Source organism: Pleurodeles waltl, chromosome 6, assembly GCF_031143425.1.
Source record: "Pleurodeles waltl isolate 20211129_DDA chromosome 6, aPleWal1.hap1.20221129, whole genome shotgun sequence".
NCBI classification, from domain to species: domain Eukaryota; kingdom Metazoa; phylum Chordata; class Amphibia; order Caudata; family Salamandridae; genus Pleurodeles; species Pleurodeles waltl.
In genome coordinates, this window is record NC_090445.1 from 1,065,060,499 (window position 1) to 1,065,132,587 (window position 72,089).

The following is a 72,089-nucleotide window of genomic DNA, read 5'->3' on the forward strand; positions in this document are numbered from 1 at the left end:
ACTGGGCTGGCCCCCAATGGCCCATCCCAAGATAAGGTATGCATTATCAATGTGCTAGTGGTCACAGTGCCACCCGTTGTTCTGTCAGTTCCTGTCTCTGTGCCATGCCAGCCTCTGGTGCTAGCTCAGGTGTGCAAAATAATTAAATGGCACCAGTATGCTAGAGCTGCTTGGTACTGCAGCATCCTCCCCAGCCTGGGTACCTGCTAATTAACACGCCACACATGGAGCTGTAAATCAACGTCTTTATTCTTCTGCTTGTAACCCAACATTCTAAACCAAGCTTTCATTACATTCTATTCTAGCGATTATGTCACCCTGCTATGGAGTCCGTTTGGAGCCAAAAAGGTTCTGTCATAAAACTTGCAAGACACTACATCTCACCCCTGTTAAATGAAAAATGGCAATTCTTTTAAATCAGTAGACATACTTTTTCATAGAAACATGTGCAACTATGTTTCTTCAATCAATCCTTTTGTCCCTTTGATCATACAACCCAATCTTGTGGCTAGAAGCTGTCATCTTCAGTGTCACAGATTGCCAAGGATGGTAAAGAGGTATCAGTAGTCACTGAGTGTTTATGGTCAGTCTTTCTTTCACAGTTTTGAGATGAAGACCACTGAATCACAGGCCTAAAGTGAGAAGAGCCTCTGGTAACAGACTTCCCAGGGCGCTGGGCGGTCACCATTTGTCCTCTAGTAGACAGCACTTGAAAGGGTTCAGCATCATATGGAGCATAAGACTTTCTTCTGCGCATCTGTCGGGCGATCACCAAATTAAATCTTTTAAACATGATGTCCTTTGCATGTCGCTCCTTGTCTGAGTAAGCTTTCATCTTCTACTTGTTAACCAAGTCCCTTGATGAATCATGTTCTCACTCTTGTCTCTCTTGGTGGTCCATTGAGGTAACTTGGCTATCATTGCTCTCCCGAACATCAGAGTCGCAGGACTTTCACCTGAGGTCAAGTGGAGAGTTGAATAATAAGCTTGTAGAGAAGAATTTAGTACTGTTTTCAAACTAAACTTCTCAAGAGTTGCAGGCTGTACTGCTTTCTTTAAAGTACTCATAAAACGCTCAACAAGCCCATTTGCCTGTGGCCACAAAGGAGTCCTCTTTTGATGCTCTATGTTCGGATGCTTCAGGAATTCTTTGAACTTCCTACTGTTAAATGGTGGGCCATTATCAGACTTCATAGTGGCTGGAATGTCACAGGCCGCAAAGTTGCCATCAAGTTTTTCAATGAAACTTCGTGACTTGTAGATGAGAGATCTTCAAACTAAAGGGAAATGTGAGTATTCAACCACAATCACCATCAAGTGATGTCCATTATCGAGTGAACCGAATAAGTCAGTGGGTGTTCTCCCCCATGCATGCCTAGTGAGTTCTGACATGTTCAGAGTATGTTGAGTAACACTGGCAGAATGGCGATTGCATACACGACAAGCCTCTGTTTCAGAGAGTTCTTTTTGTGGCAGCAATACAATGATGTCCTTCGTGAGCCACTTCAATTACTTTCTGTCGCAGACTCTCCGAAATCAGGATTCTTGACCCTCACAGTATAGCTCCATCCTGAGTTATGGACAATTCATCCTTGACATTTTTGTAGTTTTGGTATTCTCCATCATTGGTGAGAGGTTGAGTGTGGTGGTTACACGACTGATGTGTAAATATGTCTTTTACCTTCAGCAGGTCACTATCATGGCTCGTGATAGTGATAATCTGGGCTAATTAGATAGCAGCTAGTGTATTTGACTTGATGATGAAATTAACATAGGCTTCAGCTGCCATTTATGGAGGACCGTGACCTTGTATAGGCACTCTCGAAAAGTAGTCAGGAGGATTCTGATCCTTCCTGGATGATGTACAATTGTATAAATGTATTCTTGCAATCGGAGTCCCTATCGTTCAGCGCGATCTTGGCTTTTGGATTGCCAAAGATGGTCAGTAAAGCTTGACAATCAGTTTCCAGCATAAAATGCTTTCTGTACAGGAATACATGGAAATGTTCACAAGCCCATACCACAGCTAAACTTTCTTTCTCAGATGGTGAGTAAGCACGATCTTTTTGAGACAAACGTCTATTAGCATAGGCCACAATACACTGTCAAGCATTTGGATGTCCACTGTGCTGTGCAAGGCTAGCGTCAACAAAATCCTCTGTATGAAGCTTTGGACTGAAATATGCCATATCAGTAGCATTTTCAATGGTGTGTTTAATTCTCTTGAAATTTCTCTCACATTCTTGTGACCATTGAAAGGAAACATTTTTCTCAGTCAACTCTCGTAATGGAGCACTAACAGTGGCAAAGTCTTGTATGTACCTTGAACAGTAGCTAGCATGCCAAGAAAGTAATGTACCATTGAAACATCTTGTGGGGGATCAGCTTTTGACCGAGCTTGTACTTTTGCAGGATCAGGTGTCACACCCCTATCAGAAAAGAGATGGTTAAAGAATTTTAGTTTTGTCTTGTTGAACTCACACTTGTCTGCATTCAAGGTCAATCCTGCAGCACTAAGTAAACAACATACTTGTGTGAGAGTTCTACTGTGCTCTTTCTGTGTAGCTCAGAAAACTAATGTCATTGCTTTAATTGAATGCATTCACAACAGGCTGAATAATAAGTCAGATGACGTCTTGGAAAAGTTCCTCAGCCTATGACACACCAAAACTAAGGGCCTGATTTGGAGTTTGGGAGATGGGGTTACTCTGCTACAAATCTGATGGATATCCTGACTGCCTTATTATGATTCCATTACATGCTATGGAAATTGCAATACAGCAGATGGGATATTAATCACATTTGTGATGGTCTTGATGTCTTCTAAGTGCATAATGAGTGAATAGATTGTGCCAGACATTGGTAGTAATCATTTACACCTAATGAGATACATTGATTGATGATTCACTGGGCACTGTTGACCTTAATGGATGCTGTTGATTGCATGAGATACCCGGGGCACCAATAGTGTGGTAGTGAAATTGCATCTGTATTTATTTTACTGCTATGTTCTTCATTAGGTTGGGTTTGCTTCATGAATACACTCTGCACAAGGCCAAGGCAGATTATGCAAGGTAAGACTTTCACCAGATACATTTTTGGTCCAGGCAAAAATACATTGTTTGTTTTAGGGTTCTTCTGTTTATTTGGTATGAGAAACAGGTATTGAGAAGTGTCATTAATGTAGTTCACTCAACTAAATGTTTGCTTCCTTCAGTCCATGGATGCAGCATGTACCAATGATTGGGCCATCTTTTAATCTAAGTGACTGCATGGACATACTTCTGATCAACACATGCTTCTGCTGAAATAAATAAATACGTGGTTCTAGATGTGTTGTGCACTTCATCAAAGGGAGTGTAGCTTTTGCATTACATTCTGTGTGCATAGGAAATGGTCTGTTCTGCTCTAACAAGGGACATGCTAATCCATAGCAGCCTAAATGAGTATGTGGAAGCAGCAGAGGTATGTTGTGTTTAATTTTTTGTACGCCACCTTACGCCATGCTAATGGCAACTCCAAGCACAGATGGCAAAGAGGTGAGAAAGTAAAGGGCAGCAAAAGAGTAGAACAGAAGAGGCACTAGAGGCACAGATTGAGAAGATATTGGTTGAGGGAGCGGTATTCATCGAATTCTGATGTCTCATCAGACACAGTGATGGTACATTGTTGGAGCTGGACATACGCCTCTTGCAAACATGTAAGGAGAGGGCAGGAGAGGTTGGAACAGTATTTAAAGAGGGAACATGCGTTTGCATGGAGTGGCGGCCTGGGATTAGGGTAAAAAGTATGGGTGACTAAAAGAGGAATCTGTGACCGACAAGGAATTTGAAATCATTTTTTTTTAAATAGTTTTTATTGGCGTGCATGTGCATATCACTCATGCAAATGTACGACATAATAGATAACAACTTATTTTACACATACAGAATCATCTCCCAAAGCAATGTCCAGAAAGGTTATATAATTGGAACATGTCTTTTTAATATTTCAAACAAGAAATCACAGGCAAGAAACATCCAGCCCTCCACACCCCTGGTACTTGAGTCAACCGAGCTAAGCAAAATTCCCAACCAACAAGCATTTGCAAGGGTTTATTACAACCTCCAAAGCCTTGAGAATTGTCAACTAGAGGAGACTTTACCATTTGCCTATCTCGACCCAGTGAGGAACAGTGATCACAAACGATCATATAATAGAGAGTGATATAGATACGCGTGTACTCGAGGAGCATGTCATGGCGAATGAATGTTGGCTTTGGTAATGCCTTTACTGCTCGAGGAGCATGTCCCATGCTGTGACACGAAATACTTTCTTAAGCCTGCTCGTTCTTTCCTGTGTAGAAATGTGTTCTCAGCCTTGCCCCATGTAACCATCGAGCGGGCCTAGGTGGCTGTCAAAGGGGCGCACTATTATGTTTCCATGGTATCGTGATGGAGGCTTGATCAATTCCAGTGCTAGGTCTAACATCTTAACCGCGGGTCTCTCCAGGGCAGGGTGAGGAAAAAGGCCTAGGAGCACTCCTGCCGGTGTGTGGGGACAGGCCAGTGGAGTTAGTTAGAATTTAAAAATATCTTGATACAATAATTTTGTAACAAGGGACAGACCCATAGCATTTGCATGAGGTCTGCCTCGGCAAGGGAATAGGAGGGACAGCCGCGGGTGCACCAGGAAAGGGCTTAGTGATTCTGGCTGGCGTGAAATAGGCCCTGTTGAGGATATTAAATTGTATATATGTGAAAAGGGCCCCTTGAGATAATCTAAGGGGTATTCTAATACCTTCTGCAGGCCCGAGTCATGTATGACTTGGGCTAAGGCTGTCTCCCAGGCTATTCATAAGGATGTGCGGGATGTATCCATCTGCTGCAACAAACCCCTACAGAACCACCAGAGGAGCATCCTGGTATGTGATGGGTTTGGTGCACTTCATGCGTTGGCGGTAATTTGCAACTTATGCTGAAATTCTTATAAAGAGATTGTATGAGGGGTACACTGGTAAGAAATTGCTAGGGGGAGAGATCCTGTTCAGCCATCATTAAGGGGAAGTCTATCAACCACCCATCAAGGAATAAATCGCCTAGCGTGGAGAGTCCCACTGCATGTCAGGACCGTAAATGTCCCAATCTCAAATGGCTTATTGAGGCCTGTAGGCCTACAAGTGGGATGGCAAGGGCAAACAGACTCTGCTTTGCAGTAACCCAGTTCGTTCTAGAGAAACAAGACATAGCAAGGCAGAGCAAAACCGTGGGTGGAGGGTTGGAGCGTGCAGAGGGAAACCGAAAGTAACATTGTAGTCGATCCTTAAAGTCATTCATCGACAGCCCAGTTTTATAGAGAGAGCAACCAGAGATCCAGCGAGCTACCTACTGCAACTGAGCTGCTAAGTGGCAGCTTTCGAAATCCAGGAGGGCCGGTCCTCTCACCTCCACCAGCAGCTTCAGTGTGGCTAGGGTCAGTGGATGACACCCACTTTGTCAGAGAAAGGTCGTCAGAGAGGAATCGAGTTGTCTAAAAAAGGAATGAGGGATAAAGAAGGGGAAGGTCGGTGAAAGAATAAAGGTGGCAAGGAAGGACCACCATTTTTGCTAGGGCCACCCTCCCAGTCATGAAAATGGGTAAAGAAACCCAGAAAGTTACCTGTGAGCGTAGAGCTCTAAACGCCTTGCCCAGGATACCATCACAGAGATCTGCTGGGAAAATGATATATGTTCATCCCACGATACCTGAATGTATTCATTTCCATCATGCCGCACCTGAAGAGGAAATCTGCAAGTTTGCTGCAGAGAAAAGATGCAAGATTTAGCCCTGTTAACTTTGAGACCTGAAATACTTGCAAAATCTGAGAAGATCCAACCTACGGAAGATAGGTCCATATTTGCATCTCAGACATAAAGCAGAATATCATCCTCGTACAGTGAAATTATATTAATTTGTGTTTTTATTCTGACCCATGTAAGCGCATGCCTGCAGGCAAGGGTTCCATTGTGATAGCGAACAACAGCGATGCCCACTGGTCGTGAAGCAGAGATGCACCTGCCAGTTTTTACTCAGGCTGTAGGGGCAGAGTACAATATTTGAATCCATTTTGAATAGTGGGGACCTACTCCAAACAGTTGTAACACTCCTTGCATGTAATACCAATGTAGGGAGTCAAATGCTTTCTCCAAGCCAAGAGCAATACACACCGCACAGGAGTACAAAGAAGTACATTCGTCTTTAACATGCCAAAGGTGGTGGAGATTAAGAGATGTGTTGTGGCCAAGAACGAAACCTGTCTGATCGTCGTGAATTCTGTATGGCAATATTGGGAGTAGTCGAGTAGCCAGGATCTTAGTGAGAATTTCATAATCAGTGTTTCAGATAGAGAGAGTGCAATTCAAACCTAAATCTTTTGGGTCCTTATGGAGTTTCAGAAGAGTGGCAATAATTGCAGTATTTAAAGGTGGATGAAAAGAACTAGATTTGTAAATAGCTTAATAGAGTGACTGTTATTTGGGTGCCAGAGTTTGAGCGAACTGGGAGTAGAACTCGTCCCTGAAGCCATCGGTTCCCAGGACTTTCCGGCGGGGTACTACTTTCTAAAGACAGCAAATATTCTGGATTGTAATTCATTTTTGCCATTCGAGCGTCTTGAGAGACGCTAAAGAGAGAGGCGTCCTTTACAAAGAGTATAAACTCAGTTCAGTAGGAGAAAGCAGTGGTGGGGTGCATAAAGTGTTCTATAATAGTCATAGAAAGTGGGTGGAGTTGATCGATTGTTGATAATGGATGATATCCCCAGAAGGGAGGGTAAGGATTAGCAGGGTGGAGCCGTTGTAGTGTGGTGAGACCAGCCGCATAAGCAGGTGGGTAGATCTGTCGCCCTCTTTATGGGTTCTAGCAGAATATGCAGCGTGATCTGGCAGCAAAGTAGCTTGTTTTTGTAAAAAAGATTAGTACACGCTACACAGATATAGTCCAATTCCTCTGGGAAAATAGCCAGAGCCTGTTCCTACCAATAGAAGGGAGGTTTCCACCACCAGAATGTCTCTAGCCAGAACCTTGTGAACTCCTGCAGTTTCTTAAATACAAAGCTGACACAAACCCCTGGCCCAGCCCGATGGGCCATGGGGGAACAAAGAAACGCAGCCGTGATCCCTTGCTGCCCACCACTCTACCACCTCGGTGATGGCCGCGACCAGAGGCTCGGGCAGGGCACAGCGTAATTTGGGTATCGAACCTGGTGAGGAGCACCCCAGGTGTAGACTGCGTGGCCTAGTGTCCAGCTCCGCCCCAGGGCAAACGTGCGCCTAAGCCCTTGGTTTGTAACAGACATCACCCCAGAGCTGTCCCTGGGTGTAGCGCTGCAGGGGCTTCACTGTTTGGGGCCCTCCACGCCACCCAGGTGGTGCAGGATATCTACAGTATGGGGCATGGAGAGCTCCTCGCTCATGCATCCACCCTGTCTAGGGCCAGGCCACACCCTGGATTGGAAATCATCATACACTGCCTTCGATGAAGCATCTTAGTAATCAGTCCTTGAGTTCAGGACAGATGCCTTGCAAATGGAAGAAGGCCATAGTTACAGCCTGTTTTTAAAAAACCCTCAGCTGATCCAGCAGTATTAAGCAATTACAGGCCTATATCCCTTCTTCTGTTTCCTGTGAATATAAAATACTGGATTTGTCAGCAGCTTTTGACACGGTTAACCACAACACCCTACTTGCCAGATTAGGGTTCTTCGGTGTTGGAGGTACCATGTTGAAATGGATAGAATATTACCTGGGGAATTGCTGCCAGGTGTTGGCTTTTCCCCCCTTTCGCTCAGAATTTATCCAACAGGGAGTACCTCAAGGATCTGGGCTCAGTCCGATTTTATTTAATATCTATATGCAGCCACTGATCTCTACGATCAAAGCATATAACTTGTCGGTGATCAACTATGCGGATGGTATGCAGTTGATCCTATATTTCAGTAGGAATCAGCAGGATATGGTATTTTAATTCAGGGATACATGATTGATATTGTGAAATGGATAAATCTAAATTATCTTAAATTGAATGGGGATAAAACAGAGGTTATTTATTGCTCAGCTAATAATATTCAGCTGCTGCTACCCTAACATCTTTGGCCTCTCCCAACTGAAGTGGAAATGCACCCTTTGGAAGCTGTGTGCACCCTGAGGGTTGTTTCTGATGCTCAGCTCTCACTGGAAACACATGTGAACAATGTGGCTGGTGAATGTTTTGTGTTACTTTGCGGCCTCTGGAAACTATTTTCAGTGGTACTGCCTCACGTCAAATCTTTAATTGCACGCAGCATCATACTTAGTCGACTTGATTACTGCAATGCCATCCTCCTTAGAGTTCCTGATTTTTTATGAAGAGACTTCAAAGAGTGCAGACAGCCGCTGCAAAACTAACGCTGAATTTACACAGAAGAGCCTCTGCCTCCTATGCTCTGAGGAAACTCCACTGGCTTCCGGTGGAACAGATGATTCCTTTTAAGTCTCTGTGCATTGTGTTTCAAGCTTTGCAGGGGGTCAGGACCGGTACTATGGCAGACTAGGTTGTTTCATTATGTTCCCATGAGGCAGCTCCGATCTGCCTCTGCCAACCTTGCGCAGGTACCAAGGTTCTGTAAAACTAGACAAGGAGGCCGAGCCTTTTCCGTTGCCGCTGCCTAACTATGGAATAAGCTCCCTGCCCTGCCACCTTGAAAACACAGATTTGCTGCTTAAATTTAGGAAAGCCCTGAAAACTTGGCTTTCCCAAAATATTGACTTTAAGGGATTTTACTCTGTTTCTCCCTGTATCAAGATGGCTTGTGTTAGCATCAGGATACCAGTTTTTCGGTCACAGTGCACTCTATAAGTGCAATTTAATGATGATAATAATAATAATAATAATAATAGCACTATTTGACAGAATCCAGGTCAGACAAGAGAATGCCTGGTAGGCAGAAGACTTCCTTATCCCTTTCTCCATAATAATAATGGTACAGCCTCACATGCAGCCTTTACCTAATAAACCCCTTACTTGTGAGGCTTAAGGCGGAGGAAGTGGAATATTGTACAATATGTTTACGGAAAGTAAGACACCTTTGAGCGTGTCTAATAAGGGGAAAGTCTGATTCAGATTTGCTTCTTTATTGAATGTAGGCTTGTGTGATTATCTTTGATGAACAAAACTAATCTGGGAAAACTTAACGAAAACACCCTATCCAAGCTATTTCTGCAGTAGAAGGAAAGCAAACTATGATGGCTCCTGCTAAATGCGTAGAGGCAAAAATAGTGTTGACTGAAATATACTCCTGACTGGCCTTATTGCTCACCTCTGATTTGGCAAAACATTGAGAGATAGGCATAGAGGCTCCTAGTTTCTGCTTCTAATCATGTGTTAGTTTGCAGTCCATGTGACCCTGGCCTTGTTCCTTTCTCCCACTGACCCTCAGGTCTCAAAGTCCAGCAGCCCCATGTTTGGCAAAGGGCCCTTTGCCTACCTACATCTACCCTACTTAATCTCCCCTCCTCTGGTGCCCACCAAGGCGTTCAGGTGCAGTGCCAAAAGTGTAAATGTAACTCCATGTAACTACTTCTATGTTCGGGCTTTTTGTGCCTGGTATGGACTATGGTCTGAAAACCTACCCTTCAACCCATGTCACTGTGCTCTTTTGTTATGCCTCCTCCCTTTCTGTGGTTCCTACTGATCGCTCCCAGTTTCCTCTTGCGGTTCAGGCTTCTGTTTTTCCAGGGTGGGCTCAATATGGTGGTTTGCTCTGGCTAAACTTTACATCCAGGGTTTGGGCGTCAATCGTGCCTGGGTAGACTAACAACAATTTTATGTCAAGACCAGAGGCTCCTATTATGCATTCTAATCTTGCTTTAATAAATAGCAGCATTCAAGAACTACACATCCCAAAAGGCCTAGCAATAAGCTAGCCAGTGGGAACAAAAAATGTAAGAATAACAAGCACCAATGGGGTAACACCTCAACCATAGAGTACACACTTGATTGCAAGCAGCCCTCTTTTCTTGCTGCTCGCAGTCAAGATAAGTACTTTATGTTGTCTCTACAACATTAACTATTATACTGTTTGTATGTGGTATTTCTCTTAATTCGTCATTGATTTCAGAACGTTTTCATCTTGTCTTTTCAGGTCGTGCTGCGCAGCTTATTTTATCCCGTTTCTGACCCCCCGCCTTCTTCCCTTCAGCCTCTTTCACTAAAGCTCGCGCATTCTATAATGGTCTCAACCGTTGCCCAAGCCTCACCGCAGTGCTTCGGTCATCGTACTCACTTCTGCCATTCGACTCATTGTGCTCTGGGGTAGCGGTCTAATTTCTACCTTAATTTTGCTTCCCTCATGGGACCCAGCACCTTCAGCGGCTTCACACGGACTCTCGCTTCTCCTTTGCCTCGCCCTTCTCTCTTCAGGGGGCTCGGCCTCAGTCTCCGCCTTCCGCTTCAGTTGGACACTTTTCACAATTAATTCACGCCTCAGTGGAGTGCCTCATTTGTTTTTTCCACCCCCTCTCCATTTTTCCGAATTAACCATTTAACTGCTGTTTTTTATTCACACAGCTATTTATAATATGGAGTCAGGCAGTTTCCCTTTGGTGCCTGATATGAATGATAATGGGGAAACATTTAAACAAGAACTAAATGTTTTTATTCAATCTACTGTTCAACAAGCCCTTCTGGCTTCCATGGATAAAATGTCAAAAAATATTGAGAACTCTGACAGGAGTATGATGTCCAATACAAAACTGGCCCATTCTGTGGGGGAAACCAGAAAACGCATACTAACTCCTCTAATTAAAAATAAAATGTCTTCTAATGGCGCACAGTTGATTAGTGAGACTTCTTCAGACCAGACTGAGGATTTACTTCCTCCCAGGCCTCCGTGTAAGGAGGGGAATACCTCTAAGAATGCTAATAGCTCCGCTATCTTGCATTCTAAATGCAAACTGAAATCAAAACATATTGATGAAATGCCAAAAAAGATTATCATTACAAAGATATTGGACACTGATGACGATGATATGGATGATTTAAATCAATCCGATATGGCTGGTGACGACGTTTCCACCTCTTCCCTTCCTCCTGCTAAGAAATGCAAAGTATCCATTTCTGATCCTACCTACTCCATTGTGGATACTGAAGGAGTTCCTGTGTTCGATCCTACACTTATCCATCATCCCAAATTCCACTGAATGGTTACCTTCCTCCCATGTTGGAGATTATATTTCTTCTCACCTTCGTCTTCCCCAAGACAAACAAACACATGCAAAATTTAAATCTGAGTGCCGTAGACCTTCTTTACCGTCCACCATCACTATCACTCCCTCTATTTACCAATCCTTAAAAACCTTTTTTACTAAATTCGGAAAGGACCCTTGTAAAGGGGTTGATAAAGCCTGGGCAACCTACCAGGACAAATTACTTAATGTGATCAGCCCACTAGCTGCATTTGTGACCTGGCCGAATCGGCAAGACTGGATAATACAGTCATAAATCCTACAGATCTATCTCTTTGGATCCAAAGAGCCTTTTGCCTCTCCGGAAGCGCCAATTTGGCTATTATAAACGAAAGAAGAAAACGTTTACTTTTAAAACTGGACCCAAAACTCGCAAATCTGCCTACTCTTGATCCTGGAACACAAGCGGATGGCCAACTCTTTGGTGATTCTTTCATCAAGGACCTTAGTCGATATGTTACAACTTTTTCGTCTATCGACAAGGCTCAACAATCTTTGAAAAAAGTCTTCAACCAACGTGTTTTTGCATGGAGCCGCTTTACAGGCCGCGCCTACTGTAATCAAGGTTCAAGAGGCTCCTTCAATGCATCCTACAATTTCCAAGACTACAAGCCTCAGTTCTATCCCCAGAGGTCTAGAGGTTTCAGCAGCCGTGGACAACAATACTCCAAAATGAATACTTCCCAAGGTAAGCCTGTCTTTGGGCCTTCCCGTCGGAGGGCGCCTTCAATTTATTCTTCCAAAATGGCGTTCAATGACATCAGACCCTTGGGTATTAAATACAGTTTAGGGTTACCTCATAGAACTATACTCCCCTCCATTCCAAAATGCCCCCCCCCCAAAAACAAATTCTATAGAAATGTCCACTCTCATTACAACGGAAATTCGGTTACTCTTGCAGAAAAACGCTATTCAACCTTCTGTTCCCAATCCCTCGGGTTTCATGAGTTCTCTTTTCCTTGTCCAAAAGAAAAACAAGAAGTTAAGACCGGTAATCAATCTTAAATCGTTCAATCAATTTGTCATATACCGCCATTTCCAAATGGAAACTATAATCCATCTCAGAGATATTTTACTTCAAATCGACTGGCTGGTGAGACTGGATCTACAAGAAGCGGAAAGTATGGCCACAATACAGGAAGATGAGTGGTCAGTGAGGCTGTACTCAGTAAAAACTTCCAGACGCATGTATGCAAATCAGTGTCCACATATCACTTCATTTTGTATTCAATGACCATATGCTAGTGGGTGGTAAACTAATAAAGGTTTTGGGCCCTTGTGCTTATTTCATTTTATGACAAATTATGCAGTGTGTTTATTCAGAGCTTTATGGCCGCATTCATCGTGCTCTAAACCTTTTAGCAAACAAGAACTGACGTGAATCACAAAACAATCACAAAACATGATCATGTGAGGAAGTTGGAGCAGAGACCTGGGTTTCTGATATCCAAGAGGCGCTGGAACTAGCGGTGTGAGTGTAGAGCCCTCAGATATTATTTGAGGATTTGAGCTGAGGAACCAGACATCCAGGGGGTTTTAAAGTATTTTTCTTGTAGCACTTGCTGATTGTTGAAAGACAGAGGGGCATATTTATACTCCGTTTGTGCCGAATGTGCGTCAAAAATTTTGACGCACAATCAGCGCAAACGTTGCCCCATATTTAAACACTGACGCCCGAGCTGGTGCAAGGGAAAATTCCGCTATGTGCGTCAGTTTCTGGATGCGGCAACCCGCCCTGCGTTAATGACATGCAGGGTAGGCGTTCCCGTCCAAAAAACGACGCACACAGCCATGCGTCGTATTTATGCTTCCGGGCAAAAATGACTCCCGTCCGGGAGGCGGCGCAAAAAAATTATGCAAAGCACGAATAGCGTCAAAATTTAACGCCTGGGTCAGGGCAGGCGTTAAAATGGGGCAAACACACCTGTATTTAATCAGAACACACAGAACAAACAACAGAGCAGCAGAGCAGCAACAGAGACATGGAGGTGATTTTCATTCAGCGTGCACGTAGACGCAGAGCCCTGCAGCAAGAACAGCAGCTACAACAACAACAGCAGGGACCCCAAAGGCAGCGCAGAAGGCAGGAGAGGATATTCCGCCCCAGAACAACCCTGCATGGCCTCAGGGAACGGGACATCATCCAGCACATGTGTGGGCTACATGTCAAAAGTAAAACAAAAATCAGAAACTCAAATTCATAATAGGACATGGTTAGCCCCATAAAAACTGTAAGTGACTATTGCACTCCCTGTTCGGACTATAGATAAAAGCATCACCATCATAATTGTGGACACATTTTTGAGAATGAATACATCATGGTATCCCATCCATCATTTCAAAATAGCCATCAGCAATTACCCAAAATATGTGTACAAATATGGTTAATACATTATTTAACATATCATAAATATTACAGTGTGAATGCCTTCTATACATACAATAACGGACATGTGTCATAGCTAACCACAAATGTGTATCACATAGCACCGTTTGGCCATGACAAATCTCCTTCCCCAAGTTTAAAAAATGAAGACATAATTTAAAAATTGCTCAAATTTCCACGCATACAGCATGGGCATCCTAATTTTTTCACGTACAGGAGTGCACAGAATGCAGAGTCAAATATAAATTTTCATAAATGTTTCTCATATTTAGCCATGAAATTTTAATTTACATTTCACATTTTTTGACTCTGCATTCTGTGCACTCCTGTACGTGGAAAAAATATGACGCCCATGCTGTATGCGTGGTAATTTTGACGCAACATGGACAATATGTTGGACATGTCATGTACCTTATTAATTTATTAATATTCATATCATATTTTTTGACTCTGCATTCTGTGCACTCCTGTACGTGGAAAAAATATGACGCCTATGTTGTATCCGTGGTAATTTTGAAGCAACATGGACAATATGTTGGATATGTCATGTACCTTATTAATTTATTAATATTCATATCATATTTTTTGACTCTGCATTCTGTGCACTCCTGTACGTGGAAAAAATATGACGCCCATGCTGTATGCGTGTAATTTTGACGCAACATGGACAATATGTTGGACATGTCATGTACCTTATTAATTTATTAATATTCATATCATATTTTTTGACTCTGCATTCTGTGCAATGTTATGCGTCAAAATAAATGACGCACATTGTGTATGCGTGAAAATATGACGCATAACGGGAAAATAAAAACTGCGGCCATTTTATGCAGGAAGTGATGTAATAGGATATCCTGTTTACTAAATCTGTACTGGGAGTTAACTTTCACTTTCACTTTGCAGTCTCAGATTTATCTAGACTGTGTGGTTGTGTGAAAGGTGTTGTCCTGTGTTTAACTGCTTTTGTGTCCTCTGTACCTTGTATTTTGTCTTTTTGTGATCCTAGTCTTGTTGCCTAATATTGTCTCAGTCTGTTTAGTCTAGTTTTGTCCAATCTTGTTTTTGTTTGTATTGTCTGTGGGAGTCTGTTCTGGGTAGTATAACTTTGGGGTTAGTTGGGCTATTTTTCTTATTTTTCTTTTTCCTTCACTACTCTACCTTTCCCCATTTCCCACTTTTACTTGTTTATTTAATTTTGCTCATTTTATTCTATTAATATGTCAGGTAGGCCTCGCCTTTCCAGGATGGGTGAGGATGAATTGGGGGGATTCATTTGTCTAGTTTGTCATTTCCTCCCACTCATGCTGGAGGCTGGGGGCCGTGTGATACAGGGGTATCACACGGAGGCACGGAAAGTCCGGTGGGGGAAGGTGCGCCATCACCTGGTCCGGGTGTATGGGAGCATGCGGAATGACCATCAATTAAAGCACCGCTGGGCAGATCTGATATCCAGGGAACAGGACCTGCTGGACCCCCTGGGAATCAGGATTGGTGGCCATGTTGGTGAGTACAAATCAATTACATGTGAATAATTGAAAGCTGTGTGGGGACATGTGATGATTGTTACCCAATCTGCTAGATAAGTAGCTGACTGTGTGTAATGCTAGGGAAACCTAGGCCCATATTTATACATTTCTATCCCCGATTTTGCGCCACATTTTCACGCAAAAACGGCGCCTACTTACGAAATAGAATTGTATTTTGCTAGTTTGCGCCGTCTCTGCGTCAAAAAATGATGCAAATGCGGCGCTACAAAAGTATAAATTTGTGCCCTAATTTGTATTTGTTGCACAATGTGTAGGAAGACCAATGCTAGCAGTCTGATGGCTCATGTTTTCAACACATACCAGATGCCTGTAGCTGTATGTAATGTAGTGTTGCATTTGTGTCAGACAAGCGACACGTTAATGCCTCTATTTGAACTCTACAGGTCATATTAGCCAGTGAGTAAGTCATGTAGAAACAACATACCTACATATGTTGACACCATAGCTAGACAGAAAATGTGAAAGCCATGATGATGCTATAAATGTGTGTTGCCTTCACGTCACATGAAGTTAGATATGTTGTCCACACATATGTCACATGTGTGTCTGGTTGCTGTGTGTTGAACATGTCCACCTAGCCTGTTTGATTGTGAGGGGTCATGCTGTCCTCAAGTAACCAGCTTTTGGATGTATCTCTGGGATGCACATGCTGAGATGTATGGAAGACATTATTGTTTGGGCATACTAATGGAGGGGTATCTTTGACAACACCTGACTGTCCTGGCCACTGCATGTGTGTAGTAGGGTGTGTAACTGTAGCAGGAGACTCATCCAATGTTAATGTTGGATAAAAATTCATCCATGCAGTATGAGCATGTGGGAAAGTGTATCATTACCATGTCATATTCACACAGTGTCATAGTAACTGCAATTATTTGTCAGTGCACCGAGTCTGAGTATATTCTTCCTTTCATGCTTTACAGGTGGACCAGCACCGTACACCGTGGGAGAGGTGGCACATTTTGAGGACCCCGATACCTACAGTGAGTGTGGCCTGAGTGCTATTTTAATTGCTTGCTAGTGATGCATGATGGACTACTGTGTGTTCAACAGAATTCATGATTTGATGCGCTGGCCGTTCATTGGCATTGTTGCTTTAGTGGGATATCAAATAGCACTTCTGTTTCTGTAAACCAATACTTAGCCATCTCTCAGATTTAGGGGCTGTAGGTCATTCCAGTTGGGCCGCAATGGGGAATGGGATGAGTCATTTGGAATACACTGGTTAATGTAAGACTTGCTCGGGGACTTGGCATGAACTGAGTCTGCATATCAGACTGACATTCTCCCATATAGCTTTGGCAAATGGCTTTGATGAAATGTGCATCTTCCTAGTTGAGGATGGACTGTGTACACTGTAGGTTGGATCTTCCGGGGGCATGTACTTCCACAAGGTGAACTAGAAGTGTGTGTGACTTGAGTGCAATGGCCTAGGTGTTCTGTCGACCCATGGTGATGGGTGTTCTTGCTCCTCTGTGTGTGTTGTAAAACATGCCTCACTGATAGTATGTGATGTTGGCCAAAGTCATAGCATTTTGACATGTGTGGACCTTGGATGTGACAATGTTTGGCTGACTCCAACGTGTTGCTAGCCCTTCATAGGTGTTGTGTGTGAAGGCACATACTTGTTGAACTTTCGATACACTCCTGGGTGTGCATTGAACATGGGATTGTTGGTTGTTCTTCCCACACCACCCTCAAAGACTGGCATGTTAATGTGAAACAGGGTACCTAGGACTGTAGCAACCAGTATGTTACACGTACTTGTGACCTTTTGCGACTTGATTTAGAACCTAGGGCCAGATGTATCAAACTGTTTACAAGTTGCAAATGGCATAAATTGCTCTTTGTGAGTTGCAAACGTCTGTTTGCTATGCAGAAATGTATTTTGTGATTCTGAACATACTTGCAAAATGCATTTCCAACTCGCAAATAGGAAGGGGTTTTCCCGTCCTATTTGCGACTCGCAGTGGTATGCAATTCCATTTGCAACCGAGTACGTGGTCGCAAAGGGAGTCGCAGTTACCATCCACTGGAAGTGGATGGTAACCCACTTGCTAACTGCAAGGGGTCCCCATAGGAACCCTTCCCCTTTGTGAGTGGGCCTAAAAAATTTTTACAAAACAGCCAGTGGTCCAAGGGACCACTACCTGCCCTGAAATAATCCAAGATTGAGGACGTTTTTTTTTTTTTTTCTAAGTGCAGCTCGTTTTCCTTTCAGGTAAATGGCCTACACTTGGGAAAAAATAACCAGCTTTATTTAAAAGCAGTCACGGCCATGGAGGTCTGCTGTTCCCAGCAGGCCTCCATCCCCGTGAGTGCCCATAGTCGCTAAGGGGGCGCAACTTGGGACCCACCTCATTGATGTTAATGAGGTCGGTCTTAGCGACCCCATAGCGACTCGCAGACGGTGTCGGAGACACCGTTCTGCATAGCAAATTGCAAGTCGCAATTTTCCATCTTCCTACATCTGGCCCCTAGTGTACACATTCGGTTATGGCCCATGGGTTCAATATTAGCACACAACAAATTACAAATGGCATTGAGTAAGGATTGTGATAGTTATCACATAGAGTGACATATGTAGTGAAGTCAGTATGCGGAAGAGGTGCAGCCATAATGTCAGATGCCTTAGGTATAATTTAGATGAGTAGTTTAGGGTGATGTCATCCATCATGTAGAGACATGGATATGCTAGGTGTGATATGCCCTTATGTATGCAGGCTTCACATGTACTTCCTCTGAGCCTTTCAGTGAACTATGTTGTGACAATTGCTGCAACCAATACATTTCTAGTAATGTACAAATAACCCATTGTGCTATTCCACCCAATGCAATTCCAAAGGCAAATATTTGCCTTTTCTCTTCACAGCTGCAAACATGAGTGCCGCAGATCGACACCATTTTGAGAGGCGTGCCATGAGATACAGGCACATCCTGCAGGTGCAGTGTGGGTCCCGGAGGATGGCCCGCAAATATCATTCGGATCGGGCCTCCGGGGCGTGGTGGGCCACACCACAGGCTCCGCCTACATTGCCAACAACAGCCACCAACACCACATCCACCAGGTCCCACCAAGTGGCCCCAGCAACATCGGGAACAATAGACCCTGGCTCTTCCTCCAGACCTGGACCCAGCCGTGTTGTAATACCAGGACAGTCCAGTGGGCAACCAACTCCTGGCACAACCTCAACCTCGGCCGGCACACAAACAACTTCAGCCCCTCCTGTGGACCCAGCCGCCTTCCTGGCATTAAGTAGGAAATTGGACAAGCTTGTCAATAAGGTGGACAACCTGAGCCAGGATGTGGCCTATATTAAAAAAAGGGTCAGCTCCATCAGGCGGACCCTACGGAGGGCGAACCTGTAGGACTTTTGCCCTGTTGAACTTTTACCCCTCCCCTCTCTCCTCTTTCCTATTTTCTACTGTTAGTTTGGTTTTGGGGATTAGTATTAGGTAAGTATAGGTAATTAGTTTAGTTAGTGTTAGGGAAGAGGGTGGGGGGTCCTTATTATTTCTATCTTTATTTTTTGTGTGGGTGGGTGGGTGAAGGGGCAATGTTGGGATTCCTGTTTAAAAAAAAAATATATATATATATATAAAAAATATACAAAAAATTACAACAAAATATATGTTTGTTTAGGATAGTATAGTATGTGTGTAGGTTAGTAAGTGTTGTCCTGCATGTGTCCTGTCTCATAATAGTGGGTGGGGGGTTGATGTTTAGATCGTTTCGTTACATGTGTAGAGTAAGTTTAGCTTAGGTTAGTTAGGGACAGTTGTGGGTTAGTAGTAGTCAGGTTAGATTAGTGTAGGTTTACCTTTCCCTTAGTTGCCTCTTGTGTTACTCAATAGAAATAAATATATAGTTAACCCTTTACATGATGCGTTAGGTGCTACTTTATCATGTCCTTGACATCAGTGCAGCTGAATGTTTTAGTATGACATTTGTGTCCTATGCTTGCCATCCCCAGGAAATTGAGGTTTCACATGCCAGCTACCCGTGTGCTAACTTGGTAACTATCCACCATTTGAGAGAACCACCATTGGTAGTTTGCATTGATCACCAAGGTTCTGTGTTGGTATGTATCCTACTTCACAAAGAGTGCTTCCAGACTTGTTATTGTGGGTAAATTGATAGGTCGGACTGCAGTGTGAAGTTCAGGGAGATCTTTGTAGATGAGGAGTTGTTCACACTCTTGTCTTGTTGCTTTCATTGCTGACCTACATCATGTGTGTACTAATTCTGCATGACTTTCCTTCATGGAAGTATACTCCGAAAGGGTGATTGATGCAGTGTAATTTGTTAATGTTTCATTACATTTTGCGGCATAATTTCTTATTTTAGTATTGCATGGTGCCTACATTTCTCAGCCACCATTAGTTGTTTAGAATAGCTATAGATGGTGCAACATTCTGTCCAACACAGCATGATTGTGTGTGCTTAGTCCCTTCATCAGTTATTTTCCTCAGTATGGTACGGCTATGATGCAATCCTGGCCACTGCACAGATGTTTCAGAATACATGATATCAGGACAGTAGTATTGACAATCTACATGGTTGCCACACAGGCACTTTGGAGTTATGTACTGCACAGTTGAAGTGTGAAATAACACAGAGACATAATAGGTGTGCAAGTGCTATTTATTTATAGGTGCTGTAGTGCAAAATGTCCATTCACCATGTTTGCTGGGTCCGTTCTGGTGCATTCTTACATGGTGATCCTACAGAAGGGGTGTGGATGATGCTCCTGACATGCTGGGGTGATGTCACAGACAGTGCAGAGGGACAGGAATTGGCAAATAGTAGGAGAGAGACATTCACTGGCAATGGGGACAAGTCATACAGTGGATTGCAGAACAGTCATTGAGTGTAGTTGTAGTGAGACTGGCATTTGACAAAACGTAGGACCTTGGTCAAAGTAGGCCATGGTGCAGGGACTAGTGCTTCCGGGTACTCTTCCGTGAGAATGTTATCTGTTCCATGTCTTCTTCTTCTGATGTGTGTGTTGCCTGGTTTGTCCTTGTTGTTGTTGGCTGTGAAGGGGCAACACACACCTCAGTGTTAGAAGACATGGAGGCAGACATCCCGGGGGCTGCTCCCTGTGGAGTTATGAAGGGCAGTACTGCAGCAAGGAGGGCCTGCTGGTTTTTGAGAATGGCAGCCACATCACGATGGTAGGCAGCCAGGTCGGCCCTGAGGGGTTCTATGTTGCATTCGTGCACACGTTGACTGGATTGCAGTTGTAGGTGTTGTGTCAACTGGATGACAGCTGTGCAGATTTCCTTCTGTGTTTTGGCAAGTTCCTGCAAGATAGATGTTCGGGCTTGCATAGCAGCTGCCTGATCAGCAGAAGACATCATGCACGAACGCACCCCCTCAATGCTGGCTGCCATAGTTTGCATCCCCACCCGCACCTCCTTGGCCAGCTCCCGCTGTACCCCAACGACGGTTCTTTCGAAGCTGGTGCCAGTGTCGTCAGAGTCCTCAGCTGTGTTGGAGCTGGCAGGTCTTACAATTGGGGTGGCGGGTGGTTCTACTGTGGTGGCTGCTTCTTCTGTGCTCCTCCTTGTGACTGAAGGTGGGGTTTGGAGGCTTTCAAGGACCATTTGGATGGTCTCCTGTGGAATGTTCATGGGCTCGTCATCCATGTCATCAGGGAAATCAGGGACAGGCATATCGGCAGGAGATCCATGTTCCTCTGCAATGAAACAGGGTACAATTAGTGTGTCTGTGTTTGGCAATTTTGCACTAAGATACAAGCCTTTGGATGCCTTAACTTTGTGCTCTGTTTTTGTCTTGGTATCTGCTGTCCTTCATATGGGCATTGTTGTAGGCCTATGGCCCACCTGTGTGTCACATGTATGATATAGAGCTATCAGACTTGTCTGCCTATTCGCCTCTAGGTGTTGCTTTGTAAAAAATTAGGAATAAGCATGTTTTTGTCCTACTCCTCCCTCCGTGTTTAACTATTCTTATGGAGGGACATTTTGTTGGGTTGGCTCTCATTATCCTCCATGAGATTACTGGCTTTCTAGGCAGCAGGATAGCTAATGGTGTGGGGGACCAAGTCTGACACACTTGTAATTAACTCTGTCACCCTGATTATTTCTTTTTGCTCTGGCTAACTAGCAGTGCCTCTGGTCTCCCACAGCAAAGGAATGATTAGACATCTGAGCGCATGACATCTTTGGAACTTCTCAGGGAAGTCGTGGTCACTCAGATCCTACACAATTCTCTCTTTTCCAGTATGTTCTCATACACAAATGACAAAGACAGTATTTGTTTTATATGTTGATTTCATTGTACAACTGACTTGTAGATATTTAGGTGTGAGCCACAATAACCCAAACAATACAAACTGTTAGAATTGAAATAGTCAGCAGGAGAGTAAAACATTAGTACAAAGCTATCATGGTGCCTAACTGTTTCTACTATCCCTCTGCTTGTTCTATTTATAGCACAGCATGTTAAGCTTCGAGCTTGCCTGTCTGAATCACTGGGGAGACATCATCCCTCATATAAGAGCAATGGCCTGTGATCTGGTTCTGCATCTGCAGCAAGGCAGGCAGCGTCTAGTTGTGGTTCTCTGTTTGGAAACTCCCTCTTGCGTGTCTTGGGACAAGGAAGTGATTTTATAAGTAATATGTCATCGTGATGACAAAGTGTCCCTACGCAGGAATGCCAAATCTTAACCCCTACCACGTCTATCGGCAATGTACCAGACTGTATCCTTGACTGGGGCACAGAGTGAATATGTTCTGGCAAACTCCAGTGCTGAAGTAGGCAAAACAGTGTGATTTGACGAATAAACAACACCGTAGGACTGGCTATTTGCTAAATTAACTGATAGGAAGGCTAATAAAAAGAATTTAGTGCAAAGTGCTCTAAGGCTCTTAGATGTGAGCAAATGCATTTAAGTACATTCAGGGCAAGGTGCACAAAGGCCTAAAGCCTGAAGCTAATGCGCAAAGTATACGTTACACTTACGACACTACACTTTGACTGACTGTGGGTGTTGTGAATGCCCTGGCAGCACACTTGCCTCTCAGGACCTGCCCCAAACACTTTTTATTCACATTGCCCAAAATGTACATGTGACGTGGCATATCCTATGCATGTCAATGTTAGGATGTGGTATGGATGTAAACATTGTTGATGTTTGAAGATGATGTTGGGTCATGTGTGTTTAATTGGATTGGCCTGTTTATCGTATGAAGGTTCTATTTGGTTCTCAGACTATGCAGGTGTGTTTCAGTGACCAGTTGCCTGTGTCCCCTCCTCAATGTTGTTGTCTGAGCAGTATGACATTAGTGATGTTGCCTTGTTAGCCAGGCACGTGAGAGACCCTGACGTATGCAGCATGTGTGTGTCCTTAGTGCTGTGTGGCTCCTATTGCTGTTTACTTTGGCTTATGTATGTGTCAAGTATGGGCATTCAGCATTTGAGTGTACTGGTGCCTTTGTCTTATTTCTATGAATAGTTGCAGATGTCATCCTCACCCCCTTATTTAGGTATGTATGTTCCATGGGGAGGTTCCTGCCATTTGGTACTATAGCTGCACAGAGATGAGAGATGTTATTGTCAACTGTTGTGGCAGTTACATTGCAGTTGTTGTTTTGGCTACTGCATTACTGATAGGGACCTAGTTGATGTAGGATAGATTTTTCAAGACAAGTGCCTGGATGTGAGTTTGACGTAGTGGCCTTTCCACCTGTCGCTGCTTTCCCTTGCCTCTATTGTTGTACTTACAGGATGGCCCCATGGGACTGTTGTTGGTGCTGTATTTTGTCGTGCCCCAGATTCAGTCTGTGCTGGGCATGCCCCCCTGCCATGCCCCTTTACCCATGCCACTTCATATATGTGCTGACTTACATGCATTGTGTAGTAGGTATCCCCCCCCCTGCTTACAGTCCCCATTATTGCAATTTAATTCCCCATGCGACTTACCCTGCATGTGCGTTGTGTCGTGGTAGTCTGCGCTGTCCTGTCCTTGAATCCCTGTGACGATCTCCTCAGGGATGACGGCTGCAACCATCTCCTCCATGTGGTCCAGGGCCTTCTGGTGTGCTGGACTCCCCCCTCCAGTCTGCATTGCTGCCTTCCTGTTCCTGGCCATTTTTTCTTTTGTCCTACGTTTGCAGTCATGCCAGCATTTCTTACACTCAGTGACTGTCCGGCGTTCTTCAGCCACACCGTTGATCTTGTCCATAATTTGTTTCCATATGGCCTCTCTCCTACTGAGTGGCAATTTAGAGGTGATGAACAATTGGTGCTGGTGTTCCGTCACCTCTTTCACCAGGATTTCCTGCTCCTCTGCACTGAAGCGACACTTTCTTTTTTTTCTGAAAATGTCCTGGTTCCGGTATGGGTCCCCCTGGCTGGTTCCTGGTCTGCTGTCATCCTCCTGGGGTCTGTAGTGGCATCTGGGATCCATTTTGGCTCTCCTCTGCTGAAAGGGCAGTTTTCGCGGGTCAATTTGACGCAATAGCGTTAAAAAAACCAACGCTTTCCGGGTTGCGCTGTCGTAAATCGACCCACAGTGATTTGCGTCGCGTTAACGTTGGTTTCCTTTACGACGTGACGCCGCTGTGTGCGTCACGAAATAATGACTCCCACCTGTTGGTTGCGCCGCCGTGCGTCAAAGTATAAATTTGACGCCCTCACGGCGCTTCGAAATGGCGTTAGCCGGCGCTAATTTTTTTGACGCAAAACTGCGTTAGCGCAGTTTTGCGTCAAAAAGTATAAATATGGCCCAGAGGATCAGGTGTCAGCCAACTTCAATAAATAAATTACTTAGTTTTCCGATGGAAATCTTTGATTCCCTTTCATTTTTCCGAATGCAAAGTGAGCACATTTTAAAACTTGAACACTGAGATGGTCCTCTGGTGGTCCATCAGTGTGTGGAACGAGAAGGCTACAGCATGGAACTGTGTTTGAGGCACGTAAATAAAACTTGCTTCTTTCTTATACATCAACATATATCAACCGAGGAGTATGCGCAAATGAGGTATATTATCCCTTAATACTTCAGTTATACCGTGATATATTATTTATTAATTTTACCCATGCCACAAACTGTTTTAAGCTGTAAATATGCTTTATTTTAATTTAAGATACAAAATGGCAAATCCTTAAAAATCACAGCATTTTCTGACAAAAATGCAAGGTTGCTGTATTATTGGCATACACGCCATTTATCTTACATACTGGCACTGAATTAGAGCATGGCAAACATACTTGTTGGCAAATATGCAGACTAGGCAGATTTTACTGTTTGTATGTGGTATTGCACTTTATGCCTCGCAGGGGGTTTGGAAAGTGTTCTATAAAAACCCATAACATAAGTATAGCAGGAAGCTAGTTTTGTGATGCAGTTAAACATGATCTACTAATATTGCACCACAGCAAGCAAAACATATGCCACATTACCACAAGCAAAAAAATAATAATAAACAAAAATGGGGCTGAATATACAGACATTAAGGGCCATATTTATACTTTTTGACGCAAAACTGCGCTAACGCAGTTTTGCGTCAAAAAAAATTAGCGCCAGCTAATGCCATTCTGAAGCGCCATGCGGGCGCCGTATTTATTCAATGACGTTAGCCGCCGGCGCTGCCTGGTGTGCGTGAAAAAAACGACGTACACCAGGCAGTGCCGGCGTAGGGGGATATGGAGCTTGGGCGCCAAAAAAGGGGGCAAGTCAGGCTGAGGCAAATTTTTCGCCTCAACCCGATTTGCGCCATTTTTTTCGACTCCCAACCCCCATTGAAATGACTCCTGTCTTAGCAAAGACAGGAGTCATGCCCCCTTGCCCAATGGCCATGCCCAGGGGACTTCTGTCCCCTGGGCATGGTCATTGGGCATAGTGGCATGTAGGGGGGCACAAATCAGGCCCCCCTATGCCACAAAAAAATAAAAAATAAAAACTTACCTGAACTTACCTTAATGTCCCTGGGATGGGTCCCTCCAGCCTTGGGTGTCCTCCTGGGGTGGGCAAGGGTGGCAGGGGGTGTCCCTGGGGGCATGGGAGGGCACCTCTGGGCTCCTTCTGAGCCCACAGGTCTCTTAACGCCTGCCCTGACCAGGCGCTAAAAAACGGCGCAAAAGCAGCCAGACGTCATTTTTTTTGACCCGCCCACTCCCGGGCGTGAATTTTGCCTGGGAGTGTAAATACGGCGCACATGCCTCGGAGTCAGTTTTTTAGACAGGAACGCCTACCTTGCATATCATTAACGCAAAGTAGGTGTCCACGCTAAAAAATTACGCAAACTCCATGGACTTTGGCGCTAGACGCGTCTAACGCCAAAGTATAAATATGCAGTTAGTTTTGCGTCGGAATTGCGTCAAAAAAAACGACGCAATTCCGGCGCAAACAGAGTATAAATATGCCCCTAAATGAGAAAAATCAGTCGGCAAGTGTTACAGCATTTTTTTTATCCAGCAAAATGAAATCAGAATGGTACTGGTCAGAGGGTATTAGTTATATTTACCATTAGGGTTCAGTTTTGGTAAATAAAAATAATAAATATTACAATTCCAAATACACATAGTACCGCACACAGTTACCTGAACAAATTCATATACACGTGTCAAAATTCACTAGGGAGGGGGAAGGCTTGGAGAGCTGGTAGGTGGCAGTGTGGGTTAAGTTCACCTTCCGACAGCAGGTGTTTGCACCAGTCTTTATACTAATCCTGACATGTTAGATACCAACGCTGACTAGGGTGTGGTTAAGGCAGTTGAGCGAGGATGCTGTTCAGTGTGTGCGCTGCTAACCATCTTACCCATAATAACTGTGGTTTGCTGTGTTTGAGAAAGCAGGTCTCTTCATGTCAGCAGGAGACTGTTATTGCAATTATGTTTTAGTCAACAAATGTGTACATTCTGTGAGTCCCATTTCTTGTTGGTTTCTAGAAGGAAGGCTTGGGATTCTGGGGCCCTGCCAGCACGGAGCAATCGGCAACCCTTGTTATAGACTATGGTATAACACAAGCCATAAAACCAATTATTTGGCTGTGGCCTCGGCACAGTAATTCGCCAACTTGGACTTTCCCCCACTGTTTTAAGAAACTCTGCTCGGTATGGACGGATTTTATTTCATTTGAGAGCACCGGTGCGGCACATTAGTTCTCTTGTGCACACATTTATACTGCTGCAGAATTTATTCCACATATATCACCTTTTCGTGGTTTATTTTACAAAAACAATGCATTCTTGATGGGCTTACTTTTACAGTTCTTTGGATGGTCGTTATGTATGGTCACAATATATTTCTCCTCCCGTGGGTGGCACTGTTGAAAAACGTACTGTTATTTGAAATATTAAATGTGTTCTTAAGGTCTTGCTCAGATGTGCTTTTTCAGGATTTTCTGTGCTGAGCGAAGACGGGCTGGATAGCTACACTAAGAACAATTATACCACTGCCAACCAGAATGATGTTTTTCCTTTCCTTGCGGCAGTAGCAGAACGAGAAAAGGGGAAGGGGGGCGAGGGGGGAGGATTAATGGAAGACACAATCAGTTTTCTAGTTGTTCCAAACTGTTTCATGATTGGCCACCCTTACCCACAAGAGGGAAATAACAGCAACCGGCAGTCAGGGTGGACAAGCGACTGGTGGAAGATTGCACAGATCCTATTTACGCGGGAGTGGAAGGGCCCTCAGCACAGCGCCAGTTTGGATTCAGACCCCACATTTCCCAGGTCTGTCATTAATACATACCAACGTGAGCTGTGAGAAATGATTGGGGCCATGTTCTACTCTAATCAAAACTGAGTATGCAGTGAGAAGTCGATGCATCTGGTGATTTTGTTGCACAGAAGTCCTTTTGCTAAAGAATGGGCTCTCTAAAATAGCAATCGTACCATACTAGATTGTAACAGTATATGGTGAAGAGGTGCTCCAAAATGCACCACTGGACTCCACTATTTCCCCAGACTCTCTTGTTGCTAGGTTTGAATATATGGTACATTCTGTCTTTAGGTAGCACTTGGAATACTCTCAAACTTGTGATTGTAGTAAAGTGAGGCCAATGGCTAGCACCGGTCTCTTAAATTATTCCAGCACCACTTAAATTCAAAGTCAGCAATGTGAACCCTAGCTCAAATCTTGTCGTCAGTATCTACATCTTTCCCTGAACATGCCCAAACTAGGTTTATAAACTTTGTCCTTCAAAGATCCTTCAAACTGTTAACCTTCAATGGTTTCAGCATTCTTCTGGAGTCCTATGATGGGGATGTTATTTTCATTCTCTTCCATTGATTATTTCATTTCGTTGGGGAAGCGATGAGGCCTAGTAGGGGAGCCAAGTTGGAGCTCGGCATTGGCTCAGCATCCTGTGATTCAGGGCAGATCACCCACTATCACTGTGCATAAAAACAACAAGCATTGGTAAAGCCAATAGGTCTCACTTACATAATGCATGTGACCAGGTATTGGCTTTGTCAGTGTTTGCTTATAAAACCTTGCTTGGAAAAGAGTAAAAGAAAACTATGTCAAAATACTGAAAAAACAATCCCGCCCTAGAGTATCACAAAGCTGTACAGCCAAATCAATATTTTCTTAGCTTCATAAATCATGATTTATCTTTCAAATACTTTTCATTTCAGAAGCTCTGAAATGAATTTAAAAAGAAAAAGGACATTTCACAATTTAAAAGATAACGCTTGCCAAGCCCTAATTTACTTTCCACAGGACTGTCACACTACACCTGCTTGAAAGAAGTTAAGTCTATGTATTCATATTAGTAATATATTCCGCGGCTTACCCCACACAAATAGTTTGTTGGTTTATAAAAAGTATTATGTTATTAGTAAATTTTATAGTGCTCGTTTTCATTATTTCAGAAGGATGAGGGGTTGGGTTGTCTAGGCATCTTAGACAACGAACTCTGCAATATTCTCGAAAACATCTGTTATATATGAAACATTCAGGCCCATGCTCGGTATATTATATCTACACGGCTTCATTCCAGAGTATTTTGTTGATTTTCTTTTTTGCAAATCGTTGCCATCGGGTTTGTTACAGCAGTTGTTTCATTTGAAACAAATCAAGACTACAACTACCTGAATGCACTGGCTTTTTTTTACAGGAAAGCTCAGTAATGAAAGCATGGTATCCCAGTGACTCGATTCGGCAGGTCATGCTGTCTTATCCGATACAAATTAGTGTTTTATGGTGACTTAATTCAATAGGGCAAAATGGAACAAACGAAGACTACAGCTCCCAGAATGCATTCGTTTTTTTTTTTAATGAAAGCCCATGACTGAAGCACTGCGTAGTTAATGAACATGAAGCCATCTGGTAACCAATGTCTATACATACAGTAAGATAGCAGAAAGGTTAAAACATCTGCTGGAGGCATGTGCATGGCACTTGCTGATTGTAGGTTTGGGTGTAAAGTAATACAGCTTTTTACGATAGCACTCCCTCTCTCCCAAGCGAGCACATCAGACCGACTTTTTATTATTTCTGCATTTACACCTTGCCACAAGCATGTCTTTCAGTGAGACCTTGCTTTTTAGCCAACAACAGTCGGCATGCTGTGCCAAGTATAGGTCCAATGATAAGTTGGAACTACAAGTCCCAGCAAGCTTGGGGCTTCTGGTGACGGACAGAACTCACAAGATGAATGTGTCCCTCGTGGCATGGTGCCAGTTGACAGCTATGCTCCTCGTGTTTCTATCCTGCATCATTTACATTCCAGTACTGTGTTCTGTACTTTGAACGGGGACATTTAAACTACAGGATACCAGAATGCAAAGTGGTGTGAGCTACGCTGGCAGAAGTATTGTAAATCTCACATCAGACACAGCAACGGTCGGGGTTGAATTATGATCCAGGCAGTGATCCTATCAGTGCTGCCATGTGGCGAGGTAAAGTAAAGACTCTACCCAAGGAGAGGAGCAGATACAAGATCTTGAAGGCAAGTCATCAAATTAGAAACAAGCAAATAAGAGCGATAGTAATGCCAACTAAAGGTAAGCATTGAGCAGGCCTTAAACCCCCTGTAAAATCTGGCAAGCTGCCAATAGGTCTTTAGCAACCAGACAGAGGGCCAGATTACGAATTTGGCGGATGGCATTACTCCGTCCCAAATGTGACGGATATCCTGTCCGCCGTATTACAAGTTCCATAGGTTACAATGGAATTTGTAATACGGCAGATGGGCTTATCCGTCACATTTGGAAAGGAGTAATCCCCTCCGCCAAGGTCGTTACAGGCCCTCTCTGCTTTCTGGTATCCTTGACCTAAAAATGAATCTCACTTTGTGTAATCTGGTGCTAACCTACCATGCTGTAATGCCCTTGTGCCAAGGATGCGCTATATAAAGCACCAAAGAAACAAATAAATATCTCCATCCACCAGTAACCACGTTACTAAGCTCTCATGGAAGCCTGAATAGAACAGGCTTGACTGAATGAGAGAGAGGGCAATCTATGCACTGCCCATTTTCAATAATTGTGTCTGACCCTTCTGGCCATCATATGAGATGCAGGAGTCCTCTTTCACACTTACAGACGATGCACAAATTTAAATTATGTTTTTGAAAACACTTTATTATTTTTCTGTTTTCATTCAAGTATAGCATATCCAAATACTTATATGGTATTAGAACAGAAACACAATTGTGCATGATGACCTTTGACTTCCATATCTGAGGCTAGAAAGTAAAATGCATTTTTGCTGTCACAAATAGCTTGATTTGCAGAATTAGGCTGTTTGCGACTACAAAAATGCACATTGGTATGTACTAATCCCAAATTCCGATTCGGGAATATTACTGAATCAAATTTGGAATTGCAAATAAATACTGATTCAGTATGTGGAAGATGTGTGTTTAGGGCGTCCCTTCCAAATACTGAATCAAAATGGGATGTATGAATGTTGTGAGACCTAAATGCGGTCATAAAACATTCGCACTTTACCATCAACTCAAAGATGGAAATAGGTCCACATGGGAATCCTTCCTCTTTGAGAATGATATTAAAAAATGAAGAGCAGACAATGGTCCCATGGACCACAGCCTGCTCCTAAGAAATGATTTTGAAACGTTACATTTTATCTTTTTAAAAACATCGGATGCATTAAAAAAAAAGGTGCTTTATTTAAATGGTGCTGACCCTAACAGGCTCCCATCCATGTGATGGCAGTGAATCCTAATGGGTTACAAATTACATCTTATCTCATTAAAAGCCATGAGGGAGATCTAGTTGCAATCCACTACAAATCTATTTTTAAAGAATAGGGGCAGGATAGCCCCTTTGTACATTAGTAATAGTGATTTGCCAAATAGCGATTCATAAGATATCGGTATTTGGTAATGGCTATTATAATTGTTTGTGGATCTAGCTCTTAATTTGTTTTAGAATGTAAGGTTTCTACATAACAGTTCTGTATTTACATCCAAGGATCTTTGCAACCCTTCAGTCTTGTATTTCTGTCACAGTCATCCCTTTCCTTGTCTCATCTATTCTCACTCTTCATGTAAGGTGTTTATACCAGAGCCTGTATTTGCCTATTGCCCCCTGATGTTTTCCATATTTCTTATGGCACTATAATGCACACATTTAAGTGAGTCACAAGTTAAATCTAATTGAAAATCATTGATTTGACTTTAGTGTTATGCGTTAGATATGCAAGTTAGTTTGAAGAGTTAAGTTGGACGGCATGCACAAATGAAGAATATTTTGTGATTAACAATCCTGTCCTGCTTTGATTGTTGAACTAGTGATGTGCTCTACATTTTAATTGTTATCCATGGAAACACTCCCTTACAACCAGCTGAGAGACACATGCTAATTGTGTATGAAAAATGTTGATTTGAGACCTAATTCCATGCTGTAGCTCGGAGATGTGACCACTGGTGTTGCAGAAGAAACAATGTCAGACCCCGTTTAGTAGTTCATGTTGCAAGTAAGGGCTCTGGGCCACAGCCATGGGGTTTAAGGTCAATTGCCCATGATGTCCCTGGCTCCATCCTATGATGGCTCTGAAAAGTACAACCCCTTCAGCAATTGACTTTCAGTGGTAGTGATGGAAAGTCACAGGTTTCATATCGAGTTAGTATTGGGTGCTCGAGCACTGAACTCCACATCATCCAGCAGCACAATCACTTATTGTCCACCCCAGTGCTTTACTTTTAAGCATAAAAGTGCTTTATGCCATACACAAAACTAAATACTACTCCAGAGCCATAATACGTAGGCACAATTGAGTGAACTAGGTTGTGGGCTAACTGCTTCTTGATCTGCTATCCTATTCATCTCACCCTCGGTTCCCCACTTCCTGGTCACCACAGCAGGCTAGTCTGAGGCCTGCACATACACAACAGAATCACAAAGAGTCTTGAGTGTTCTGCCCATGGCTGTCTTCATGCACACTGAAGAGAGATCAAGGGAAAGAAAAACTAGGCTTGCTCACCTTAGGGGTCCCTTTCACCTTGAACAACAAAGACTGCAGACCCACCATTCACCCTCACAATCTATGGCAGTGCTACAGGAAGACTATTGAATAGCTCCTTTCAGCAAAATAATTAATTGGATTTTCAAAGGAGACTTGTCTCCCCTCTCTCTGTTTTAGTGTCAAAGACAACTCCCTCCAGCTTCAGGAATGTCCACAGTGCATTGCCACTGTCTGGGAAAATACCCTTACCCCCATCTTATGCACAAGGCTGGGCCAGGGGCCAAAAGGGATCACATAGGCCCCAAAGACTCTGGACCTACAGTGCATGTACCATGCAGGCCATATACACAATGGGCAAAACAGACACAGAATGTTTTTAAGTGCAGAGAAGAAGACCTTTACATGAGTGGCCCAGCAGCCCTCCAGTTGCACAGATACAAAGGTCTGTCACAAATATGAATTCACAGACATGGTACACAACTACTACTTTTTTCTATGTGCTGGGTTTGTAGCCCATTGTCAGTGAAATGTGTGCACGTTTGGTATCCCTGTCAGTTCGATGCCCTCACTCATGTCAAGGGACAGGCCTGGGCCTCTGCACACACTAGATTAGTGTAAGGCTATGGACAAAATGAAGAACAAGTATACCAGATGCATGCAGCTGGACATTCACGGCATAAGGACATGACTGTACATCATGCAGTGGACATTCCTGTCCTAGCAGCCAAAATATACTCTTAAATACATCATAACGCTCCTCACTAATGATTAACAAAAGTTGAACTCTTGACTGCAAAAGACTACTAAGTTAAGGTTGTCTCCACCTGTATAGATATTTCAGCCTTAACTAGCAGAGATACAACCTGAAATCTACTACCTCTAGTTACACAACGCAAAATGTGTGCAAAGGGACTCAAGGCACCATGGGAACAGATGGAAAAGGAAAGGTTTGTGGACAGAGTAGTTGGCCTATTGGCAGAAATGCCTTTTGAGAACTTCAAGTTCTCTTAAGAAGTCTCAGTACCAATAGGAACTTGTTTAGTTCAGATTGACTCACTTTTTTGTTTAACCAAGGTAGGAGCTCAGTGAAAGATCGTTTGGGTGAAAGAACTGCGGGGTGACTTGACCACTGGGTGGTGCTGTATCTCGTGCAATCTTATAGCAACCTGATGTATTCCTTAATCCTCCTGCAGGGTGGGAAATGAACTCCAGGGCACTGCTCTATACTTGCACTAATTTTACAAGTGGGCAGTAACAAATGTGCAAAATGAAAGTTCTTGCTTGCCAGGTCATTGAAGCTATCTTAGGTGTTCCATGAAATCAACAAGGCCTCTACGATACCTTGTGCTTCATAGGCATAAAACCAATAGGATCAAGCAACAAGCCAGTTTGTCCCTGGGAGAGTGCGCTCACAAAACTGGTGAGTTATTCAAGCCAGCCAAAGAAGCTTTCACTGAAGCATTAAACTCATTGGTTTGGCTTGCAAGGGCTTCAGTAGTGTTGCGGCATGAGCCCCATTTCACACAGTAGCAAGCAAAACTAAATGACTAGGATGACTTTCTGGTTAAGTTTAATAGTTTTTGTAGGTATGGAAGAAAGTTGAAGACCTGCAGTGACCTGAGCCGAACACTTCTTTTGGGCACCTATACTCGAGAGCTGGTGGTGTACTCTGCAAGTACTATAGAAGTGGAAAGACAGTTCCTCTACTCAACAACATTAACTGTTCCCTAGAGAGGTCGGCAATCCAAAGCAACAGTTTCCAGAAAGACAGTACACACAGAACCAGCTTCCTAGCGCTAGTTGATTACCCGGGACTCTGAGACTGAGGAAGAGTGAGTGAGAGTAAATGAAAATGAGTAAGAATAAGTGAATAATAAAGAGTCCAAATGTGTGTGTTCCTAAGACTGTGGGAGAATGAGTTAGTGTGAAAGAGTAAGAGTTAGTGAGAATGAATCATTGCAAGTGAGTGAGGAGTTTGAGTGAGCTGATGTAGGTGAGCATGAGTGAGAATTTAGTGTTATACTTGATAGTATGTGTTTGACCCTCACACACTGGAGGTAATTCTTGGCTTGTAGAAGCATGCAAGGCAGCATGTTGGCAGTAGCATGCTAGGTGCAAGCACTTAGCTTGACATGCACATGTGACACAAGACTGGCATTGAAATACTAGAGGTAAAACTTGCCAATGGAGCACTCTCAGCAAAATGCTGGTGCTAGCATACAGGAGTGAATTCTTACCATGGGGCATATTGGAGGAAATCTTTGGCTTAGGCCACCCATATCAAAATGCTGGTGCAGGCACATTAGAGATAATTCTTGGAATAAGAGACCATGGCATTTGGGAGGAGACATTCATGGTAAAAGGCTGGCCCTGACATACTTGAAGTCATTTTTGACATAAATATTACCCTTGGTATATGAATGGTGCTAATGGCAACATGCTGGCACAGGTATATCGTACACAATTTTTGGCATACGCGGCACCATTGTCAGATGGGTGCACCCATCGATCAATCGGGAATCATAAAGCGCGGCTAATCACCTGATAGGGTATCCAGGCGCTTGAAGGTCGCATAGGCCTATTTGAAAAGCCAGGTCTTGAGGGCCATTCAGAATTCCGGAAGTGAGGTGATGGTCCGGAGGTGCTTGGGGAGGATGTTCCAGGTTTTTGCTACGATGTGAGAGAAGGAAAGTCCACCACTTCTGCTTAGGTAGATGCGGGGAGTATGGGCAAGTGAAAGGGAGCCAGAGCATAGTCGCGGGTCTTTGGTTGTGTAGAGCTTTGTATGCGTGGGTCAGCAGCTTGAATTGGCATCTCTTCTGTATGGGGAGCCAATGGAGTTGCTTGAGGTGAGGTGTGATGTGGGTTCGTCGGGGAAGGACAAGGAGGAGTCTGGCTGTGGCGTTCTGTATGGTCTGAAGACTCTGTAAGAGGTGTGTGGTGATTCATACATAGAGAGCATTGCCATAGCTTAGTCGGCTGGTAATGAGGGCCTGTGTCTCGTGTGTAGGGTAGCCATGTGAAGATCTTACATAGCATGCACAAATTGATGAAGAAGGCGGAGGAGATGGCGTTGATCTGTGGGTTCATGGTGAGCTTGTTGTCAATGATAATTCTGAGGTTTCTGGCATGGTCAGAGGGAGTGGGTGCTGGCCCTAGGTCACCAGGAGTAGTTCCATGTGTTGCTGCTATTGCCAAAGATCAGTACTTCCATATTGTCTGTGTTCAGCTGCAGGCAGTTGTTCTTCATCCAGTTTGCGATGCTTGTCATGCATCTGTGTAAGTTGGTTCTGGTGGTGGAGGGGTCGTCGGTGAGTGAGAGGCCAAGTTGGGTGTGTCTATGTAGGAAATTATGTTCAGACCATGGAATTTGATGATGTTGGCTAGCTGGGTCATATATGCATTAAAGAGCCTGGGGCTGAGGGATGAGCCCTTGTGGACACCACAGGTGATCTCCTTGGGTTCAGAGGTGATAGGTGGTTCCTCTGTGTTCTTCTGGTGAGGAAGAAGGTGATCCACCTAAGCGCATCCCCATGGATGCACATGGGGATTGAGTCTTTTGATCAGCTTGTAGTGGGATTTGGTGTCAAAGGCTGCCGAGAGGTCGAGGAGGATCAAAGCTGCTATTTCTCCTTAGTCAAGGAGGGTTCAGATGTCATCGGTGGCTGGGATCAGGGCAGTTTCAGTGCTGTGATTGATGCAGAAGTCGTGTTGGGTGGTCCGTAGGTGTGGGTTGGGGTTCAAAGTTTCTGTATATGGTTGTGATCTTGTCGTGGATGAAGGGGGCGAGGTTATCGCACATCCACTATGAGTGTGTGATATTGTTTTCACTGGTTGCAGGGTTGGAGAATTCCTTAAGATGTTGAAAGTCCCTTGGTGTTGTTGGCACTGGTTTCAATGCGTGCAGCAATAGCTGTCTTCTTTGTTGCCCTCAGCAGGAGGTGGAGGAGGTTGAGGGAGGTCTTGAAGGCTGCTCTGTTGGATGCAATCTTGCTGGCGTGCCATCTCCTCTCCAGCTGTTTGCTGTCTCATTTTGCTGTTCTGAGTTCTTGGGTGTACCAGCTGGCCTTTTTGGAGGATTTTCCCTGGTTGTTGCCCTTGATAGGGACAATGCTGTCAGAACAATTGGTGATCCAGGCATTGAAGTTTTCCACTCCCTATTTGAGGTTCGTGGCAGTAGCGGGGTTGGAGGTGCTGAGGACACCTGCCCAGCTGGTCTCTGAGATATTGTTCCACCTCCGGTGGGGGGCACTGGGCGTCTCAGGGGTAAGGGTGCGGGGGCTGGAGATGCTGAAGTGGGCGATGGAGTGATTAGTCCATGTGAGTTCTGTGATATGGCTGTATTTGACGGGGTTGCTGAAGGTGAAAATGGGGTCCAGCAGGTGTCCTGCGGTGTGTTTAGGGTCATGGACGATCTGGGTCAATCTGAAGCTGCTCATACTGTCGAGGAGGTGTGCAGTGTTGTTGTTGTGGGAGTCATCTGTGGAAATTTAGGTCACTGAGGAAGATGTAGTCCCTTGAGTATAATGCTAGGGGAGCAATGAAGTCTGCAATGGTGTTATAGAAGCTGGAGCATGGGCCTAGGGGTTAGTATGCGAGGGTGCTTCTGATGGTTGTTCTGTCGTCCGTGTGGAGCTTGAAGTTGAGATGTTCCATGGGGGTGGTGATCTTGTCAGTGGTGGTGCACTGTATGGTCTCTTTGTGGATGATGGATGTTCCTAATCCAGGCTTGTTGGTGTGGTCCCAGTGAACGATTTTACATCCTTTAGGGATCTATGTGGCAATGTATGGGGCGGATGTGGGGTTGAGCCACGTCTCAGTGAGGAAGACAATGTCAGGTTCGAGGGAAGCGATGAGGTCCCATAATTCAGTGGATTGCTTGCATAGCGAGTGTGTGTTGGGAAGTTGGTGTTTTTGTTCAGGTGATGTCAATGGTGTGTTTGGGATGGGGCTGGCCAGTGGGCTGACGTTTGTGCTGTGGCAGGTGAAGTGGGAGTGGGTGCAGGTGAAATGTCCTAACATGGAGAGTGGGTTGGCACAGTGGCAATGTTTATTGCGCTGTTCAGGTTGTAGAGCTCAGCAATGGTGTATCTTCGGGGAGGGAGGACCAGTGGTCATGGCACTGGACGCAGTCCGGGTATGAACGGGTGCAGATGGGCTTGCCTCTGGTGCACCAGCATTGTGCCTGCTGCCTGGGTCCGCTGTGCAGTTGCGCTGCGGCCTGCATTAAGTAGATCCTGTGGTGGGCTTGGCTTCTGTTGGCTGGGAGAACAGTGAGTGGGGAAAACCAAGTCGGGAAAACCCCGGCTAGAAAACCTAGGCAGCTGTGATGTCACTAGATCAGTCTGGAACAAGCAGGAACTTGAAGCCACAGGCAAGTGAGAAGATTGGTCCAGGTGTCTACTGATGTGGTTGCGCTGTGGCCTGCATTAAGTAGGTTCTGGGGTGGGCAGGGCTTCTGCTGGTGGGAAGTACGGTGAGTGGGACTACCCGGTTAGGAAAACCTTGGCAGGAAAACCCAGGTAGCTGCTGTGTCACTGGATCAGTCTGGAACAACCAGGAACTGGAAGCCACAGGTAAGTGGCAGGCTAGGTGTCTAAGGTGCCTACTGCCATGACAAAATGCTGGCACAATTGAGGTAATTTTTGATAGATGAGGATATCAATAACCCATTTTGTAAAACTTTAGTTTACTCCTTGGGAGAGTCAGGTTTCCTTGGTTTGGCACACAATGAAAGGACTTGAACATTTAATGCATGCACTTTCAGAACCTGTGTCTCTTTAGCAAATTTATGTGAAAACTGGACCTTAAAAGACATAATTTTACCCCATTTATTTCAAACTTTTCTTGGGGGGAGGAGGGAGAACCTCATTCCCTCCCACCAGTCCTCCCTAGAGGAGGTCAGACTCACTTGCTTTGCTCTCTTGCGACAGTTCAGGGCAAGTATTATGCCTCATTACTTTCAAAGATGTAGAATTCTTAAAGGGAAAAAGCGGAAGTACCTCTGCCACTTTGCCATATTATGCCACATATTTTTAGTTACACACCCTTGTAAAAATGACCCAACATTATTGGGTTGAGTAAATAGCTAGAGGTTAAAAAAGTCAACAGTAATGGCCCCTTATAACTCCTTGTATGGTCAATAAGATGAAATCCCTAAATTGTCCTCCAAATAATCTTATCACTGGGGCAAATTACCTTTGAAATGGCCCCAAGAAATTACTCAGGGTAGAAAAGGTACAGATCAGCTAGAAATTATTATCTAGCTATCAGAACGTTTTGGTGGTGTGTGTTTGTGTGTGCGTTGGCAGAAGGTTGTAGTGTTACGCTAAAGGTCTGGGGGCCCCCTCTTTAAGTATGGCAGGTACTGCCACAAAGAAATGTAATAAAAAGCAAAGAAAGTGTGTGGGCCTGGAATGTGTCATAAAACTTAATTTATTGTATGACAAACCACACACCTGTATTTACTAGAATTAAAATAGTGTTCATATGGTTAGACAGACTATCATATGGATGATCGCATTTTAGAGATAGTTGACTAGTTTATGTGCATCCTTTGCCATCAAGGTTTAATGCGTTCAACAAGACACTGATAGCCTCTTGCATATTATCACACCAGCCTAGGACAAAGATACACAGTGAAAGAACTGCTGACAGTTTGCAACAGTTATTCAGTTTGATTGAAATATCCCATTCTATGCATCTGTTTTACTGCTAGTGCTCAAGGCAAGCAAGTTGGAAAAATGACTGGAACCGATATCCACATTTGCCATCAAGCTCCTTAGAGCACATAGACAGAAACATAGTCACATGGCTCAGATTGTCTCTGGAGCAAAGATCACCAACAGAAAATAAACTATCAGGGGTGGCTCCTCCATTAGGGTGGAGGAACGTCGCCCCCCCTGCCAGCAGCAGAAGTTGCAAAACTTTCACAACAAGGGGAAACTATGTTTATTATCCCCTCGTTGTGAAAGGGGTGGGGCATCTGGGGTGAGGAGCTGTGAGTGGGAGTGCTCAGCATTTCCCCTAACCACGCATCTATATTTGGCAGGCCAGCTCGGACTGGAGAGAGCCTGCACAGGCTCCCAGTCTGCCTGGGAGTGCCCAGCCAGGGTGCTCCCAGCTAATTCTGATGCTGCTTTGAGCAGCGTCAGGATTGGCCGCAGGGCAGGGTAGTAGCCTGTGCCTGCGTGCAGGCAGCAGGGAACAGGAGTGCAATGCGGGACTGGGCCGAAAAGGTAAGTGTTTTTTTGTTTTTTTTCAATTTAATTTTATTAAATTTTAGGTGCCTCCTCCCGTGCATCGCACCCGCCCTGCTCCTTTCAAGCAAAGCAGGCTGGGACTGTAAACAATATCTTGATAAGCACTGTTTACTTTGTGCAGCTTCCACTGGGACATAGACATTACACTTTAGTCAGCAGTGTAAAGTGCGCTGTTCTGATGAATACTTGAACAAGCATTGACAATGCCAATAGGTTAGGCTTATGAATGGAAGTGCCTTTTGTGTCATTGATGGAGCAAGGAACTCAGTAAGTCAACATACATGTACTCTGTCACTAATCTTTGCACTCATGAATACATCCACTGACTGACTTTTGCGTTTACCCTGTGATACATCTGTAATAAAACATAAACTCAATAAGATATGCAAGATAAATTAAAAGAATACAAGCAATAAAAAGAAAACATGCTGCCTTCTAAAGCACTGCTGACACATGCTTGCAATAATGAAACTAAAGATAGCAGAGGGTATCCGTCTTGCAGAGATATTGTAAATACTCTGCTTCCAAGTTCCAGCATGACTACTACTATTAGAAACAATTACATGGACATCTTGGATTTGTAAACCAATGATACACCGTGGACAATAGAATTTCATAATGATCTCCTGGGTTACTGGAAGTGGCCACATGGGATGCGGCACACTGTGGATGAAATGAGCAGCAAGAATCAATGAAAATGAAAAGAGGAGAAGTAAGAATAAGAAAAGTGGCCCACAAAAGGAGAAAAATGACAACTAAAAGGCTGGCCATCTAGCCCCAATACTGGAGACTGCTCATGTTTAGGTAGATAAGAAAATGGTTTCATTCACATGGCAAGAGAGATGGCGACTGATGTGGATTGAACCATTTCCCCAATCAGTACACTGTCAGGGATGAAACACTAAATTACACTCAGGCAGACCAGTGACAGTACAGAACTGACACAAAGGCCCTCTAAGGCCCTCTGTATACATTTTTTTTATATATGAATTTATGTATTATTTAAATATTTTTTATGACAAAATCCTGGCAGATATCAAAAAAGAGAATCTAGTAAGGATTATCGTAGTGGATATATTCTCCACCTTGGGGTTTTCAGAGGCAGTAACCAACACTAAAATCCTTAGTTACAAAAGTAATCTGTGACATTTAATGTAACAAAATATGTTTCTGTAGGCTTTAATACAGAAAAAATACCCTACCCCAGAAATACATTTTGACTTTAATATATGTTTTTCACAACCAGTATGCGAGACCTACTGTATTTATTATTCATTTTTATAAGAAACAGACCAGACAAATGGCATCAGAAATAATTTTCCTAGTGAACCAAGGAAGCCTCTAGCTGTTATCATTGGCTTGCCGCAAAAACCAGCTGAGGTGTCTTGTATGGAGGTTAAGCTTTCCCACATTGTAACCATCAGGCATACAGTCATAAAAGAACATAGTATTCAAAACTACAGTTAGCAAAGCAGAATGCTATTTATACTAAGAAGGTCAAAGAAGGGTTCTCACAGTGTTGATCCTCTATGCTCACGGTTTGTGAGGGGTGTAAACTGCAACAAAACACTTGCCTGCTACCTTAATCTGTGAGATTCCATGTAACAAAATACATCTCTGTAGACTTTAGTTTGGAGTAAAAGCAAGCTACCCTTAAATGCCTGTTGACTCTAAATGTATTAGGCCTACTGCTGTTAACATAACTGTTCATTATAAACAATCAGACATATCCTTTATTATTCGTTTTGCTACCATAACCAAGTCAGGCCTATTGTACAGCATAAGCCTACCCACAAGGCAACCATCGGGTATACTGCAATAAAATTAAAATATGTACAAAGTGCAGTTGGCAAAACAATATAATAGAGCCTAATAAAGATTACCATAGTGCAAATCCTCTATCCCCACATTTTGTTTGGGTGGTCACGAACACAAAAACCTTTTCTCACTATGGTAACCTGTGGGATTCCTGGTATCAAAATACCTGCCTACACACTTTGGCACAGTGTAATAACAATCCTCCCTTAAAACATATTGCCTTTAACACATCCTTTTCAGAATGAGTAAGTAAGGTCTACTTGCTTTTTCATAACTTTTCCTTTTAAATAGCTCACATGTGAGGAATCTGAAATAACTTTTCCCATTGAACTGATAAGGCCTTTACCAGTGACTTGGCACTATATCACAGTGAAATTATATTCCCAAAGTTTCTCAGACTGAGTAACTAACACCTTAACCCTCGCCTGCTATGGTAATCTGTAAGATTACATGAAACTAAAAATCTTTCTACAGCCTGTCACTTAAAAGAAAATGTGATAATAATCCACTGTTAGAGGCTCGCTGGCATTACCATATGCTTTTCACAATCGATAAACCAGGTTTACTTATTTTGTAATAGCTTTTCAAAATAAACATGGCTGGTTTATAGCATCTGGCATAATACTTCCCTGCACACCAATCAAGCCTACAACTAGTTAATTGGCTTCTAATCATAACACACAATTACTGTACTGAGTACAAGATTTCCCACAAGGCAAGCATAAGGCATACAGCCATAGAATTGCAAATGTGTACAAAATTACAGATGGCAAAACAAAATACTATGGCCCATATTTATACTTTTTTAGTGCAGCATTTGTGTCGTTTTTTGACGCAAAAGCAGCACAAACTTACAAAATACAATTGTATTTTGTGAGTTTGCGACGATTTTGCATCAAAAACGATGCAAATGCGGCACTAAAAAAAGTATAAATATGGGCCTATTTCTGTTAATGACTTAACAAAGATCTATCATTAAATGCCGTTTACTTTAACATATGCTTTTTACAATCAGTATCCAAGGCCTACTGTCTTTATCATACCTTTTTATAATATTCTTGTTGATCGCTTTTTAACATTGTCTTGCCATCATAGCCAACACAAGCCTACTGTACTGAAGCTTTCCGCAAAGTAACCATCCATAATACAATCACAAAAGTATAAATGTGAAAAATTGCTATTGGCAAAGTAAAAAAAAACAATCTCTCCTAAAACAGCCTAGCACAGATTATTGTAGTGCGTATTTTCTATCCCCTCTGGTTTGTGTGAGTGGATCACCAACACCAAACTGGCTGCCTACTATGGTAATCTGTGAAATTCCATGTATCAATATATCTTTGTACAGGCTTTAACAGAGTGTAATAATCCACCCTTAAAAGTCTATTGTCTCTAACATGTGCTTTTCACAGTAAGTCATTCAGGAAATCTATAATGCATGGATCTGGACCACTGCTCACACCTTTTTGAAACACTGCAGAATTCAGAGTGTAGGAATGTCAGGTGATAGTTTTGGTCACAAAATCTTTGTGCCAGTAAAGGCTGTACAATTCATACTATAACTTTGACGTTTTCTTTTGAATTTCACTATTAAAATCATGTTCAATCAATCAATCAATCACGATATTTATAAAGCGCGCTATGTACCCGTCAGGGTTTCGAGGCGCTGGGGGGAAGGGGGGGGGGGGTGGAGGTGTGCTGCAGTTAGCGGTCGATGAGCCAGGTTTTGAGGAGTCTCCTGAAGGTGAGGAGGTCCTGGGTCTGGCGTAGAGATGTGGGGAGAGAGTTCCAGGACTTGGCGGCGAGGAAGGAGAAGGATCTGCCGCCGCAGGTCTTGCGCTGGATTCGGGGGACGACGGCGAGGGCGAGGTTGGCGGATCGAAGTTGACGTGTGGAAGCGTAGAAATTGAGCCTGGAGTTGAGGTAGAAGGGTCCGGCGTTGTGAAGTGCCTTGTGAGCGTGGGTGAGGAGTTTAAAGGTGATCCTCTTCTCCACCGGGAGCCAGTGGAGTTCCCTCAGGTGAGGGGAGATGTGACATCGGCGGGGTATGTCGAGGATCAGTCGGGCGGAGGCATTTTGGATACGCTGGAGTCGTTTGATGTCTTTGGTTGGGATGCCTGTGTAGAGTGCGTTGCCGTAGTCAAGTCTGCTGCTGACGAGGGCTTGAGTCACCATCTTTCTGGTCTCTGTTGGAATCCACTTGAAGATTCTAAGTATTTCTATAGAGTTTGTACTTTTTGTACAGTCAACCTTCAGTATTGCTCATGATTAATGAATGAGATGAGGATTTAGGGATAATGCTTCGGCTACTTAAGGGTAATCTTCATGTCCTTGTCACAGTAATTATGGCCCTCCATCCCAACCTACAGCAGCTCGCCTCAGAGAATTTGGTAGTTCAGGAAGGTTTATGGGCTGGATATGACTTATGCCACCCTAAATGGACATGCAAAGATCATATCTACTTTCTGGTTTTAGCCCTGTGATGGGGTAGTTCCTCCTCATAAGTAATGACTGTGACAAGGATGTTACGGACTAAGGATAATGTCCATGCACTGGGGACGTTCATTTTTTGGGTTCTTCAAAAGGGATTATAAATTAGATAAAATCATCTGTGTACCTGAGGAAGCATAACAATTAGCTGTCTACTGAGAGTCCCAAAGTGCCCTTTATCCATACAGCACTCTGTCCGCACACTTGGCCATGTCTTGTTGCTTTTTTAAGACACAAGGGATTTTATATGTGCAGCGTATAATATATATTTGATTTGTGGCTGCTTATAATTTTGAGTGGTTAGTAATGAAACTAACACCTCTTGCTCTTCAATTAAACATTATGAGGAACAGATGTCTGTGCTAACATTCTTTACAAACTTTGAAAGGGCTTTCCTGAAAAGCAGTGCTTAATTTGTAAATAAAAACATGCCGGTGCCCAAAGCCCTCATCTTAAACACACAGCTGCTGCTGCAGCGAAATCCTGAAGTCATCTCGGGCCTCTTCAATCCATTTACAGCCACTCCCTATCCCTTCAGCTTACTTTTGCAGCTTTCTGCTTTCTACCATTGTGACGCTTTTTCGTTTTTCTCTTCCTCCGTCTTTCCCATATGTGTCTTTTGCTCGCAGCAAATGCTTGAGGCAGAAGAATAAGCGCCGAACCTCAAAAATAAGTGCCGGTGCTCAGCACCAGAAACAACAAGCACAAATTAAGCACTGCTGAAACGTCTCTAGAAAAAACAGAGTTTGTTTTGTAAAGCTAGAGGTAAGACATAGGACTATTTAAAAAACAGGAGAAAGAGATCTCCATAATACATTTTGTTAGATGTGGGAGAATCACTGAAAGCTCGAGCCAGGCTCAAGCCTGGAAGCTGGCTCTGGCTCAGCTTTAGGTTCTGTCGAAATCTCAGTCCTATAACCCGTCCAGCTTTCATGTGTCCTCTGTCTGCTTTCTTCTACTCGGGATGTGGCCTTGCGGTCAGAGCTGCAGACTTTGGAACTGTGGAACCGAGTCTTGGTATTGACTCAACAGCCTGTGATTATGGGCAAATTACTTAATCTTCCCATGCCTATAAACAATCAGTGTGACCTTTTGTAATTTAACTGGTGCTTATGTAAAACGCTCCAATAACCTTCGAGGTTGGGTTTGGGCTATCTTTTGAAAAGTGCGCTGATGTAAAGACAAAGCCTTAGCATAAGGAAAGACAAATAGATACCCATTTTTGGCTGATTTGTACAACATAAAAACAGGAAAAACTGACATGTTGCTGCTTGCTTGCTTAAATTGTGTTATCATTTTAACTATGTGAGTTCAGGCTTCCAGTTGTACAAAAATAACAATTTTAATAAGTACTTTTCAGTGCAGTGCTAGAATGTGCCCTGTTAGCAGCATCGCCTCCACATGTTAAAGAAATGCACTTTTTTGAATTTTTAAGAGATTTTATCATATTTTACGACATGTTTGTTGTATGATTTATTTAGCAAATATTTTCAGGGCTTAGTTCATACATGTGTTCTAAGATCTGAGCCAGGCCCTTGGCTCGGTGCTGGCTTAGCTTCCCCTTTTAATTTTTGCACATGAACATCTACCTAAACAGAATAGGTCCCCTGAAGTGGGGGTCCAAGTGCTTGGTGGAAGCAGGCGCAGCAGAGGTCAGGTAAAGGTGGATGGTGCAGTATCAAAATCTCCCTTCTCTTTCATTTTCTGAAAGGCACAGCAGCGTGCGACATGCACACACACATACACACACACATATCAACACACACACACACAAACACACACACACACACATCAAAACACACACACACACACACAGGTCCTTGTGATTTAACCTGTGCTCATGTGCTGAGGACAGCTCCAGGCTATCTTTGCACATGAGGCAGGAGATCCCACTGGTGAGACCACCAGAGGGATTTCCTTTTACTCGATTCAGCCTTTGGAGCTGGGGAACAGCTTCCTCAGCACCCAAGGCTGTTTTTTTGACTTTAACATGATAATTAGTGTGCACCGTGCACTTACTTCATTAAAATGGCAAAGAAGGATAAATTAATCGATCAGTCATTTTACTTTCACTGCATGGGTGCTCGGGGAATATCTCAGCTCCCCTGAGCACAGATTCAGACAGAAGAGGTATCACTGGAAAGGGGAGAATCTCCCCTTTCCAATAGTACCTTTAACTAGTGGATCCCTGCTTGGGGATCACCACAGGAGGTGGGTCACCAAGCAGGGATCTACCTATTAGATCACCACTGACTACTTTATGAAGGGGGTCTGCCACCTTGCAATGAGCTAGTGCTCCCCTAGGCCCAAAAGTCTTCTTGCCCCAGTCCAGTACCCTGAAACCTGTCCCAGGATGCTTTTTTCTGGTCCAGGGAGGACATGGCCTGGCAGTTCGGGCTGGACTGTTCCCATGGGGAACAGGGTCAAGACTGATTTGCATATGGTTGGGTCCAAACTGGAATGGCATGGCAAGCAAAAAAAATTAAACTCAGATCTGTGACTGGGGTGAATGTTTCATTTGCTGTTAGAATTGTAACTAGCGGGGTTGATTCGGGTGGCAAATGTGGCCCGCATCTAAGAAATGTTGGCCTACTAGAGGGATCTGCAGATCTCAAATGATTAACACTGCCCTGCCTGTTGTTTCTACTGACACTAATACCGCCACAAGATGTTGGGCCCTGAATGGTGAGGTTTGTCTGCAATAATGACAGTACTCTCCTTACTGGAACATGAGGGGGTCAATAACCCTGGGGGGGCAGGGATTGCTGCCTATCTACCCCTGTACCCAATCCTTGCCCTCCTCCTTTGGCTCCTGGTGACTCTGGAACACTTAGTGCCCCATAAACAGCAGCTGGGTGTCCTAGTAGTCAAAAATATACAGGGTTGCTAGGTTTTCTTAACTGTCTGCTGAACTAGGGTCAAAGATCCACAGCTACCCACTTTGCAAACAAATGGTCCATTTTGAGTGGAAATATGTGATGTATCCATGTTGCATAGCTGCCCAGAAAGAGAGTCAAGAAGGTCTGGAGCCTTGAAAAATGGCTCAAACAGCGGCCAAGAAAGGGAAAGGTAGGAGCGTGAAGAACCAGCTCCTGTTTTTTTTTCCCAGAGGAGGAGGATGGGAGCAGGAGCAGGCTGCCCCAGAGCCCACTGAGGAGGACGTTGCCTTCCTGGGTGACCTGCCTGAGCTTGCTGGATGGCAAGCAGAAGAGGAACCCACCAGGGAGCAATTCTGTAAGTCACAGAAAGAGTGCCCAGTCCTGGGGGGCATGAGGCAGAAAGCTGTAGCCCAGGCAGTTAGTGACACCAGTGGAGATCACCATACCGATAGGGAGAATATCCTCCTGCACCGTGAGCCCAAGACACCTGTGCATGGGTCAACAAGGGCACTAGTTGTTCCCCAATTCTACAGGACTTTCCTATTAGGGTTGGCTCTTGAGATTCCCCTGGCAGGACAATTTGGGCAGGACAAGACCTTTACTAGGCTTGTCCCCCACTTGTATTGGCCCAGGATGAAAGTTTCCTCAGATACATTCTGTAGGACTTGCGTGACCTGCCAGGCCAGTGGGAAGACGGGTAAGAAGCTGAAAAACACCCTGCAACCCTTCTCTGTGTTTGGCACCCACTTTGAAAGGGTGGGTAAAGACATTATTGGGTCCTTGGAATCCAAAGCAGTCTCTGGCAACAGGTTTATCCTGGCCTTTGTGAACCATGTTACAATGTTTCCAGAGGCCATACCTCTGAGAACTGCAGCTATACCTGCGGTAGCCAGGGCCCTAACAAGGAGTTTTACCAGAGTGGGTTTTACCAAAGAAGTAGTATCTAACAGGGGCACCAACTTTGTCTGTGTATATGCAATCAATGTGGAAGGAGTGTGGAGTTACCTAGAACCTTTCCACACCCTATCACCCACAAACAAATGGGCTTGTCGAGAGGTCCAAAAAGACTATTAAGGGCATGCTTAGGGCCCTGACAGAGCCCCTGAGGCGGAAGAGGGACGTCCTCTTACCGTGCCTACTTTTTGCTTAGAGTAAGGTACCACCAAAGGGGGTGGGATTCTGCCACTTTGAGCTTCTGTATAGTCACCTTATTGGGAGACCTCTCAGTATGGTTAAGGAGGGTTAGGAGCAAGCTCCCAAGAAGCCTCCCAGGATGTATTTAGCTACATGCTAATCCTCTGGAACCAGTGGACAAGGTCTGGGAGAAGGCTACTGAGAACTTGAAGGTCATCCAGGAGGCGATCAGTGGTAGGACAAGAAGGCTACCCCTGTGGAGTTCTAGCCTGGGCAAGAGTGTGGGTAATGGAGCTTAGGGCCCTCCAAGAACATTGAAACAGACCTTCTGAGATAGTTGAGAGGAAGGCGAATGCCACCTACTTGATGGACCTCAAGACCCTCAGAGACCCCTTAAGTGTCCTCTATCTCAACCGTCTCAAACCCCACTTTGAGAGGTCAGAGAGCACCACGTTGTTAGTGACAGATGATGGGGAGGAGGAGGAGAGTGAACCTCTCCCTAACCTTCTAACAACAGAGAAAAATGGGTCAGTGGAGGGTGTGACCCCAGAGCAGCAGAGAGGCTGTCGCCATTGTCGGAGCAGTTTGCCTCTCTGTTTTCCCTCATTCCTGGGATTATACATCTGTGTACCCATGACATTGATACAGGAGAGGGACCCACTGTCAAAAACAGGTTTTACAGACTGACAAAGTGAGGGCCAGCATCAAAGAGGAATTCTTTAATATGCTGGAGCTAGGGGTGATTGAGCCGTCCAGTAGCCCCTGGTCCAGCCCTGTGGTGCTGGTGCCCAAGGTTGTCCCACCGGGCGCTGCCCCAGAACTCCTGCTTTGTGTGGACTATAGGGGCTCAACTCATTCACTGAGAATGATGCTCTCCTCATACCAAGAGCTAATGAGCTCATTAATCGGTTAGGGCCTGCCAAGTTCCTGAGCACTTTTGAGCCAACCTCAGGCTACTGGGAGATTGCCCTAACTGAAGGGGCTAAGTAGACATCCACCTTCTCCTCTTCAGAGGGTCACCTTCAGTTTAAAGTAATGCCCTTTGGGTTACAAAATGCCCCTGCCACCTTCCAGAGGCTGATAAACTGTGGACTCTGTGGTATAGAGGCCTTCAGTGCTGCCTACTTGGATGACATAGCTGTCTTCAGTAGCAGCTGGGAGGGCAAACTCTTCCACATCCAGGAAGTAGTTCAGGCTCTGCAGAAGGTAGGCTAGACTATCAGATAGGGCAGGGGTCTGTGGTGTATTTGGGACAACTGGTCAGCGAGGGTAAGGTGTAGCCCCTCCAGGCCAAAACAGAGACCATTCTGGCCTGGGAGCCCCCAAAAACTGAAACCGAGGTGAGGGCATTTATGGGCCTCACAGATTATTACAGGACGTTTGTCAAGAGGTACGGCACCACTGATGCCCCCTTGACTGAGCTGACTTCCAGGAAGTTGCCAAGAAAGGTGACCTGGATGGAGGCTTGCCAGAAAGCCTTCTGACTACCTAATACAGGCCATGAGAACAGCCCTGGTGTTCCAGGCCCCTGACTTTTCCAAAGAATTCATAGAACAAGCAGATGCTTCAGAGCATGGCTCAAACAGATGCTTCAGAGCTTGGCATAGGCGCGGTACTTTCACAGCTTAATGATGAGGGCCTAGACCAACCTGTAGCCTTATTGTCTAGGAGGTTACTTCCCAGGTAACAGAGGTGGAGTGCTATTGAGATAGAAGCCTTCGCTGTGGTCTGGTATACTGAAAACTCTGAGGCCATACCTGATTGAGCATCACTTCAAGGTTCAAACAGACCACAAGCCCCTCAGGTTGCTGATGAAAATAAGAGGTGAGAATCCAAAATTGTTGAGGTGATCTATCTCCCTTCAGGGAATAGATTTTACAGTGGAATATAGACCGGGGCAGACCACGCAATGCTCATGGTTTTCCAGGTTCTCCCACGTTAGTGATGAGAACTCCCAGGAGATTGGCTAGTTCTCCCCACTTTCAGCTGGGGTGGGGGACACATGTTAGACCTATAAGCCTTAAAGTTGTCTTCCCCCAAACGTTTTGCCTGCTTGCCTCTGTCTTGTTTGGATTTTTTGCTGTGTTGGCATTAGGACTCTGGGAACTTTACCACTGATAACCAATGCTAAAGTGCTTTTGCTCACTTACCTAAACATGGTTTGATTGGCATATACCTAATTGGCATATTTAATTAACAGGTAAGTCTCTTGTAAAGTGGTATACCATATACCCAGGTCCTGTAAAATAATTGCTACCAGTGGCATGCAGCACCTATTGTATCACCCACTTAAGTATCACTTTAAAACATGTCCAAGGCCTGCCATTGCAGCCTGAAGTCGACTTGGCCTTTTAAAACCCCTTGTCAAGCCTTAAACTTCTCTTTATATTACAAATTTCAACCCTAGGTTAGGCTCTAGGTAGCCCATAGGGCAGGGTGCTGTGTAACTAGAAGGTAGGACATGCACTTCGTTATGTTTACATGTCCTATAGTGAAGAACTCCCAAATTAGTTTTTTTACTACTGTCAGGCCTACCCCTCCCATAGGATAACATTAGGGATTCCTTAATAGTGTCAGGGCCTGATTATGACTTTGGCGATCCGTGGATTGCCATGGTGCCGATGGCAGTCCGGTCCCCTGCATCTTTGGCAGTCCAACTGCCAGATTATGAGCAATGCGATCCGACTGCCACAAGGCTGTTTGTACCACCAGCATCTCAGCGGCTGCGGCAGTGGAATACTCTGGGGTCAATTTTGACAGTGCCAGCAGTGGCACCGCTGTGGATATTATGACCTGCCTGACCGCCAAGCTTTTCGTGGTAGGGACTCTGCCATGAACAGGTCGGCTGACAGGAAGGTAAAGGGGCCCAGTACAGGGCCCCAGGGGGAATGAGCCCATGTAGGGTGAGGCAGGGGCTCATGTAGGGCCCCCCTATGCATTTGAAGTCTGTGGGCGTATTGTTTTCCATGCTGGATGTGGTGCATGAGGGAAGGATACTGTGGCCGGCATTAGCTGCATTCTCGCTGCCCTAGCTGAGGCATGCCGCTGCTGTGCCTGCCAGCTCAGTGGGGGACTCATTATGTGGCGGTCGGAAGGCTGTAGGCCCGGAGCTCTTCAGCAGTCCCACTGCCAACGTCGTAATCAGACCCTTAATAAGATGTAATTCCTAAACCAGAAGTGGTAAATATGTCATGTTTTGTATCTATGAACTTCAAATTATAAACCCTCTTTAAGGGTAACATCGGATTTATTATTACAAGTATGAAAATGCTAGTTTTTGAAAGTTGGCATTTTCCTGCCTGTAACACTCTGTGCCTGCAGCCTGCCTTAGGTCACATGACTGGGTGTAACCGACAGTTGGACTTTGTGCATTCACCCCAGACAGTCACACAATAGTGGGATTAGCAGAGCCTGAATGGGCCTTTAACTGACTTGATGGGGAGGAGGAGCTAAGCACAGCCTCACTTCCACCTAAATAGGCTAGGCTCTGCCACCGCACAATAGGCTTAACAACCCTGTATTATCAGTGCAGCCAGCTAGAAGCCAGGGGAGGTACACACTTCCTGGAACTTCAAAGAACCCTTCTGGAAACGTATCCCAACTTCTAGGAGTAGGGTACCAGGGTATAAAAATAGGACTCTCAGACCTACGCCTTAGTTCACTAATGGACCTAAAGAAGGACTCTCAGAGGACTGACTGCTGCTGTGACCTGCTGTGCACTCTGACAGACTGCTGCTGTACCTGGAAGATCTGCTTTGCTGCCTGGAGCTTGCCTTGAACCTTCAGAGGCCAGCCCTGCTATGGAGCCTTGCATCTTCACCTGCACCCAGGACTTCAGCAGTGACTCCAAGGGATAGTTTTGCTGGCCTCCTCTTCAGAGCCACAGGGACATAACAGGGTCCCACCATCTTGAACCCACGCCTGGACCCAGTCTGAATGAGTCCTGAACCCCCACGTGGTGTCCATCCACTTCTGGACCCTTGGTTATGGTGCTAAAGGTGCCTACATGGCCGCCATTTTCTAAAACTGAGGACTTGCTATTTTGAAACTTAACCTTTAAAAATTCATAACTCTGGTTCTACTAATTGTAATTTAATGGGTTTGTTGTCATATAAATAAAATTTACTTTATTTTCCTAAATTGGTTTGGGGGTTTTATTGTGTTGTGTTTTCACTCTATTGCTATTTGTATGCGGCATAAATACTTAACACATGGCCTCTAAGTTTAGCCTGAATGCTATTTGAGCCAAATTACCCAGGATTAAGGTCAGGTGAAATTACCATTTGTGGTTCACCCTGCAAGGGATATTGGCTGTTGCTTGACCAGGGCTCTCACATCCAGTCAACCAACAACCCTATTTCTCACAGGAAGGATGATATTTATTTTTAGAAAGATTAATAAATGGTCAGAAGAGACATAGTTGGGGGTTCTGGGTACAGTTTCTGACTGTTTGTCCTGTGGGAACAAAACCCAATTATGTACATATAATCCCAGGTTTGCCAGTATGTTGTGAGCTACATTTAGCGGGGATCTGAGAAAATTTTTTGCTGGGCTCGATCTGGTTTATAATAAACTTTGCAATTAAGAATAAATGTTTGCTATCAGAAGCAAAACGTACTATCTGGTGGCATCTATAACTATAGCAACGTTAGCTGCTTTGTAAAAGCACAGGTTAGATCTTGTAAGTATATTAATATATTTTGTAGTTCCAGCTGACACTGGCCCCCACCCCCACCAACTCCTTGTGACATTTGATGTGGTGTACATCCTTAACCTTTGTGTACATGGGCTATTGCACGCACTTGATCCTTATATTTTTTACATTGATGCCACTAAAATGGCAGTCACTCAACAAAGGTGAGATCATAATGATGTCAACATTTTTAATTAATAAATAAAAAGGTTTGAGACGGAGCATCACTGCAACAAACCTTCACAGAATAAAATTCTAAGTCAAAACCTTAGAGGTTTAATCATATTTAAGAATTATTACAGAAGGCAAAAAGTAGGTATTAATCAAAATTCAAATAAGCATGAGTAATGCATCAAATAATGCAAATAGCGAGAGGAATCAGCATAAGGGCAACCTCCAAAGTTAGCTAGAACCAAATATAGTTCATTTGTAACATACATCAAAAGTCAAGGAAATTCTAAATAAATTAACAGACCACTGTGGAGACTGCCTTTCAGACAGTGAAAGACAAACTCTTGGTATGGTGATATCTGGCATGATTGAGCTTTACTAATAATATTTCATTCACATAAAACAATAGTTTGTCACGAAAATATGATACATCAAATAAGAAACATTAGGAACACCTACTTTCATGCAAGGAAATAAAATGGCATGTGTGCAATAAGTAAAAACAATAGACAGTGCATCTAATAAATGAGTCCCAGAACAGACTCGGGTAAATAACCTTGAGTTTGTTGCAAATAAAGAAACATTCATCACATGGTTTCCTTCTCAAGGAGCACAACTTAATACATTTCAGCTCTGAAAATTCTATTTCACATATTTTCTGCAATGGAAAGCCAAGAAAAAGAAACATGCATATAGGAAACACGTTCATGTGATCTAAAATGCACATTTTTCTGTCCCTGCAAAATAAATGTCATTGCAGTCGATGCCAACTGAAGCCTGATAATGCTAACGAAGACACATTTGCATAAAACATTATTTTCTATTAATTAAAAAAGCACTCGCAATGGGCTGTTCAGTTTAAGGATTCTGGATACCAGTACAGGATGAAATCCTAGATTCGGAATCAGTTGCTGGCCTGTCTGATAGATTGGAGTGTGGGGGGGGGGGGGGGGGATTCTAGCTCGAAGAACATATGCCACTGCACATGTGCCATGACGAAATCTCGAGAGAATCTTAGTTATTACCTAAGATAATTTACCTTTTAGCAGTATGGCAGTGTTGTGAACGCTGAACTGGTCATGGATGGTTTGGATGACGTGCAATATAAGTAATACATTCTATCAGAAGGTAGAGTTTCAGGGGCAGTGGCTGCCAGAAAGGGAAAAGAAGGAATGAGAAAATGGACACTAATGGTTGACCTACTTCAGACATCACAGTGGTCACTTAATGATATAATACAATGATACACTTAACTCTTCCAGGCCCCAGGTTACGGTTTTCAAGGTCGAAGAAGGGAAGTGTATGCTTTTGCTTTTGTGGCCACTGGTGATGTGTAGCAACACTGCAAGATGGCGGTGGATATGGATTCCAGGGTATGAATGGGCTAATTCGTGTTTTCCTGTGCTGAAGCAAGTATTATAGTTTTCCAAGGCCCAGGATATCAAGTTCATGTGTTTTACCATGTGATCTATGATGCCTGAGACATACGTGGAGCTAGGTACTGGACCCATAACAACAACTTATCAGCCAGTGGGGCTTCCTTGGACTCTGCTGTAGATTTCCAACAAGTTTCGGTCTGTAAAGGCAGCCAGTTTCTTTTGAGGAACCTTCTGTCTCAGGGCTTTATGGGCGACGGGGCGGGGAGGGGGGGCGTTGCCTTATCGAGCTCTAGTATAAAAGGCCACATGAATGTGCTGCGATTTGAACCTGTACCAAACAGATTTTTGGAGTGGAGGCATTGAGTTACCAGACACTTAATAAAGCGGATTATCCTACTCAGTGTTTCTTAAATCTGGGTGTTATTGCAAAGAGACTCCCATTCCAGTGGAGCTGTAGGTTACAATCTGCTAGGATTGTTTATACAAACAGCATTAAGTAGGTACTACGGTAAGAGTAAATGTAGGTTTGTATGTGCTTGCTGGGCTGTTAAAAGTAAACTTTATAATTTTGGGGTTGACTAACAGGAATGGGTGGTTGCCCAGCTATAGAATAGAAAGGTTAACTCTGACTCAATTAGCTCTTCGCTTAAGGCTGTCCAGGGTGGCAAGTGCCAGTGTTGCCCTCTGGTTGTGGCTTCTGCACCAGATTCCAGTGGGTATTAGTGACAAGTGCTAAGCACATCTGTACAACCCATGTCCTGGTTATTGTAATAGTCTTCTTTCAGGTCCAGTGATGAGGACCAGGCAGGCAGCGGCCTACGAGTACCTGCCATATCACACACATGTGGAGTGTCACCCTCTTTCAGCTAATTTTCACCTCTGAGACAAGCAAAATGTCGCCTATTGACGTGCGAGGGATCACCTACCCTGAAAATCTTCCTCTTCGTCCATGAAAATTAATGTCAGCGGACTCCTCCTCGCTATCTCACCCTCCATGAAGATTCAAAAGGGTAGAGGTATGCCTAGTCGGACACTTCACCCAGTCCCATCACCATATATTTACACCATTAATATATACACACCATACAGAATGGAACAAGCCGAAACAGGCAGTGCCCACTTTTGTACAGCTTTTCACAATGAGTTGATAATATATTGATGGAAGTGGAGACACAACTGCAGTTGCGTTCACGTGCTCAGATGCCCTTCAGGCGATTGTACTGCGCCTGGTATTTGCTTGAGAAAGAAGATGTGGGAAATGTGCCAGTTTAGGCGTTAATCACACTGTTCCATTGCACAACAAAGTTGATGACACTGAAGCAGCCATGCAGCTTACTCAAAGCACGTCCCTGCCCCGCCTTTTTCCCATCAAAGTATCGTCGAGAGGATGTTTGCCAACTAGAGCTCATTTCATAGGCCAGTGCTGTGCAGCATCGATGTCTGAGTGCGGCGAAAACACTTTATTAGCCAGAGTAGCTGAGAGATTGATGAGGAACTACATAACGGGTGGAATGTGTGTGTTTGTGTGTGTGTGTGTGTGCGGGTGGCGGGGGGGGGGGGTTCTTTGGGAGGGACATGAACATCTAGCTTGACTACCCTTCGTGGTCAGTGAATTCCTGCGGTTTGTTCTCCACTTTCACCCATGATAGATGGCTATCTCGCTTGCAGTCAGAGTGCTGACACTTATTATCGAAATTTAGAGGTTTTGTAAAATTCAACACAATGCTTCATTTGAGCTGGAGGGTCCCACATGCACTCAGTTTTGGGGCGGGCAGTTACTTTTCCTTATCAGACATTTACCGAGAGCTAGAGAGTGGAAAACACACAAAGGGTGAGGAAGAGGAAGACGGGAAAAAACATAACAAAGTGAGAAATCAGGAACCAGAAAGAGTGAGATAAAGAGGCAGGGAGTGTCTAGTGGTGGATTGGAGAGGCATGAGGTGGAATCAATACTACGCAGTCTTGGCATTTAGCGCGGGGTTCTAATCAAATCTGTGGGCACTGTCTCTCATTCCTTTACAAAGTAAGCACTGCTACTTGTCACCCTTCTTTTGGGTCAGAGCGCATATTTAAAATTGAGAAAGTAAACACAGTGCTCCATTTCTGCCATCACTTATTTTATTTAATCAGACTTTGACTCATAGCAAGAAACAGAAAGGCAGAAAAGGGAGGGCAAGAGGAAGACAAAGGGAGAAAGCAGATATTAAAGGGACCTGCAAGAATGAGCTAAAAAGACAAAGGGCCTGATTTAGATCTTGGTGTGCTACCTGAGAAGACGGTCAAGTGGACAGTGTTCGCCCGTCGTATTTAGATATTACAACTCTGCAGGCACAGGACTGGAGACGGATTGCTGGCGGAGGGAGAAGGCAGCGGGACCCAATGGACCTCATACAATCTCAGGGACTATGGAATAGAGGTAGGTGACACACACATTGTCCCTTAGCCATATGTGTCCCTCCGCACTGCACACTAAACAACACACCACATACACACCACCATTCATAATAATTCCAACACAACCTGTACATGCCGAAAACACACAGTGACATACATCCATGACACAACACCCTCACACCATTGACACTGCACCCACACATGACGCAACTACATCAACCAACACAACTACATACTCAGTTGCACAAGACACGCTCACACACACGCACAACTACACACATCATAACAACGACCACCACACAGCCACAACACTCACCAGAAAGTGTCACACAGCAACACAACAACATCGGTCACACATGCCAGTGACACACATACAGACACAACCACATCACCCACTGCATCTCCCTCTACCTCAACCAGCCAATCCACACATACACACACATTCACGTACTGATTCACATACACAAACCTACCGTATAGGTCCCCTTGCAATGCGCACACCTGGACACCATTGTCCAGTGGGAGTGCACCGTCATTGTGGTGCCAGCATTCCTTTTGCAATGAATGTTGACCCCGCAATGACATTTGTGTAGTGTGCGATATGCATGTTGTGTCAGTGTGTCAAAAACCCATGTGTGACACCATTGTGTACCTCACAGATGCATGTCACAATAATTTAAAAAAATTACTGTGACATGTATATGCCTGCAGTGGCCCTGACCTCCCTTGCAGTGCCCACACATAGTACCCTAACAATGCGGCCCCCCTACCTTAGAGTCAGGTGACGGGGGTGTTGTGTTTTCTCCATGAGTCGTTGGCAGCACTGGCGGCAAGTGTTGTCCAGTCGAAGAGATGGGTGGATCGGAGAATTAAGGTGAGTTTTCACCCCCTCCCTCCCATCCCCCCCAAGCCCACCAACTCAGACATGGAGTTCAGACAGCCACTTTTTTCATGATGGTCTACATCCAAATCTGCACGCCAGGAAAGGTGGGTGGGATCCTGCCGTCTTCAACTTTTCCCTCTCCTGCCATCGACACGGCTGTTATTTCTTGCCGGAGACGGCAGTTTGAATGCAGGTTTTCATCTATGGGACTGCCAACATCTAAACATGGCAGGCGGACAGTCACCGCAGGGGACGGGTATTCATTTGAAAAGTCGACGGCCGGGCAGTTACCACCCAGATCTAAATCAGGCCGAAAGTGTTGGGTGTAATGTCCTGCTGGTTTCCGCCTGAGTTTTGGTTGTGGTGGGAGGGGACATTCATGCATGTGGGTGGAGAGTGGGTGAGACATTAAAAACAATCATGCAGCAGATGCTTGAATAAGGCTCCCAAGGCCATAGCTTAAGGGCGTCCCAAATCTCCTGTTTCTTTGGCCTTATTGGACCCTCACCATTCTGAGAACAATGGACAAAATGCCACCCCAATTGGGTGGTGTGGAGTTTAGGACCAAGGGCCACAGTGACCGGGGCACGGGACGCCATCTCCGCGTTGGACTGGCCTGCCCGGAAGCGCGTCATCACCGTCCGCAGCAGCGCTGAGGAGGAGGTATTTAGGCGCCCTCTTCTCTGGCCTCCGCCTTTCTGGCGCTGCGGCGGCAGGCAGTGGTGGAGCGTCTTGTCTTGAGATTATTGAAGCATTTGGTACTATTATGTATGAAATATAACATCCTGTTTCGTGCTAAGCATGTGCCTGGCATTCATAATAACGCTGCTGACGCATTATCTCGCTCCATGGTGCAGGAATTTTGGGCATATCACCCTCGTGCAGAAGCGGAGATGACAGAGTTCCCATCACATCTGAGGAGTATTGGTGACCCACCTTATCAGATGTAGTAGCAGCATCTCTGGTGAAATGCACATGTGTCTTTTATGAAATGTCATTCGCCCGATATAGTTCTTTTGTTCAAGCGCGCAGAATAATGGAAATGTTTTCAGCACATGCTATCTGTGATTTCCTGAGTACCCTCAGGGAACAGGGCAAGCCGGTATCATGCGCAAGGGCTCACCTTGCAGCTATCAGATTCTTCGCAAAATGACAGAACAAAGGGGATAAGATTAATGCCTTTGTTATCAATAGGGCAGTGGCAGGATGGGCAAGACTGGTGGTGCCTTCCGGTTAGCGAGTTGGTAGGATCTTCGAAGACTGATTTCACAGGAGGTTTGCAGTGGGCGAATGTTAAGTTGGGTTTAGATGGGCTGGTCATTTGGTTGAGACGGTCCAAGAGAGATCAAGAGAGAAAGGGAACTGCAATTAAAATCAGGGCGGCACCAGGCTCTCCTCTTTTTCCCATTGACCGTTTAGGGGCCTATTTGGCGATTCGACCGGACATGTGATTACCAACATTGTTCATACATTTGAATGGGACTGCCTATCACGCTATCAATTCTCAGAAGTCCTGTCTGCCATGTTCCAGGCCGCAGGGGTCAACCAGACCAATTATTTCTCACATTCTTTTAGAATAAGGGCGGCTAAGGTGGCCGCGGGCTCAGGCATGCCTTCCCAAGAGGTACAAAAGTTAGGCCGCTGGCCATCATTGTCATACAAGAGATACAGTCCCCTGAGCTGCAATAATTTGATTTGTCATTACTTTCTTTTTACGCTTGTGTCTTTTTTCTGTTTTCTAGTAGAATGCCGTCTCATGTTCTCGGGCGGCCTACAGATTGCAACAGCTCCGTAAGCCCAAGCCAGTACCTTTAAGAGATGTGTCCTTTCATTGGTGTTGAATTGGAGCCCTGCACATCACTCAGCTACAAACACTGATCAAGGTAGCAAAAGGTTGTAAGGACTGCAGTTCCCAGTCCTTATCACTGTGCATCTTGGAGGGAACGATGTGGTGCACATGGGGCACAAGGACCTAAGGGAGGCAATCTTGAAGGAGATGGCTCAACTCGCAAAATACTTCCCAGAGGCAGCAATCGCTTAGTCACAGATGGTCCCTCGCTGCAACTGGGGCAGAGACATTAAGTCCTGGACTATCAATGTGTCAGTGCAGGGGTTGAACGCTCAGTTGGCTAAGCTGTGCCCTGGCCCAGAGCATCTTTGGAAAATCCCACACAAATTACTGAAGGGTGGGGTCATGTTTCACAATGACGGAGTTCACTTGTCTGATGCGGGTACTGATCTGTTTATTGCAGACATTTGGTCCTTTACTCAAAGCATATTTGGGGGTGGGGAGGGTGAAGGACCTTTTGTCCCCTGGTTGCCCTTGTGGCCGTATCACAATTACTGAATTCTCCCTAGGCAGTAAAAAGGGCCCCACAGTAGGGTTCCTAGGACAACACTAAGGGTAGGGTCCAGCTCATCTGAACCAACCAGCGGATGTGGACACCAGCTTGGCCCAGAATGCGGTTGCAAACCAACTCGCAGTTACCATCCACTTGAAGTGGGTGGTAACTCATTCGCAAAAGAGACGGGGTCCCCTTGGGACCCCTTCCCCTTTGTGAATGGCGACAAAAATGTTTTTTCAGAGCAGGCAGTGGTCCTATGGATGTGTCCTTTCATTGGTGTGGAATTGGAGCCCTGCACATCACTCAGCTACAAACACTGATCAAGGTAGCAAAAGGTTGTAAGGACTGCAGTTCCCAGTCCTTATCACTGTGCATCTTGGAGGGAACGATGTGGTGCACATGGGGCACAAGGACCTAAGGGAGGCAATCTTGAAGGAGATGGCTCAACTCGCAAAATACTTCCCAGAGGCAGCAATCGCTTAGTCACAGATGGTCCCTCGCTGCAACTGGGGCAGAGACATTAAGTCCTGGACTATCAATGTGTCAGTGCAGGGGTTGAACGCTCAGTTGGCTAAGCTGTGCCCTGGCCCAGAGCATCTTTGGAAAATCCCACACAAATTACTGAAGGGTGGGGTCATGTTTCACAATGACGGAGTTCACTTGTCTGATGCGGGTACTGATCTGTTTATTGCAGACATTTGGTCCTTTACTCAAAGCATATTTGGGGGTGGGGAGGGTGAAGGACCTTTTGTCCCCTGGTTGCCCTTGTGGCCGTATCACAATTACTGAATTCTCCCTAGGCAGTAAAAAGGGCCCCACAGTAGGGTTCCTAGGACAACACTAAGGGTAGGGTCCAGCTCATCTGAACCAACCAGCGGATGTGGACACCAGCTTGGCCCAGAATGCGGTTGCAAACCAACTCGCAGTTACCATCCACTTGAAGTGGGTGGTAACTCATTCGCAAAAGGGACGGGGTCCCCTTGGGACCCCTTCCCCTTTGTGAATGCCGACAAAAATGTTTTTTCAGAGCAGGCAGTGGTCCTATGGAAAAAACCGAAACCAAATGGTTTCGGAAGTTTTTCTTTTTACAGCTCGTTTTCCTTTAAGGAAAACGGGCGGCAAAAAGAAAAAAAAACTGCTTTATTAAAAAATCAGTCACAGACATGGAGGTCTGCTGTCTCCAGCAGGCCACCATCCCTGTGAGTGCATGGACGCGCTATGGGGTCGCAAACTGCGACCCACCTCATTAATATTTATGAGGTGGGTCTTTGCGACCCCATAGCGAGTCACAGAAGGTGTCTGAGACACCTTTCTGCATTTGGTTTTGCGAGTTGCAATTTGCGAGTCGCTATGACTCGCAAATTGCAAGTCGCAAAATCATACTTACCTACATCTGGCCCTGAGTGTGGCCCACTTGACTGTCCGTGACCAGACTGAGGTCACTGCCTCTTATTAGATCTCTGTCTGGGATTGTATGATGTGGGGTTCCACTGGCCACAATAAATTTAGTTGACCTTCTTTTGAAGCGTATATGGAAATCACAGTAAATGCATAGTCTCCCATGCAATTCTAATGGTGAGAGAGCTCCCTCTAGACTAGGTAACGGTTCTTTACCGTCTCATATGAAAGTATTAGCTAGCGAGGTGACCACTCTTCCCTTTTTTTGTAGTAGCAGGATAGGTATTGTCTTGGGAACCATACTGAGTGCCAGCGTGCAAGTCCTCCTGAATAAAATGGGTCTCTTGCATAAGATAAATGTCACGTTTGGAGTCTCTCAAGAAAGAAAGCACTGCAAGCCTTTTTACCAGAACATTAAGAACGCCTACATTTAGACTTGGTATTTTAAGCAGATACTGTTGTTTATAGCCATACGGGTGCATGGGTTGTATCAGGTTGGTTACACAAGTGGCCATAGATATTTATTAAGGTGCTCAAAAAGATCCAGTAGGGGTATTAATACTAACCCGAGTGATGGATGCAGGCACCCCCGCCCCAGCCTGAGAGACAAACCTCCCTCCCTTTCCATCCATTTATGCAATTGAAAAACAGAAACAACATGTAAACTTCTCATCTCCTCCCACACATTGCAATTCAGTGGGTAGCAGAGGCAACTACTGCCTTATAAACAACCATCAACCATCCAACTCATATAAGGCCTAGTGCCTCCGTCTTGCATCATCCCCTGGCTTTACCTCAGTAATGTAATGAACCGCCCCCTCCCCACCCACCTGAGTAACCCCAATTACCTTGTCTTAAGTCCCTCCGATGTCTTCATTTTTCTTGGGGTGGCAGCAAGGCACCCCCCTCTGGGAGATGTGAAAATACCCTCTCCTCTCTGATGCCATCAAGTCCAACTTGGGTTTCGATTCGCTCTTATGTTGAACTGTATTCCATCTGTGCGGGCTTAGTTCACTACACTTGCTGGCGACGGAGAATGAGACTGTTCTAAAGGCTGCCCCCACCAATATTTGCCCCCCTTGTCTTGCAGAAGTGCAGTGACAGGTGTGAACTCTCACTGCTTCTGGAGAGTAATGGCTGACATGTCCTGGTAAATACTGATCACATGTCCTTCAAATGTAATGGGACCCGCTACTCTTGCTGTCAACATAATGGATTCTTTTTGTTGAAAACAATTAACACATGTCAAAATGTCTGAGTTATTTTCCATGCGAGTCGGGAGTCCCACTCTGTTTTCTGTCCTAAATGATGTCCTCATCTGGAAAATCTGGTTGTACATAAGACAATAGTCTCTAAATTTAGGCCTGTCTCCACCTTCTATGTTCTGTTGCACTCCTCTGTTTCAGATATTTTTGTCGTCTCAAGTCACTTTTGTGGTCCTCTAAGTGCGCCAGCAAGCCTAGATTCTGGGCTTTTAGCGTGATAATATCCTGGCCTATGGCTTCTAGCTCATCTTCTTTTGCATCTGGAGTCTGTTCTATGGAGATTTATTCTATGACCCTGTGCCACCACATCTTGTCCAGTAGGTCCTTTGAGACGTCATCCCTCAATCAGGCTATGTTCTCTTGAATGTCTTGCCATGGCTCCTCCATAAAGGAGCACATTATAGAGGCCTCAACTTCCAGGGATCTCCCAGCATGTTAATTTTCCTCCATGTGGGCAGGGGCACAAGTTTTCGTGTGTGATTCTGATTTTTGGATGCCGATGTGAATGAGTATCTCTTTCAAAGAGGACTCCTTCTTGCTTTTTTTCCCCATGCCCTAATTGTCAGTGCCACACCCATCTGTCCAGCAATTACTTTGCTAAAGGGTCCCTTCAACCTTCGAAGGCCAGCCCCACCTTCCCACTACGTGGCCTCTTGTCATTCAACAACTAGACTTAAACTCAGGCAGGAAGGCAAGTGAAACCTTAAAATCAACACTCCTGGAGGTTTGAAATAGTACCACCTTGATCTGGACTTGCCAGTTCTGATTGTGCAAAGGGATTTAACATGGTGTGTCACTCGTATGCTGCTATCTTGTGCGTGTAAGTTGCCACCTTGCAATCCACCTTCAACATTCACAAAGTCCTTTGAAGTGAGGCAAGGAATCAGTCCAGTGCTCAGCCCTCACTGCAAAGGTTCAAGTCAGTCTTCTACATTCATGGGGATGGCAAAGTCATACTACCGACAATACCTTAATGACTGGGTTCCTCAAGTGCAAAAAAGGGGCTTAGTTTAAAACGTTTATGGTTCCATATGCACATCTAGGTACCTGTTTCTCAGAAGCTGGGGCTACAGAAGTAATCTCTAAAGGGCCTACAAAGGGGCAGCCGCCATCTCACCGCCCTGACTACATTTACCTAGCGCACATTCCTGTCCTCCTCTCGGACAGTTCCCCATTGGGTCTGCATCTCTTTATGTTATGGTCCTCACTCATGGACTCCCCCAGTAGGCGAACCCTAGGCCCCCGGCACTAGTAGGCAAGGCCCATACTCCATTGCTTACAGTGCAAGACCACAGCCACCATCTTGCAGTTGCTGCAGTCAGTATTCGAAAAGCTAGACCATCAGCTCTGTAAGAAACCCGTGGAAGAGTGCCAGAATGACAGCTCTGGCCCGGGGTAGCAGAACCTCATATCCCAGTTTTTGGGAAGGGCACGAGCAGCTAGCGAGGATAGCCAAATCTATGGGCCCGGCAGAGGAGAGAGGCATGCATCCTACCACTGTAGACCGTTAATTTTAGACTCTGCAGTTGAACTTGCAACCAAAAACAAGCCAAAAATCCATATGTCCTGAGGAGTGTCACTCATATGAGAACTTTAATCCAACCCAAGTTCTGTAGGTGAAGAAAGTTGCAAAGATCAGTTGTTTTACGTCTCATTGTTGAGTTAAGGAAGCAAATGGATGTATGGTAGTTGGTGACTAATATGGCACTGTTCAGGTTGAGACCAGCTAAAGACGGACCTACCTTTGAACATTTCTGGATGATGCTCAAAAGCTGCAGTGGGCCAACATCCACAAACCGTCCCTCAGGGTAGCAATTGTAGGGGTTTCATTTTGAAACTGACCAGAAATAGTCAAAATGTTCTGTCAGCAAGGGCACCTCTATGTATCCACCAGGCTTATAAATGTAACCAGTCTCAACTGAATTCTATGTCAGGACCAGAGGCAAGGATTATGCTCATCTTGCTTTCCTTTTTATTAACCAGCAGAGTTTAAAGAAAAAAAACTCCTTTCCTATAGATCCACTGGAGAGGACTACAACAACCAATGAACAATCTCCCTCAATTGTCCATAAAGTCGGCCTTCTTCTCAGGCAATTCCTCCTTATTTCCTGCTCGGAGAAAAGATAAGTGCACTCGTTAATCGTTTTATGTTGGAATTATTTACCACATTGTGAACCTTTTTTTGGTTACAGATCCCACGTTCAGTCGCACAGTCACCACACCATGCGTGCGCATTCACTGCTCCAGTCGTGGCTGCTTGTCGTTTTTTTGGGGCCTCTCGAGTGCGGTGATGCTTTCTCGCCCACAGAGAGTGGGACTCTGTGAGCATCGTGCGTCTTGTTGATCCGCTAGGGTCAGGCGTCCTAGTCTGTCGGAGACGCTGTCCCCGCAGTTGTGCCTCTTCAAGCCCTGAACGTCTCGGAAGCCCTGACGCCATGACACAGGTTCTGTATTATGTATAACTTTCAGTGGCAAGAAGCCTGTATGAGTCGGTACAATAAAAGCTTCTTTGAGGCCTTGTTTTCTCTGCAATAATAGTCACGCTTAGCATTTGTGGCCTCTGTGGGGCCGGGCCCAGACGTACAGTGTCCCATTGACTGAAAGGGAGTTGGCCCCCGGGAATTACCCCACTTTACCTTTCCTGGCTTTGCCCAGCCCAAAAGTCAGTGCCTCAGCACATCATAATACTTGGGTTCTCCCATAGCCTGTCATTGACTCGGGTGGCCTGGTAACGTCCACTGCCTACCCACTGTGGCTTGACCCCCAAGACGTACGCTTAATAGCAGGAAGGAATTTTTCTCTATGGCAAACAACCAAGCGGATGATTATGTGGCAGAGAAGACCATCTCAAAACTCCACATGGACAATGAATTCTGTGAGACCGTGGACTCCTCTATTCACCATGAGGTGGCCTCGCCCATCGAACCACTGGAGAGATGCCTTATTCAATTGGCCTATGCATGCTGTGTCCCCATAAATCTTCCTTTACCCCAGTCCAGGGGCTTCTAATGGGCACAGACCAACCTGTGCACCGCCCCCCAGAATGCAGGATTGAGTCTGGGGTAAATAGGACAGCTTTTGACAAAGTTAAGCAGGCATTTTTAGAATGCCCAAATCTCCCTTTACTATCGACCTCCATAGATGCGTTAGGCACCCCAGGAGAATCGCTTACGGTGTTGCTTTCATCGTATGCTGATGACGATGACTCTCAATGGGGACTCAAATTATGAAGCTGGCCTGTCGCAGCCCTGGAGGCTCTTCCCAGAGTCCATAGAATCCCCCCAAGCGATGCAGGAATCCTCTGATATGTTAGACGAGGACAAGCTAGTCCAATCCCGGTCATCTGAAAGGTTTCCTTCTGACAAAGTCAGTTCTTTTGTCGCTGGCCACCTGGAGAAGGAAGTCTGATCTAAACTACGGATCTAAAGTCCCTGTTCTTCCTTGCTGGGCAAGGTATCCTCCACCCCTGAAATGATCACCTTCTTGCACAAATTCATTCGCAATCCAAAAAAGGGATTGACCAGTCCTGGAAGTCCTGCCAGGACATGCTATTGGATGTCATTGGGCCCATCACAAAAATTCTAGAACTGGCTGAGCAGGCAAAGTCCTCAGGTACTCCACTATCATCGGAGTCAGTTTCCAGGTGGGCCTAAAAGGCAATCATCTTCCTGGGAAATGCCAGCTGTGCCTTCTCTGAGGAGAGTCACTGATCATTACTTATTGAAGAGAATCCCAAACTAAGGGATCTAGCTTCCATGGAGGCAGGGGCAGTGACACAGGTTGGTCTCTTTGGTGAACCTCTCATTAAGGACCTGTCAACATTCGTGGCCACCTTCACATCTCTCAATAAGGTCCAGTCCCCAATTAAGAAAGTCTTACAGCCATGCCATTTTATTGGGCCGGATGTGGTACAGATTGTTCAATCGTCTGATTTTATGTGCAAGGCCCCAAAGGAGGACAAGGCTTCCGCAAAGGCAAAGACCAGCCGTGCTCTGGTGAATTCTTCCCCACCAGAAGGGGCCAGCGAGTGAGAGGTGCCAGACGGGCACTCAGAGGCAAGCTCCAGGGATCCCAATCGGTGAGTGTTCCTTCAGGTTCTTTATTGTCCGTAGGGGGTAGCAGGCTCAATTTCTTAATTAAGAGTCTCTTACCTCCTACAATTTGGTTCTCCAAATAGTCTGCAGCTTTCAGATAGAGTTCTATGGCTCCCCGGTTCAACCTTCACGTCCACGTCCCCTGATTTTTTCACAGGAACAAATGGCCTTGGTGGATCAGGAGGTTCAGAATTTGCTGAACAAGGAAGCCATTTTCCAATCCACTCTACATACTTCAGGCTTCCTCAGCAATCTGTTCGTAGTGGACAAAACTGGATGACAGACAGCACCCTGTCATCAACTAGAAGGAGTTCAATGGCTGGTTGGTTTACCGCCATTTCAAGAAGCAGGGCATCCATCTACTTCATGATCTGTTGTGTCCCTATGACTGGATGGTGCATCTCGACCTTCAGGACGCCTATCTGACAATTCCGATTTTTCCACCTCATCATTGTTTTTTACAGTTCAAATGGAGGGGTCAGAACTACAAATTCACAACCAAACCATTCGGTCTTTCCTCAGCCCCTTGGTGCTTTACCAATGTTTTGAAACCTGGCGGTGGGACACCTAAGCGCGAAGGAATATCATCTGACCATTTATTTTGACCACCTCATCTTGATGGAACAGTGCCAGTTCAGTCTGTGAGATCAACTGCAATACAAGATTTCCCTTCTCGAGAACCTAGGTTTCTTCATGAATGTCAAAAAGTTGCTGTTGTTGCCATCCAAACAAACCACCTTCCTGGGTTTTGTTATCAACTCAGTGGATAAGAATCTCAGCTTACCTTCACGGAAAATAGCAAAAATGCGCAGACAAATGAGAAAGACAATCTCCAAGCAAATGACTTCTTACTCCAGGTGGCACGGCTAGTGGGGCCCCTATCATTCTCCATAAAAGCAATATTTCTGGGCCTTCAGCACTACAGGGTCCTGCAAAGGCTCAGGGCTTTTCATTTACGCCAGGGCCTGAAATACTCAGAGCAAGTTTCCTTGATGGAAGAGGTGAAAACCGAAATGCTCTGGTGACTGTCCCACATGGAAGTGTGGAACGGTCGCGCCATATTTGGCTCTGATCCAGACCTTATCATAGAGTCGGACGCCAGCAGATCCCGATGGGTTGCATGCTGCGGTGACTCCTTCACTGACAGCAGGTGGTCCACAGATGAACAGACCCTTGACATCAATTGCCTAGAGCTTTCGTGGTTCAATGGTGGACCAAAACAGGGTGAACTGCTGCATCTTGTTTAAAAGGGACAACTTGTCAGAGGTTTGCTACATCAATCATTGTTGCGGTTCCAGATCCAAAATCCTGGTGGATCTGGCCAAAGACTTTTGGTCATATTGTGTAACCAACAATGTATCAGTCATGGCGGAGTATCTTTCGGGGACCTCCAGCCAGGTCGGGGATTGGTGCTTGAGAGAGTGACCAGACACAAGTTTGTGGCAGTTAGATCCGAGAGTGTTCTCCAAACTCAATTCCCCCGGGGTCAGTTCACAGTGGATCTCTTCGCCTCTTGGCTGAATCACCACACCCCCCGGTACTTCAGTTGGAAGCCGGACCTTCAGGCTTCTGTGAAAGATGAGTTTCTTCAGGATTGTTCAAAGGAGAAGGACTATACTTTTCCCCCTTTCTCCATGAGTACAAGGTTGGCGGCCCACGTACGGAGACAAGGTGGATGTGATCACACAAGTATGGAGGTCTCAAGTGTGGTTTCCAGTTCTTCTGGAACTTTTTGGGGATTTCCCAATCCCTCTTCCCCATTCTCCAGATATTCTCAGGGATCCCCTGGGTCAGAATCACCCACTAGTCCTCCAAGGCCATCTTCCTTTCATGGCATGGAGGATTACTGGGAAAGATGGAGAGTCCCGGGACTTTCACAAGATGCTGAAAGACTACTGGCCACAGCCTGAGCGGACGGGACCTCTAAGCGCTACAAATTTGCATGGTCCAAGTGGGTGCGATGGTGTGTTCAATGCAAGGAAGATCCAACGGGTTGCGACATGGTCTCCATCCTGAACTTTCTAGCATCTCTCGCTCCTAAGGGCATGGCTTATCACACGGTTAATTCTTACTGGTTGGCCTTCTCTGCCCAGCATTTCCCAATTCAAGGTCTTCCCATGAGGAAACACCCACTGGTATGCAAGCTCCTGAGGGGTATCCGTCTTGCTCTGCCACCACAACCCAAATAGTCCAATTTGTGGCATGTGAACATTGTTTTGAATCTTTTTCAGTCATGGCAACAGAATGAGTACCTTTCACGTAAGGAACTGTCAGCAAAACTAGCAATGCTGTTGTGTCTAATTTTTTGTCGTAGAGTCTCGGACGTGAGAGCCCTGGACATTTTGAACAGGGTCTTTACCCCTCAGGGACTAACCTTTTTTGTTTCCCGGAGACCCAAAATGGATTCCGGAGTGATATCTTAACTGGCCTTCAATAAGATCCCCAAACTGTGTGTAGTTGGCTCTCTGAAGGTGTGTGAGCAAGCGACAGAGGACGTACATCCCCTGGGAAAATATCAACTCTTAATATCCATGAGAAAATCTTTTAAAGCGGTCTCATCCCCCACCATTGGTCGCTTGGTTATTCAGGAGGCAGGCATCAATGTATCTCTCTTCGGATACATTGAGTAAGAGGTGCTATGGCCCTGAAAGCTTTTTTTCTAGGGGCTAGATTAGAGTACATTATCAATGCGGCTGACTGGTCATCAAACTCTCTTTAAAAGAACCTACTTTAAACCAGTGATAGATATGGCGACTTTGGTGGTGGATAAGCTTTAAACAAGCATAATCCCTGCCTCCGGTCCTGACATAGAATGTAAAATTTCTTAGCTAACATATCAGAAACTTTAAATTATATTAAGGACACAAAGGTGAGGGTTATTCCCTACCATTAATTGCATGCTCTCCCCCTCGCCCCCCCCCCCCCCCGGAGGAGAATTTCTTCTCTCTACAAGGTTAAGAGTGTTTTCTTGTTTTTCCTTCATGTTTTAATGCAATGTCATGTTACTGCCTCATCTGAAAGTCGCTCTACCAATGATTGTGCTCTGTTGTTAGGGTTGGAGTGTTTACTAATTTAGTCTGCATCAAAGGTGGTATTGAATTCCAATTCATTCTTTGTCTTCAGATAATGATTCCATGAAAGGCGATTAGATGGTATTTTCCTATTGCGTCAAGAAAGAGGATGTGCCTGAGAGGAAGGTCGGACTATATGGACGATTAAGGGGAGATTGTTCATTGAGTGTTGTGCTTTTTGTACTCCTTTTCTGTGGAGGTATGGGAAAGGTGTTCTTTTTTCTTTAAACTCTGCTGATTAATAAAAAGGAAACAAAGATGAGCATAATCCTCACGTCCGTGTCCTTAATAGAATTGAAACTTTCTGTTTATGTGAGCTAGGAAATTTTACATTCTTGGTGCATCTTTGTACAAGATTGATTGAACCCATCCGGCGAGCATCCACTGAAGTAGCAATATTTGTTATCACTATACAGTTACAGTACTACTGAATGACTATTTCTCCATGTCGTGTTGCACTACCTTCCAGTACCAGGCAATCCTTTGAACGCTTGGAACTTAATTTGACAACTGGCCTGTGGTTGTCACGATGTTCACATTCAAAGGCTGACCTTCATCTCATACTGGAATATTATGTAACCATGCATTAACTTGTTAAGTTTCAGAAGCTCTTGATACAAACAGAAGTAATATGTGTTCACATTGAATGTTTAAAAGTGGATTCAGGTGTTAAGATGCATCCACACCTTAAAAAGTCCTTGTCTGCCAGGGGAATGTTTCAAACAATCCTTGAATCAGGGTAAATGTCTCCATGGCACAACACCTCAAAACTTGGAGTTAAGAGGTAAAACGTCTAATTGGGGCAATATAGGAGTAGAAGTTGTCCTGGACACCATTTATGCAGCGCTTCAACCACTGGTAATCTATGGGTGATTCTGGCCATCTGGGGCCATATCACACATATGGCGCATTTTTGTTGCTTGCGCCGGGCGCACCTTTTACAAGGTGCATCCAGGTGCAAACAACGAAAATGCACTGTATTAGCACGAATGCACTGCCTCCAGGCAGCTGTGAACTTGTATTGCTCTGGGTGCAGCGCATTCATGTGACAAACGGAGCGGCTGCTATAAAGACGCTCTGTGTTTCACTGTGCAGGTGGAAACCCGCCTGCACTTTTAAGTGGGATTAGAGATCCCCCTACAGGTGGGTGCATTGAGTAACTGCACCCGCCTGCAAGGGGATGCCTGGGAGATCCATGGGCCCCCCTTTGTCCCCTGTCATTGCCCGTCCTGGCAGCTTCTTTGCCTCTGCGCCGGTATGTATAATATGGCACAGGAGCAGAGGCAAAGGGATTCTTTCATTTTTATGAGGCCATGCCTCCATGCAAATGAGGAAACGCCCACTGGTGACAGCGCTATGGGTATTACAGAAGGGGCCGCACAAGCATCTGTGGCCCCTTATGTAGGACCAAAGTGCCCTTGCGCCCTCGAGGCTCTTCTATAGTACGGCCCCTGGGATGATGGTCTGTGGAGGCACCTGTGTGACTCGGTCCACAGAGTTAATCTCTAGGCAGAAACTTTACTCATCTGGGCATTGTGTAGATCTTCCTGCCAGTCCGGGATTAGCTCCTCTCCGCACAAATCAAACCAGTAGGTACACTTCCTTTTCGCTCCATAAAGACTGCCAGCAGATAGGGTCTCGACAAACATCTTCCCCTCTCTATAGTGCAGGGTGTCTCCGAATACCGAAGAAGTACAATTTGATGTCTTCTGAGGGCTTTTTTTTAGCTCACTACATGAACGTTTGTTTGGGAGCCATTGCTAACAGTGTTGCTTTGTTACACAATTTTCCCCAGTCCTGATAAATGCATCATGGTCTCTCTGCTTCTTTTCTCGTGGGCTTCCAGACGGTAGCTCGTCATTTCTGAGACAGTCAATTTTATTGATGTCATCTAAAAATGGTGTGTTCCAGTGCCTGCAACAGTGAGCAACACAGGGTAGGACAAAGGTAGGATTCACTGTGAGGAAGAGAAACCCCTACTAGCAGGGAGGGATGAGAATCCCCTCCCAGCCCCCAGACAACTTTTGATTCAGGGAAGATTCTTGCACTAAAAGGGCTGTCAGACTGTCATGTACGCTGTCGACAAGGATGGTGTGCAGGGAAACCACCATATTGTGAAGGCTCACTTACTGTTTTTTTAAAGGGAAATCAGCCATTGGGTACGTCTCCACATTACTGCATCGCGTGGCATTTGCAGGGACTTTAAAGAGAAGGGACAGATGTAACCTTCTCTGCAGGGCTTCTTACCTTCACCTAGGCAGCAGCAACAGTCTTCCCGCTGTACCTCTTTTTCACGGACTCTCGCAGTTGCTAGGAGATCAAAAGAAAGGCATTTCGTTTTTAAACAATTCAAATGTAAGTGTGGGAGTATGAAGCTAAAATACTGTAAATCAGTTTGGTTCCTGGCTGCTATATGGGCCATGGTAACAGAAGAGAAATATGTTTATTTTCTAGTGAATTAAGCACCTGAATTAGAGAAGCCAGAACAAGATGGGATCTCTGACAAGTGCTGACTGGTAAATGCAGACATATTGACAATTCTCTAACCCACAATTAACGATGCCACTGCATTTGTAGAGTTCTGAAATATCTCTTATCGGTGCCTCTACTTCACCCAAGAAATGTGGAAAGGACCAGTCTACCTACAAGTGATCCCCTCGTCTCAAAAGCAAATTAAGAATATCTGATTATAAAACCTGCACTTTACTCATCAGCGAACTTTCAGATATCAAAATTTGGCGGTAGATCCCAGGGCGTCATATGCCCCACACTTTGGAATGTCTTGAACCCTGACCTTCTCAGAAAACTCCTTAAGACTGAACTCTCAACAGTGGTTGTTCTGAACTCTGCATCGACAGAAGCAGCGAACGAGCACTACCAAATCTGGGTGCCTCACATCACATTCAGTCTGACTCTACCTCCTCTCGATGCTCTGTTGTGGACTTACATCATTCTTTTCAACTTTTTGTAGTAGCCGCAATGCGACCACTACAAAAAGCGATACCGCTTTATAAAACTCTTATATAAATAAAAATATGGTGTTGATGTTATACTGTGTTGCACACTTGACAATATCAGTGGATCGGTCTAGTGTATTCTATTTGAGGAAGAGAGAACTATAAGTGTAATTGGGAAGGTGCTTTGTAATGAGTACTGTTGGTTAGATGGTGCTTTGGTGTGTCCACTGTCGGCTCAAGATGGCACATCGGATGAGGGTTCGGTGTATGTGAT